We start from the raw sequence: 72,089 nt of genomic DNA, 5'->3' as shown, positions 1-72,089 counted from the left end.
CAGCAGCTTCAGGCCGTCGCGTAGATGCCGTAGGAGCTGAGTCCCAGGCGTAGCTCCCTCTATTTCGATGACCCCGATGACGCCCGAACTTTGGCCGCCGCCAAGCTCGTCGCCGGCGTCATCTCTGGCCAGATCAGCCCCGGCTAAGTGCAAAAATAAACCGGCGGGAGACGTGTCGTTCCTTTGGTGCTCTCCGCGTAGAGTTTGGCCCCCTGTGCGCCGTTTCCGAGCCCCTCCGCCGTACTGATGGTCGCCGGAGGCTCCCCGCCGGCGAGGACAACCTCGCCGCCGGTGGATCTCAGCTGGCCTGAGCCACTCACGCGTGGGGCCAGCCTTTGGGAGTTTAGGATTAACAAAAATAAATTTAATTCTTTTGATAAGTCACTGACATGTGGGTCCAGTGAGGTTAATTAGCTAATTAAGATTAAAACCAATCTAAAAATGACCAGAGTCACTCACAAGTGGGTCCCACTGGTCAGGTTTGACTTTCAACAGCCAGTTGGACCTGCTGATGTCATGCTGATGCAGTAAAGAGTTTTCTGATTTAAAAGAATTCTAGAAAAATGCCAAAACTTCTAAAAATCATAGAAATTAATTTGTAGCTCCAATGAAAATAATTTATATATGAAAAAGTATCATAAAAATCCAAGGAATCTGAATATGTCATTTTCAAACATGTTTGAAAATGTTACTGGACCAAACATATAGAATAATGAATAAGCTAAATTTTATAAATGCTTTGGAGATGGAATTTGAAAATCATTTGAATTCCACTTCAAATGTTATGATCAAACATTGTTCAAACACAACCAGCAACTTAGCATATCATTTCCATGCATGTAAAAAACAAGTTGATCTGAGCATCAGGTCGAATCAATTAAAATGGTATTCGAGAATACCTCGTTTGAAGTGATATTTGAATCTGATTCAAATCAACTTCAAACCTAATAAATGTTAGCTATTTTAGCAAACCACCTTGCATCCTCATGCCACGCTCATGCATCATCTTGTTGCATAGGATTGTTATTGATTGCTGTCATTTCTTTCGGTAGGCTCCGCTCCTCCGACTTCCACCGAATATCCGACTGACGAATATTGTCACTCCTCTGAGCAACAAGGCAAGCAACCATTTTGATCATCCCGATAAATCCCATGTTCTCGCTCCTGCACTTACTTATTGCATTAGGATCAAATGCTTCAAATGCTTTTGCCACGTTAGTTCAACCCACTTCCTTTGCATGACCTATCCTTGTCATAGTAAATAGCTGAACCTTGCAACCTAGCATACCTGGTAGTTGCTAGAGCCATGATGTGCCTTATCCTGCTATGCATGCTATGCTTAGAGTTGTGTATGGTCTGTCATCTGGGAGATAAACAGAATTGTGAGAATGTGTTCAGTAAGTAAAGGGTGTGTGTTGAACTTGATTTGGTAAAGGTACCGGTGAAAGGCTGTGTAGGAGTACATGGCGGGTTGTTTCATTGGAACCGTCCTTAGGAACTGAGTTCCGTGTATGTAATCCAAGACTAGATACTACCACACGTTGAGATCATTAATTGACCCTCTCGACTTATTAATCGCTTAGTACTCGGTCCAGGAGTTGCAAGTAGTTTCTGGTGTTTATAGTCATGCTGGAGGCCGTGCATAGCGCTGACCTGAGAGGTGGGCTGTGATGCGGTAGGCAGTGGCACGGTGTACCAAGTGGCACCCGGATGGTGGGCTTGGGAACCCTGCGCACATCGTTTGAGGCCGTGGAGGAAACCTCGGCCGGACTTCCGTGCGGGTTACGCTCAGATAGGCGATAAACCTGGACTAGGTACTAATGTGGTTAACAGTCGTGGCCGACTCCCTTGCTGGGCTTCCGCTTGAAGGTTGCCGAGGTGCATGACGTGCACATGGAGATAAGTGGAGAGAGTGTGTGTGACGAAGTACACCCCTGCAGGGTCAGGATCTATTCGAATAGCCTCGTCCGCGGATATGGACTACTTGGAGACATATGTTGTTCATAGATAATTTCGATGGCTACTCATAAAATTGTCAAGATAAGCGTGAGTGTCATGGACGGCATTTCCGTATGGAGACGGAATGATTCCACGATGGAGTATTGTTGTGGTGTTAGTGGACTCGTGTGCGAGAAATCAAGTTGTCAAAAATTGTTTTAAAATGTAAGTTGTCTAGCCACAAGTCAAATGCTAGCTTTCCGCATGAAACCCCACACTACCTTATTGATACATTGCATGAATAGATAGTTATCCTAAAGTCTTGCCGAGTACCTCCGTACTCATGTTTGTTTAATAATTGTTGCAGAGGTTGTTAATGACCCTAACGGAGGGTTCTTCCTAGACATCGACGACGACGAGTAGCTGGTGTCCCAGCTACGATCTGGCCCTAGATTTGGTGTGTAGTATAGTCAGGCCTTGTGCCTTCTAGTTTCACCTGTATGTACTCAGACAGTTTTAACACTTCCGCTGGCTTGTAACTGAATGACTGCTATGATGGGTCGTGAGACCCTTACTGTGTAATATTATGTGTGTGGCTCTTCCGAGCCTCTTAAATAAAGCTTGTATGTTTTGGTTATGTTGTGATGCCATCGATGTATCTATACATATTGGTATGCCATGCATACGTGTGTTGTACTTGATATGTATGGGGTTCGATTACCTAGGCGTAAACTTTAGTAGCACTCCTTACAGGGAAATGCCCCTTTGTGATCCATCGAGCCATGGTAGTTCGCTACTGCTCCGGACACATTGGTTGACCGGCGTGTGTCCTTCTTAGCTGCTGTGTGTGTCCCCTCTGAGGAAATGTCACGCGATGTAATGGAGTCCTTGTAGCTTGCTACGACTCGTCTACATTCGCTGGTCACCGACACCTGCTTTGCTGGGTCATGTATGCGTGTCCGTGTGCGGAATTGCCACTTTGGTTTATGACTAGACATGTCGATCCGGGTTCTTTGTCATTGGATTGCTAGCGACACAATTGCATACGTGAGTCAAAAGGCGCAAACGGTCCCGGCTAAGGTAAGGCTGCAGCCGTGGGGTTAACCGTGCGTGAGACCGCAAAGGGATGCGATGTGTTACAGGCTGGATTCCTATGGCTTAGGATCGGGGTCCCGACAACATGCCCGGCCGGCTAGCGATAGCTGGCCCCTTTTGCCCGTACCTGCCCGGACGGCTGGCAATAGCCGGTCAGTTATCCAACGCGTGCGTGGCCGCCTGACGGGGCTCGGCCAGCTGACTGGCCTGCCGCCAGCCAGACGGCCTGCTCCCGTCCCATCCGGTCATATCATCGTACACACACAAGACAAGAAGAATGATCAGAGGCTATCACGGATGCAGTACGCGCTGACATGTTCGGCCCTACTGTAGCGTGATGATGGGAGGGTCAACGAGGTTACAAGGCCCCCGTCACACCCAACCCTGGCCGGGCGAGACGGTCATGTAGCCACGTTCCCCCATCCTTTCGCATGCGCCCTGATGGCTCGGCGCACCGGCCGCTGATGCACATGGCCGGCGATCCCCGCGACAAGACTCAACAGCAGGTGGGCCCAGCAGCCGGCCTGAGAGGTTGGCAACCGGTCCCACCTCCTATCATACCGTTACCACTATACCCCCTGGCTACACTATAAATCCTCATCTCAGCCACCAAGAGAGGCACCTCCAGACGCACAAATTCACCTTCAAAAGGCTGAGGTACCTTGAGGCACACAAATTCACCTCGAGAGACACACTAGACACACACGTAGAACACTATATCAGGCAGTGAGACTGGGAGGCAGTGCTCCATCCCTCCCCTCACGAACAGCTCAAGGAGCAACCTTTGTATTGTGATTCTCATATAGTCACAAATGGAGGACTAGGGGTTTTACATCATCGAGGGCCCTGAACTTAGGTAAACCGGCGTCATGTGTGTTGCGCCTAAAACCGTTCCCAGAGGTTGTGGGCGCCCATCGACCCCAAACCACGAGTTAAGCCACCCCATGGCATCTGTCTTGGAAATACCACAACAGTTGGCGCCCACCATGGGGCCGACAGTGACGATGACCGGAGTAACGTTCCGGGCGGGACCCTTCACCCCTTCTGGCGAGCGCGCCGCACATGGCTTGGTCATGCGCTATGGCGCGCTCGACTGCGTCAACGACAACGCCCGTCGTTTAGAGGACGCGAACTTCCTCGTTGATGGCTCCATCACTACCTTCGCTCACACCGTGTCTACGTCGCGGTCGTCGCCGACAGCTATCCCACGGAGGTGCTCAGCTGCGACGAGCTACCGCTGAATGGTGACTGCAACTTCTCCAATAGCATCGACGTGATGTGTGACCGTGTGAAGGTGCTCACCGTCACCTTGCATGGCGGCGCGTCTGGGTACCGAACCCCGATTCGAGCGGCGATAGACATACTCCGCACCCCCACCTTCAGATGGCCGACCGCCTGTAGTTGCTCCGCGACGCAGAAGTGCTAGAGGTACTCAGCGCAAGTTCAAGGCCACTCGGCGCGAGTTCAACGCGGCATGGTCTTACCTCGGCTACCCCCTGTCCCAGCCAACTAGAGCGCGCGCGGCGCCAAGGGGGCTCAATCGCCGACGAGCTGGCCGGGGACCTCCCCGTCTACGATAGCCCAGTCAAGAACATGCGAGCTGCACAGGCCACCATCAGCGAGCTGGAGGGGCTCGATGGTCCGGCCCGTGACGCGAAGCACGAGCGCATCCGCGTCCTCATAGGGGCCGCCAATGCACAGCAGGTCGAGTCGTCCCACGACCCGGTCGGTGATGCCTACTACACAACCATCTTCTTGTAGACTCGTGTTGGGCCTCCAAGCGCAGAGTTTTGTAGGACAATAGCAAGTTTCCCTCAAGTGGATGACCTAAGGTTTATCAATCCGTGGGAGGCGTAGGATGAAGATGGTCTCCCTCAAGCAACCCTGCAATCAAATAACAAAGAGTCTCTTGTGTCCCCAACACGCCCAATACAATGGTAAATTACATAGGTGCACTAGTTAGGCGAAGAGATGGTGATACAAGTGTAATATGGATGGTAGATATAGGTTTTTGTAATCTGAAAATATAAAAACAAAAAAGTAAGAAATAGTAAACAGTGAGCAAAACATTGTATAAATGCTTGGGAACAAGGCCTAGGGTCCATACTTTCACTAGTGCAAGTTCTCTCAACTATACTAACATAGTTGAATCATATATAAATCCCTCACGTGCGACAAATAGTTCACTCCAAAGTCACAAATAGAGGAGAACAAACGAAGAAATTATTGTAGGGTATGAAACCACCTCAAAGTTATCTTTTCTGTTGAATCTTATGAACTATCCCTATAAGTATCATGAACAGCCCTAGAGTTCGTACTAAAATAACACCTCCAGATACACATCAACCAAAACCCTAATGTCACCTAGATACTCCAATGTCACCACAAGTAACCATGGGCATGATTATACAATATGCAACACAATTAAGATTCATCATTGTCAATCCAGCACAAAGAACTTCAAAGAGTGCCCCAAAGTTTCTACCGAAAAGTCAAGACGAAAACATGTGCCAAGTCCTAGGCATAGATTCCCAAGATCATGAAACCCACAAGTTGATCACCAAAACATACATCAAGTAGATCAATAGAACATCCCATTTTCACCACAAATACCCGATCGCAAGACATACATCAAGTGTTCTAAAATCCTTAAAGACTCAATCCGATAAGTAAACTTCAAAGGGAAAACTCAATTCATCACAAGAAGATAGAGAAGGGAAGACTCCATATGATTCATCTATATTAATAAAGCTTGCGATACATCAAGATCGTGCCATCATAAGAACTCGAGAGAGAGATATCGAACACATAGCTACTGGTACATACCCCCAGTCCCGAGGGTGAATGCTACCTCTTAATCTTGCGTTGGTTTTTTTCCCTTGAAGAGGAAAGGGTTATGCAGCGCAGTAGCAGTAAGTATTATCAAGATGAAGCACCGATGTACCTGCGCAAAAATAGCAAACTTGCACCCAACGCTACAAAGGGGTTGTCAATCCCTTCACGATTGATTGCAAGGTGTGATATCAAGGCGGAAAGTGCAACAAAGTAAAAGTGTAAGGCGGAAAATATGATGTGAAGTAAACCCGGGGGCCATAGTGTTCACTAGAGGCTTCTCGCAAGATAGCAAATATTACGTGGGTGAACGAATTACTGTCGAGCAATTGACAGAACTGCGCAAAGTCATGATGATATCTAAGGCAATGATCATACATTTAGGCATCACGCCCGAGACAAGTAGACCGATACTTTGTGCATCTACTACTATTACTCCACACATCGACCGCTATCCAGCATGCATCTAGTGTATTGAGCTCATGACAAACGGAGTAACGCCTTAAGCAAGATGACATGATGTAGAGGGATAAATTCATGCAATAGATATAAACCCCATCTTTTTACCCTTGATGGCAACAACATGATGCGTGCCTCGCTACCCCTTCTATTACTGGGTGACGTCACCTCACGGTATGAACCCAAAACAAAGCACTTCTCCCATTGCAAGAATCATAGATCAAGTTGGCCAAACAAAACCCACAACTCGACGAGAATTAAAAGGATATGAAATCATGCATATAAGAGATCAGAAAAAACTCAAATAAGGTTCATAGATAATCTGATCATAAATCCACAATTCATCGGATCTCGACAAACAAACCGCAAAAGAAGATTACATCGGATAGATCTCCATGAAGATCATGGAGAACTTTGTATTTAGGATACAAGAGAGAGAAGAAGCCATCTAGCTACTAGCTACGAACCTGAAGGTCTATGGTGAACTATTCATACATCATCGGAGAGCAATGGTGCTGATGAAGAAGCCCTCCGTATCGGAACCCCCCTCCGGCAGGGCACCAAAACGTGCCCCAGATGGGATCTTGCGGAGACAGAAGCTTGCGGTGGCAGAAAAGTATTTTCTTGGATCTCTCTCGTGGTTTTGGATTTTTCAGGGATTTATAGGAGGAAGAAGTAGGGCAGACGAGCCACACGGGGCCCACAAGCCTGCTAGGCGCGGGCCCCCCTTGGCCGCGCCTAGGGGGCTTGTGGCCTCCCCTAGTGGCCTATGCCTTGGTTCTCAAGCTCCCTGCGTATCTTTTGTTCCGAAAAAAAATCTTTTCGGAGGTTTTATTCCGTTTGGACTCCGTTTTATATTCCCCTCTGAAAAGGGTCAAAAACACGGAAAAAACAGGAAGTGGCACTTGGCACTGAGTTAATAAGTTAGTCCCAAAAAAGATACAAAAGGCATAAAAACATCCAAAGTTTGACAAGATAATAGTATGGAACCATGAAAAATTATAGATACGTTGGAGACGTATCAAGCATCCCCAAGCTTAACTCCTGCTCGTCCTAGAGTAGGGAAGTGATAAAGACTGAATTTTCGATGTGGAATGCTACCTAGCATATTTGTCCTTTGTAACTTCTTTCATGTGACATGAATGTTCAGATCCGTAAGATTCAAAACAATAGTTTGCTATTGACATGAAAACGATAATACTTCAAGCAAACTAGCAAGGTAATCATGAACTTTCGAAATAACAAGGCCAAAGAAAACTATCCCTAGAAAATCATGTAGTCTGGATATGCTCCATCATCCCCACACAACTAATTTAAATCATGCACAACCCCGGTATTGGCCAAGTAATTATTTTCACACTCTTACTTTCTCCAACCTTTTTCAACTCTCATGCAATACATGAGCGTGAGCCATGGATATAGCACTATAGGTGGAATGGAGTGCGGTGGAGGTTGTGAGACAAAAAGGAGGAGATGGTCACATCGACTCGGCATATCAAAGGGCTATGGAGATGCCCATCAATAGATATGAATGTGAAAGAGTAGGGATTACCATGAAGTGGATGCACTTAGAGCTATAAGTATGTGAAAGCTCAAAAGAAGAACTAGTGGGTGTGCATCCAACTTGCTTGCTCACGAAGACCTAGGGCAATTTTGAGGAAGCCCATCATTGGAACATACAAGCCAAGTTATATAATGAAGATTCCCACTAGCATATGGTGGTGACAAAACAAGAGACTCTCAATCATGAAGAACATGGTGCTATTATGAAGCAAAAGTGTGGAAAAGATAGTAGCATTGTCCCTTCTCTCTTTTTCTCTTTTTTTATTTATTTTGGGCTCTTTGGCCTCTTTCCATATCTTTTTTTGTTTGGGAAACTTTGGAATTTTTTTTTTTATTTCCTCACATGGGACAATGCTCTAGTAATGATGATCATCACACTTTAATTTACTCACACCTCAATGCTTAGAACGATGAGGACTCTATAGGAAATGCCTCCGGTAGTGTACCGGGATGTGCAACGATCTACCTTGGCATATGACGTTGAAACATCTCGCTAGCTATCTTACGATCGTGCAATGGCATTATGAAAGTGACGGCACATGTAATGAGACGGAACGGTGGGAGTTGCATGCCAATATATCTCGGAATGGCTATGAAAATGCCATACTAGGTAGGTATGGTGGCTGTTTTGAGGAAGGCATATGGTGGGTTTGTTCACCGGCGATAGTTGCATGGCACTAGATAGGCTAGCAATGGTGAAAGGTGAAAGTGCATCTATACCATGGACTCACAATAGTCATGAAGAACTCACATACTTATTGCGAAAGTTTTTATTAGTAATCGAAACAAAGTGCTAAACGCATACTCCTAGGGGAAGGGTTGGTAGGTGTTAACCATCGCGCGATCCCGACCGCAACACAAAGGATGCTCCGACTTCCTAACATAGTGGTTCACCATACGTGCATGTTACGGGAATCACTAACTTCAACACAAGTATTTCTAGATTCACAACACCCTACTAACACAACTCTTAATATTACCAAATCCATGTCTCAAAACTATTTGAGAGTAATCAAACTTCTCTTTCTAATCAATGCACATGAAGATGGAAGTTTTATTGTATCCTCTTTGGACGCCTATCATCTTTGGGACTACTTTCATAGCACAAGCCAACCAGCAAGTTACTCAGAGAGAGCACTCTCAAAAAGATATAAGTGAAGATCGAGAGTTCTTATTTCTCCAAAATATGACACCGCCGTGCTCTAAAAGATCTAAGTGAAGCAGTTAGAGCAAAGTTGTCTAGCTCAAAAGATATAAGTGAAGCACATGTGAGCTAAATTACCTAACTCAAAAGATATAAGCGAAGCTCAATGAGTATTCTAGCAAATTCACGATGAGTGCATGTCTCTCTCAAAAGGTTTGCAGCAAGGATGATTGTGACACAAAAAAAGAAAAGACTCCTATGATACAAGACGCTCCAAGCCAAAAATATATCATGTGGTGAATAAAAATATAGCTACAAGTAATGTTACCGATGGATTTAAGACGAAAGAGGGGATGCCTTCCCGGGGCATCCCCAAGCTTAGGCTTTTTGGTGTCCTTGAATTTGGCTTGGGATGCCTTGGGCATCCCCAAGCTTGAGCTCTTTCCAGTCTTTATCCCTTTGTCCATGAGAACATCACCCAAAACTTGAAAACTTCACAACACAAAACTTAAACAGAAACTCGTGATATCATTAGCACAAGAAAATAAACTACCACCTCTTGAGGTACTGTAGCAAACTTGATTTCTATTTATATTGGTGTTAGATTACTGTATTCTAACTTTTCCATGGCTAATACCCCCCGATACTATCCATAGTTTCATCAAAATAAGAAATCAACACAACAAAAACACAATCTGTGAAAAACGCACCAGTCTGTAGCAATCTGTATACTTCGTATACTTGTGTTATCTCCAAAATTCTGTAAAAATTAGGACAGTTTGGGAAATTAGCGTATCATCTAGATGCAAAAAGAATCAACTCAAAATCTCTTTCTCGATAAAACAAATAATAATTTCTTGAGCGAAAAGTTTCTATCTTTTTCCAGCATGATCAAACAACCATCACCAAACTAGTCATAAAGGTTTTACTTGGCTCAAACACAAAAAGAAACACAAAAGACACAATCATAACAGAATTATGATGGTGTGGACGCAACAAAACAAAAAGCAAAAAGCAAAGATAAATTCATTGGGTTGCCTCTCAACAAGCGCTATTGTTTAATGCCCTTAGCTAGGCATAAGGTGATAGAATCACGTATTGTCGTCTTTCGTACTCAAACCATAAGTAGCCCTCATCATGGATTCATTAGGCAATCTTATTTTCTTTCTAGGAAAATGTTCCATGCCCTTCTTTAATGGAAATTGAAATCTAATATTCCCTTCCTTCATATCGATGACAGCACCAATAGTCCTTAGGAAAGGGCTACCAAGATAGGACATGTAGGATTGCAATCAATATCAAGCACAATAAAATCTACGGGTACATAGTTCCTATTTGCAATAATAAGAACATCATTGATCCTTCCCATAGGTTTCTTAACAGTAGAATCCGCAAGATGCAAATTAAGAGAGCACTCATCAATCTCATTAAAGCCTAGAACATCCCATAAAGACTTTCGAATCGCGGAAACACTAGCACCCAAATCACACAAAGCAATGCATTCATAGTTTTTGATCTTGATTTTGATAGTAGATTCCCACTCATCATGAAGTTTTCTAGGAATAGAAACTTCCAATTCAAGTTTCTCTTCAAGAGATTTCATCATAGCATCGACGATATGATCGGTAAAGGCCTTGTTTTGGCTATAAGTGTGTGTAGAGTTTAGCATGGATTGCATCAAGGAAATACATTCAATCAAAGAGCTACTATCTTAATTGAATTCCTTCAAATCCAAAGTAGTAGTTACATTACTACTCAAAGTTTTGATATCCTCTACTCCACTTTCAATGCTTTTAGCATCAAGATAGATAGACTATGAATCATTGGGGAATTTTTCAACAAAGGTGGATTCATATCTAGCCCCATCATCATTAGGTTTGACACTAGAAAACAAGGATTCAATGGGAGTCACACCAAGCATTTTAAGATCTTCGTGATTCTCATCATGAGAACACACGTTTTTAAGCCATTCGTGTCTAGCACGAATTTGGGCAGTTCTTTCGTTACTCTTATTCATGGAAACACGCATAGCTTTCAAAGTTTCATCCATATTGATCTTGGGAGGAGCACATCAAACTTTAAAAGCATCAATATCAAGAGACATTCTATCAACGCTCCTAGCCAAATCATCAATTTTGAGTAATTTTTCTTCTATGGACGCATTGAAAATCTTTTGCGAGTTGATAAACTCTTTAATATTACTCTCTAGATCAGAGGGTAATTTATTGTAATTTCCATTTGCATATCATTTGGATAAAGGAAGGCAAGGGCATATCATTTGGATCTAAAGGAGCACCTTTACTAGCAAACAATTTCATTAACTCATCCATCTTAGCACTCAACGAGTTAATTTCTTCTATAGCGTGTACCTTTTTACTAGTAGGTGACCTTTCAGTGTGCCACTGAGAATAGTTTGTCATGATATTGTCTAGGAGTTTTGTGGCTTATCCTAATGTGATTTCCAAGAAGGTAACACCGGAGGCGGAGTCCAAGATATTTCTAGAAGCAAAATTCAAACCAACGTAGAAGATTTGTATAATCATCCAAAGACTCAATTCATTCTGTCCCAAGATTTTGCAACATGTTCATGATCAAGCTGCTTAAAATTCATGATATCATTACGGAGAGAGATAATCTTAGCCTGCGGAAAGTACTTGGATATATAAGCATCTATGCACTTGTTCCAAGAATCAATACTATATTGGGGCAAAGATGAAAACTAACTTTTTGCTCATATCGCAATGAGAACGGAAATAGCTTCAATTTAATCACATCATTATCCACATCTTTCTTCTTTTCCATATCGCATAACTCAATGAAGGTATTAAGATGGGATGCGGCATCTTCACTAGGAAGGCCGGAGAATTGCTCTTTCATAACAAGATTCAACAAAGCAGCATTGATTTCATATGGTTCCGCACTAGTGGCGGGATCAATCGGAGTACTAATAAAATCATTATTATAAGTATTCGAGAAGTCACAAAGTTTGGTGTTTTCAGTCATGGTGACTTCAGCAAGCAGACAAGCACACAAGCGAATAGAAAGCAAGCGAAAGAAAATGGCGAACGAAAAAGGAAAATATTTTTGTAAATTTTTGTTTTTCATAAGTGGGTGAGAGGAAAACGAGAGGCAAAAAAGTAAATGCTAGAGCTGAATTTGCGACACTTACTTGGATAAGCTTCACTTGATGCTCCCCGGCAACAGCGCCAGAAATTCTTCTTGCTACCACTTGAGCTTGCGTTGGTTTTTTTCTCTTGAAGAGGAAAGGGTGATACAACACAGTAGCAATATGTATTTCCCTTAGTTTGAGACCCAAGGTATCAATCCAGTAGGAGTATCAATATGAAGCACCGATGTATGTGCACAAAAACAGCAATCTTGCACCCAACGCTACAAAGGGGTTGTCAATCCCTTCATGATTGATTGCAAGGTGAGATCTAAAGGCAGAAAGTGCAACAAAGTAAAAGTGTAAGGCGGAAAATACGATGTGAAGTAGACCCGGGGGCCATAGTGTTCACTAGAGGTTTTTCTCAAGATAGCAAATATTACGGTGGGTGAACGAATTATTGTCGAGCAATTGATAGAACCGCGCAAAGTCGTGACAATATCTAAGGCAATGATCATACATATAGGCATGACGTCCGAGACAAGTAGTGTTGGGGAACTTTGCATGGGAAACAAAAAATTTCCGACGCGCACGAAAACCTATCATGGTGATGTTCATCTACGAGGGGGATTTCAGCTCTACGTACCCTTGTAGATTGCACAGCAGAAGCGTTAATAAACGCGGTTGATGTAGTGGAACGTCCTCATGTCCCTCGACCCGCCCCGCGAACCGTCTCACGAACCGTGCCGCGATCCGTCCCACGATCCACTCCGATCTAGTGCCGAACGGACGGCACCTCCGCGTTCAGCACACGTACCGCTCGACGATGATCTCGACCTTTTTGATCTAGCAAGAGAGACGGAGAGGTAGATGAGTTCTCCAGCAGCGTGACGGTGCTCCAGAGGTTGGTGGTGATCTAATCTCAGCAGGGCTCCGCCCGAGCTCCGCAGAAATGCGATCTAGAGGAAAAACCGTCGAGGTATGTGGTCGGGCTGCCGTGGAAAAGTTGTCTCAAATCAGCCCTAAAACCTCCATATATATAGGTGGGAGGGGAGGGGCCTTGCCTTGGGTATCAAGAGGCCCTAAGGGGTTCGGCCGATGGGGGGGAGGAGGATTCCTCCTCCAATCCTAGTCCAACTAGGATTGGAAGGTGGAGTCCTTCCCTTCCTTCCCACTTCCCTTTTTTTCTTTCTTCTTTGATTTTCTATCTCCCTGCGCAGGGTCCTCTCTGGGCTTGCTCACCAGCCCACTAAGGGCTGGTGCGGCACCCCTAAGACCTATGGGCTTCCCCGGGGTGGGCTGCCCCCCCCGGTGAACATCCGGAACCCATTCGTCATTCCCGGTACATTCCCGGTAATTCCGAAAACCTTCCGGTAATCAAATGTGGTCATCCTATATAGCAAACTTCATCTCTGGACCATTCTGGAAACCCTCGTGACGTCCGTGATCTCATCCGGGACTCCGAACAACATTCGGTAACCAACCATATAACTCAAATACGCATAAAACAACGTCGAACCTTAAGTGTGCAGACCCTGCGGGTTCGAGAACTATGTAGACATGACCCGAGGGACTCCGCGGTAATATCCAATAGCGCGACCTGGATGCCCATATTGGATCCTACCTATTCTACGAAGATCCTATCATTTGAACCTCAGTGCCAAGGATTCATATAATCCCGTATGTCATTCCCTTTGTTCTTCGGTATGTTACTTGCCTGAGATTCGATCGTGAGTATCCGCATACCTATTTCAATATCGTTTACCGGCAAGTCTCTTTACTCGTTCCATAATACAAGATCCCGCAACTTATAGTAAGTTACATTGCTTGCAAGGCTTGTGTGTGATGTTGTATTACCGAGTGGGCTTCGAGATACCTCTCCGTCACACGGAGTGACAAATCCCAGTCTTGATCCATACTAACTCAAGGGACACCTTCAGAGATACCTGTAGAGCATCTTTATAGCCACCCAGTTACGTTGTGATGTTTGGTACACACAAAGTATTCCTCCGGTGTCAGTGAGTTATATGATCTCATGGTCATAGGAATAAATACTTGACACGCAGAAAACAGTAGCAACAAAATGACACGATCAACATGCTACGTCTATTAGTTTGGGTCTGGTCCATCACATGATTCTCCTAATGATGTGATCGAGTTATCAAGCAACAACACCTTGTACATAGTCAGAAGACCCTGACTATCCTTGATAAACTGGCTAGCCAACTAGAGGCTTGCTAGGGACAGTGTTTTGTCTATGTATCCACACATGTATCTAAGTCTTCATTCAATACAATTATAGCATGGATAATAAACGATTATCTTGATACGGGAATTATAATAATAAATTATTTATCATTGCCTCTAGGGCATAATTCCAATAGTCTCCCACTTGCACTAGAGTAAATAATCTAGCCCTCACATCACCATGCGAATTACATTGTAATAAATCTAACACCCATACAATTCTGGTGTTGATCATGCTTTGCCCGTGGAAGAGGTTTAGTCAGCGGGTCTGCTACATTCAGATCCGTGTGCACTTTGCATATATTTTCGTCCTCCCCTTCGACGTAGTCGCAGATGAGGTTGAAGCGTCGTTTGATGTATCTGGTATTCTTGTGAAACTGTGGTTCCTTTGCTAAGGCAATGACACCCGTGTTATCATAGAACAAGGTTATTGGACTTAGTGCGCTTGGCACCACTCCAAGATCCGTCATGAACTGCTTCAACCATACACCCTCCTTAGCCGCCTCCGAGGCAGCCATGTACTCCGCTTCACATGTTGAATCAGCTACGACGCTTTGCTTGGAACTGCACCAGCTTACCGTACCCCCATTAAGAATAAATACGTATCCGGTCTACGACTTAGAGTCGTCCAAATCTGTGTCAAAGCTTGCATCGACGTAACCTTTTATGGCGAGCTCTTCGTCACCTCCATACACGAGAAACATCTCCTTAGTCCTTTTCAGGTACTTCAGGATATTCTTGACCGCCGTCCAGTGATCCACTCCTGGATTACTCTGGAACCTGCCTGCCATACTTATGGCCAGGCTAACGTCCGGTCTAGTGCACAACATTGCATACATGATAGAACCTATGGCTGAAGCATAGGGGACGGTGCTCATATGCTCTCTATCTTTATCAGTTGCTGGGCACTGAGTCTTACTCAATCTCGTACCTTGTAAAACTGGCAAGAACCCCTTCTTGGACTGTTCCATTTTGAACCTCTTCAAAACTTTATCAAGGTATGTGCTTTGTGAAAGTCCTATCAAGCGTTTTGATCTATCCCTATACATCTTAATGCCTAGAATGTAAGCAGCTTCTCCTAGGTCCTTCATAGAGAAACTTTTATTCAAGTAATCCTTTATGCTCTCCAAAAACTCCACATTGTTTTCAATCAGCAATATGTCATCCACATATAATATTAGAAACGCCACAGAGCTCCCACTCACTTTCTTGTAAATACAAGATTCTCCAACCACTTGTATAAACCCAAATGCTTTGATCACCTCATCAAAGCGTTTATTCCAACTCCGAGATGCTTGCACCAGTCCATAAATGGATCGCTGGAGCTTGCATACTTTGTTAGCATTTTTAGGATCGACAAAACCTTCGGGTTGCATCATATACAACTCTTCCTTAAGGAATCCGTTAAGGAACGCCGTTTTGACATCCATATGCCAGATTTCATAATCGAAAAATGCAGCTATTGCCAACATGATTCTGACTGACTTAAGCATAGCTACGGGTGAGAACGTCTCATCGTAGTCAACTCCTTGAACTTGTGAAAAACCCTTTGCCACAAGTCGAGCTTTATAAACGGTCACATTACCGTCAGCGTCCGTCTTCTTCTTAAAGATCCATTTGTTCTGAATAGCCTTGCGGCCTTCAGGAAGTACTTCCAAAGTCCATAATTTGTTTTCATACATAGATCCTATCTCGGACTTCATGGCCTCCAGCCATTTGTTGGAATCCGGGCCCACCATTGCTTCTTCATAATTCGCAGGCTCATTTTTGTCTAACAACATAATTGATAAGGCGGGATTACCGTACCACTCTGGAGTAGTACGCGGTCTCGTCTACCTGCGAGGTTCGTCAGGAACTTGATCCGGAGTTTCATGATCATCATCATTAACTTCCTCCTCAACCGGCGTCGCAACGACAGGGGTTTCCCCTTGCCCTGCGCCACCATCCAGAGGGATGAGAGGTTCGACAACCTCATCAAGTTCTATATTCCTCCCACTCAATTCTCTCGAGAGAAACTCCTTCTCGAGAAAAGATCCGTTCTTAGCAACAAACACTTTGCCCTCGGATTTGAGATAGAAGGTGTACCCAACTGTCTCTTTCGAGTAACCTATGAAGATGCACTTTTCCGCTTTGGGTTCCATCTTTTCAGGCAGAAGCTTTTTCACATAAGCATCACATCCCCAAACTTTAAGAAACGACAACTTTGGTCTTTTGCCATACCACAGTTCGTATGGTGTCGTCTCAACGGATTTCGATGGTGCCCTATTTAAAGTGAATGCAGCTGTTTCTAATGCATAACCCCAAAACGACAACGGCAAATCAGTAAGAGACATCATAGATCGCACCATCTCTAATAAAGTACGATTACGACGTTCGGACACACCATTACGCCGTGGTGTTCCAGGCGGTGTCAACTGTGAAACAATTCCACATTGTCTTAAGTGAGCACCAAACTCGAAACTCAGATATTCACCCCCACGATCAGACCGTAGGAATTTGATGGTCTTGTTACGATGATTTTCAACTTCACTCTGAAATTGCATGAACTTTTCAAATGTTTCAGACTTGTGATTCATTAAGTAGACATAACCATATCTACTCAAATCGTAAGTGAAGGTGAGAAAATAATGATATCCGCCGCGTGCCTCCATGCTCATCGGAACACACACATCGGTATGTATGATTTCCAACAAGTCACTTGCATGCTCCATTGTTCCGGAGAACGGAGTTTTAGTCATCTTGCCCGTGAGGCATGGTTCGTACGTGTCAAGTGAATCAAAGTCAAGTGACTCCAAAAGTCCATCGGTATGGAGTTTCTTCATGCGCTTTACACCAATATGACCTAAGCGGCAGTGCCACAAAAACATGGCGCTATCATTGTTAACTCTAACTCTTTTGGTCTCAATGTTATGTATATGTGTATTATCACTATCAAGATTCCATATGAACAATCCTGTCACATTGGGTGCATGACCGTAAAAGATATTACTCATAGAAATAGAGCAACCATTATTCTCTGACTTAAACGAGTACCCATCTCGCAATAAACAAGATCCAGATATAATGTTCATGCTTAATGCAGGCACTAAATAACAATTATTCAAGTTCATAACTAATCCTAATGGTAACTGAAGTGAAACTGTGCCGACGGCGATTGCATCAACCTTGGAACCATTTCCCACGCGCATCATCACTTCATCTTTCGCCAGCCTTCGCCTATTCTGCAGTTCCTGTTTCGAGTTGCAAATATGAGCAACAAAACCGGTATCGAATACCCAGGCACTACTACGAGAGCTGGTTAAGTACACATCAATAACATGTATATCAAATATACCTGATTTCTTTGGCCGCCTTCTTATCAGCCAAATACTTGGGGCAGTTGCGCTTCCAGTGACCCATACCCTTGCAATAATAGCACTCCGTTTTAGGCTTAGGTCCAGCTTTGGGTTTCTTCGTCGGATTGGCAACAGGTTTGCCGCTCTTCTTTGAATTACCCTTCTTTGCTTTGCCGTTTCTCTTGAAACTAGTGGTCTTATTCACCATCGACACTTGATGTTCTTTACGGAGTTCTGACTCTGCGACTTTCAGCATCGCGAACAACTCGCCGGGTGACTTTTTCATCCCTTGCATGTTGTAGTTCAACACAAAGCCCTTATAGCTTGGCGGCAGTGACTGAAGAATTCTATCTGTGATAGCCTTTTGCGGGAGTTCAATCCCCAGCTTAGCTAGACGGTTTGAGTACCCAGACATTTTGAGCACGTGTTCACTGATAGACGAATTCTCCTCCATCTTGCAAGCATAGAATTTATCGGAGGTCTCATACCTCTCGATACGGGCGTTCTTCTGAAAGATAAACTTCAACTCCTGGAACATCTCATATGCTCCACGGCGCTCAAAGCGATGTTGAAGTCCCGGTTCTAAGCCATACAAGACTGCACATTGAACTACTGTGTAGTCCTCCTTACGTGTTAACCAAGCATTCTTAACATCTTGGTCAGCCGTAGCAGGTGGTTCATCTCCTACCGCAGCATCAAGGACATAATCCTTCTTCCCAGCTTGTAGGATCAACTTAAGATTACGAGCCCAGTCTACAAAGTTGCTTCCATCATCTTTCAACTTAGCTTTCTCAAGGAACGTATTAAAATTCAGGGTGACTGTCGCCTGAGCCATGATCTACAACACAAATATATTCAAAGTGGACTTAGACTATGTTCAAGATAATTAGAGTTTAACTTAATCAAATTACTTGCTAAACTCCCACTCAAAAAGTACATCTCTCTAGTCATTTGAGTGGTTCATGATCCAATTCCACTAGCTCAAGTCCGATCATCACGTGAGTTGAGGATAGTTTCAGTGGCAAGCATCCCTATGCTAATCATATAAACTATATGCTTCATGATCGACCTTTCGGTCTCATGTGTTCCGAGGCCATGTATGCACATGCTAGGCTCGTCAATCTTAACCCGAGTGTCCCGCGTGTCCAACTGTTTTGCACCCGTTCTATGTGAACCTTGAGCGTATCACACCCGATCATCACGTGGTGTCTCGAAACGACGAACTGTAGCAACGGTCACAGTCGGGGAGAACACAATTTCATCTTGAAATTTTAGTGAGAGAACACCTCATAATGCTACCGTCGTTCTAAGAAAAATAAGGTGCATAAAAGGATTAACATTACATGCAATTCATAAGTGACATGATATGGTCATCATCACGTGCTTCTTGATCTCCATCACCAAAGCACCGGCATGATCTTCTTTGTCACCGGCGCCACACCATGATCTCCATCAACGTGTCGCCATCGGCGTTGTCATGCTACTCATGCTATTACTACTAAAGCTACATCCTAGCAATATAGTAAACGCATCTGCAAGCACAAACGTTAGTTTAAAGACAACCCTATGGCTCTTGCCGGTTGCCGTACCATCGACGTGCAAGTTGATATTAACTATTACAACATGATCATCTCATACATCCAATATATCACATCCCATCATTGGCCATATCACATCACAAGCATACCCTCCAAAAACAAGTTAGATGTCCTCTAATTGTTGTTGCATGTTTTACATGGTGACCATGGGTATCTGGTAGGATCGCATCTTACTTACGCAAACACCACAACGGAGATATATGAATTGATATTTAACCTCATCCAAGGACCTCCTCGGTCAAATCCGATTCAAGTAAAGTTGGAGAAACCGACACTCGCTAGTCATATTTGAGCAATGGAGTTACTCGTAGCGATGAAACCAGTCTCTCGTAAGCGTACGAGTAATGTCGGTCTGAGCCGCTTCGATCCAACAATACCGCGGAATCAAGAAAAGACGAAGGAGGGCAGCAAATCGCACATCACCGCCCGCAAAAACTTTTGTGTTCTACTCGAGAAGACATCTACGCATGAACCTAGCTCATGATGCCACTGTTGGGGAACTTCACATGGGAAACAAAAAATTTCCTACGCGCAAGAAAACCTATCATGGTGATGTTCATCTACGAGGGGGATTTCAGATCTACGTACCCTTGTAGTTCACACAGCAGAAGTGTTAATAAACGCGGTTGATGTAGTGGAACATACTCATGTCCCGCGAACCGTCCCGCGATCCGTCCCACAATCCGATCCGATCTAGTGCCGAACGGACGGCACCTCCGCGTTCACCACACGTACAGCTCGATGATGATCTCGGCCTTCTTGATCCAGCAAGAGAGACGGAGAGGTAGATGAGTTCTCCGGCAGCATGACGACGCTCCGGAGGTTGGTGGTGATCTAATCTCAGCAGGGCTCTGCCCGAGCTCCGCAGAAACGTGATCTAGAGGAAAAATCGTGGAGGTATGTGGTCGGGCTGCCGTGGAAAATTTGTCTCAAATCAGCCATAAAACCTCCGTATATATAGGTGGGAGGGGAGGGGCCTTGCCTTGGGGCTCAAGAGGCCCCAAGGGGTTCATCCGATGGGGGGGACGCGGATTCCTCCTCCAATCCTAGTCCAACTAGGATTGGAAGGTGGAGTCCTTCCCTTCCTTCCCACTTCCCCTTTTTCTTTCTTTCTTCTTTGATTTTCTATCTCCCTGCGCAGGGGCCTCTCTAGGCTTGCCCACTAGCCCACTAAGGGCTGATGCGGCACCCCTAAGGCCTATGTGCTTCCCCGGGCTGGGCTGCCCCCCGGTGAACATCCGGAACCCATTCGTCATTCCCGGTACATTCCCGATAATTCTGAAAACCTTCCGGTAATCAAATGAGGTCATACTATATATCAATCTTCGTCTCCAGGCCATTCCAGAAACCCTCGTGACATCCATGATCTCATTCGGGACTCCGAACAACATTCGGTAACCAACCATATAACTCAAATACGCATAAAACAACGTCGAACCTTAAGTCTGCAGACCCTGCGTGTTCGAGAACTATGTAGAAATGACCTGAGGGACTCCTCGGTCAATATCCAATAGCGGGACCTGGATGCCCATATTGGATCCTACATATTCTACGAAGATCTTATCGTTTGAACCTAAGTGCCAAGGATTCATATAATCCCGTATGTCATTCCCTTTGTCCTTCGGTATGTTACTTGCCCGAGATTCGATCGTCAGTATCCGCATACCTATTTCAATCTCGTTTACCGGCAAGTCTCTTTACTCGTTCCATAATACAAGATCCCGCAACTTACACTAAGTTACATTGCTTGCAAGGCTTATATGTGATGTTGTATTACTGAGTGGGCCCTGAGATACCTCTTTGTCACATGAAGTGACAAATCCCAGTCTTGATCCATACTAACTCAACGGACACCTTCGGAGATACCTGTAGAGCATATTTATAGCCACCCAGTTATGTTGTGACATTTGATACACACAAAGCATTCCTCCGGTGTCAGTGAGTTATATGATCTCATGGTCATAGGAATAAATACTTGACACTTAGAAAACAGTAGCAACAAAATGACACAATCAACATGCTACGTGTATTAGTTTGGGTCTGGTCCATCACATGATTCTCCTAATGATGTGATCCTGTTATCAAGCAACAATACGTTGTACATAGTCAGAAGACCCAGACTATCCTTGATCAACTGGCTAGCCAACTAGAGGCTTGCTAGGGACAGTGTTTTGTATATGTATCACCACATGTATCTAAGTCTTCATTTAATACATATATAGCATGGATAGTAAACGATTATCTTGATACAGGAATTATAATAATAACTTATTTATCATTGCCTCTAGAGCATAATCCCAACAGGTAGACCGATACTTTCTGCATCTACTACTATTACTCCACACATCGACCGCTATCCAGCATGCATCTAGTGTATTGAGTTCATGACAAACAGAGTAACGCCTTAAGCAAGATGACATGATGTAGAGGGATAAATTCATGCAATAGATATAAACCCCATCTTTTTACCCTTGATGGCAACAACATGATGCGTGCCTCGCTACCCCTTCTGTTACTGGGTGACGTCACCTCACGGTATGAACCCAAAACCAAGCACTTCTCCCATTGCAAGAATCATAGATCAAGTTGGCCAAACAAAACCCACAACTCGACGAGAATTAAAAGGATATGAAATCATGCATATAAGAGATCAGAAGAAACTCAAATAAGATTCATAGATAATCTGATCATAAATCCACAATTCATCGGATCTCGACAAACACACCGCAAAAGAAGATTACATCGGATAGATCTCCATGAAGATCATGGAGAACTTTGTATTGAAGATCCAAGAGAGAGAAGAAGCCATCTAGCTACTAGCTACGGACCCGAAGGTCTATGGTGAACTACTCATGCATCATCGGAGAGGCAATGGTGTTGATGAAGAAGCCCTCCGTATCCGAATCCCCCCTCCAGCAGGGGGCCAGAACATGCCCCAGATGGGATCTTGCGGAGACAGAAGCTTGCGGCGGCGGAAAAGTATTTTCATGGATCTCTGTCGTGGTTTTGGATTTTTCGTGGATTTATAGGCAGCATATCAGCATATCAGCATCCCCAAGCTTAATTATAGATACGTTGGAGACATATCAGCATCCCCAAGCTTAATTCCTGCTCGTCCTCGAGTAGGTAAATGATAAAAGAAATATTTTATGAAGTGTGAATGCTACCAAGTGCACAAGTTTGACAAATGATACTTCCGATCACTTTTTCTAGCATCAATATAAACTAAAAATTCTCATAATCAAGTAACAAGCTATTCACATGTTAAAGGATAGACCAAAAAGTTTCTTGAAAACTAACAAAACATAATCCTAGTCATCGGACAATTGCAATTCATCTTATTTTAAGGAAGGGTCTATATAAGAGCTTTGATTTAGAAAATTCCACATACTCAACTATCATATTGCCTTCCATGATTGCTAACACTCGAAGCATATTTTAAGAGAAAATGGTATCCGTTGAACACAGAGAAAGATAGGGGCTTAAAGTTTCACCTCCCACCTTATTTATCATATAAATAGTTGTCAACAATAATAATTCATGATGAAATATATTTGAATGGCCATATATGCTTGGATATTTCCCCACCACATGATGCTTGCCAAGAGAAAAAGGCGAAATTTAGGAAGTGGTGAAGATCACCATGACTCTTGTATAAAGGTAAGTACTAGAAAGTAGAAGATAGGCCCTTCGCAGAGGGAAGCATTGATTTGCAGAGGTGCCAGAGCTCAAGGTTTAAAAACAGAGATGAATAATAATTTTGAGCGGTACGCTTTCATTGCCAACATAACAACCGAGAGATCTCTGTATCTTCCATCAATCAATCACACTCCACGGCGAGCCGAATCCATGGGTACCGTTCATACAAACAACAATCTTGGGGGTGTTTTGTTTCATTATATTTTGATTTATTTTTTAGCATGGAAATGGGCATCCTGAATACCAGCCACTTACTTGTGAATGATAGTGAATAAACACATATCGTGAGAATAACCCACCTAGCATGGAAGATACTGACAACCCCTAGTCACTCTATGAGCGATTCAGGCATACAAAACAGGATATTATTTGAAGGTTTAGAGTTTGGCACATGCAAATTTACTTGGAACGGCAAGTAAATACCGCATATAGGTAGGTGTGGCGGACTCATATGGAACAACTTTTGGTCTAAGGGTGTTTGGATGCACAAGTAGTATTTATACTTGGTGCTGATGTTTTGGCTAGTATGAGTTGGAAGCAAGCACCACATGTTGGAGGATCCATAACAATATAACTTCTATACAAATATACCCAAGCATAACTCATTACGTTGTCTTTCTTGTCCAACTTCAACTAATTTTCTCAAGTTTGAAAATAATTAATGGGTATACAAAATCATAGAAGATTTCCAAGATAGTATATTTATGTGTGAAATCTCTCTCCCTTCAATATTCTTTCATGAATTGTTCAAGTGACCAATGCGGTGTTTGTTATCTTTCAATAAATTTTACCACCTATACTTCTTATATGTGAAGTCATTACTCCCCATGGGATAATCGTATAAAATGTATATAATTTTAGATTTATGATATTCAATTCATTCAACCATTTACTCATAGGATATAAGTGAAGCACGAGAGTAATTGACAAAAGTACTCCAAAACATATAAGTGAACATCAATGAGTAGTCAAACAATTAAGGAGCTATGTGAGGACTATCTCTCTCTCTCTTAATAAAGATTTTCAGATCTAAGTATATTATTTAAATTGCAAGAAAATAAAAATAGCACTCCAACAATAGGACACATCATGTGAACGTATAAAAGTTTAAGCTCAAGATAGGCTAACAAATAATTGACGAAGAGAGGTAGGATGCGTAGCATCCCCAAGCTTAGATGCTTGAGACTTCTTGAATTATTTACTCGGGGTGCCTTGGGCATCCCCAAGGTTGAAATTTTGAATCTTGTTCAATCCTCTCTTATCATGGTTTCACCTATTCTCAAAAACTTCATCCACACAGAACTCGGAAATAACTCGTGAGATAGGTTAGTACACATAATAATAAATCAACTCTTTATGTACTACAAAGACAAGCTGCAAAATAATTTTCAAACATTCGGTACTGTATACTATCATTTGCGCAATTTATGTCTACCAATATAGGCTATGGAAACTATAGGATAAGTAGATAACAAAACTATGACAACAATCTGTCTAAACCGAACAGTCTGTAGATATTTATGAAAATTGTGTACTTTTGTAACTCAAAAAATTATGAACATTTAGGACATGCTATAAAATTTATATGACAACCCTGTGTAAAAATTTCAGAAACTTTCCATGTTCGAGTAAGATATGAAAATTCAAACACTACAGCACCAGATTCTGTTTTTACACAACACCAATCAAAGCATGCAATGCAAGCATCCTAATGCAATTCTTGGAACTTTTTATTGAAAAACAAGATTAAAAATAAGACCTAACAGAGAACAAAAAAATAAAATGACTCTCGAAGAAAAACTCATATTATGTGACGAATAAAAATATAGCTCCAAGTAAGATATACCGATAATGTTAAAGACGAAAGAGGGGATACCTTCCGGGGCATCCCCAAGCTTAGGCGCTTGAGTTTTCCTTGGATATTACCTTGGGGTGCCTTGGGAATCCCCAAGCTTAGGTTCTTTCCTCTCCTTATTTTCCTCGTATCGGTTTCTCACCCAAAACTTGAAAACTTCAATCACACAAAACTTAACGGAGCTTTGTGAGAAGGGTTAGTATAATAAATGATGATCATTCCAATATAAGAAATATGCTCATACATGACGTTCTTTAAGATGTCGTTGATGAATTCGTAATAAATGCATGACGATTTCATCCGAGATTGTCGTAAGCCATTTGAGGGGATCAAATCTACATATAAATTACGACGACGTGAGTCAAAAACGTCGTAACCGCATAAGGTGAGATCGTCATAACTTTTACGACGATTATAAAAATGTCGTAACATGTTCTAACTATGTTCACATGTCACTCGTGGGTCCATTCTATCCCACCCCATCCTAGTTTGTGAAGCAACCTACTATTCTATCTGTCACATCCCTGACACTTTAAGAAAGTTAGCTTTGTGCTCATGTTTTCTTTGCATTGCATCTAGGAAATTTCAACAAGAATAAAGTAAGTGGTGAAGGAAAACTCAAAACCCTAGCCACTTCTTTAAATAAAGGAAATCTCAAACTAGTTAAAATCAATGAACCGAAAATGGCCTCAAGAAAAGTTCAAACTTTCTGATAAATCATGAAAGTATATAAGAAATGAAGAAAACCTTTTTCTTGACACTTTAAGCATTTTAAATAAATGCAAAAAGCTACTAGTTTCAAGTTTTAAATTTGAAATCAGAAACTTAAACTTTCAAAAATGTTGAAAACTTTAGGAATGATTGGAAATATTCCAACAAATATTCTAAGGTGCTCAACATAGTTTTTACAAACTATTTGGGAGCTGAAATAAATAGCAAATCAATTTCAGTTTTTAAAACAGAAACAAAATAGAAAGAAAATGAGAAAACCTTACCTGACGCTCACCTGGCCTGACCCATCTTCTTTTGTCGTCTTCCTCCCCCGCCAGTGGACAGCAGGAGGTGGCCGCCGCATACTCCGACGTGGCCACGCACCTGTGCGCCTGCCTGGCCGCCGCTTCGTGTTGGAAAGCACGGGGATAAGCTCCTCGAGCTCGTAGCTATCCATTCCCTAGCTCATTCCTCCCCCTCTCCTCTCGGTTCCCTCGATCCCCTCTGCCGCCATTGACAGGAGCTCGAGCTCGAGCTGCCCGTGCCCCTAGCCATAGGATCCTCATTCTGAGTGTGCCGTTAGCCCCGCCTCGTCGATCTGGTCCTCCCTGCAGAAACCGAAGCCTTCCCGAGCCCTGCAACGCCCTCCGCACCGTCGTCTTCAACCTTCGGCCGCCGGCGAGCTCTGCTCGATTCGTCACCCTCGGTGCTTCCCCGAGCCGTCTAAGCCCTTCTCTGCACTCCTCGTGAGCTTGCGCATCTTTTCCCTAAGCTCTCCCCGTTGATCCCCTCCTCTAGGCTTAGTTCCATCGGAGCCCGACGAGGACCGCCGCTGCAGCTCGTCGCCGGTAGCCCTCCGGTGAAGGGTTGGTCCGTCTGAGGCCACCAGCAGCCTCAGGACATCACGTAGATGCTTTAGGTACCCAGCCCTGCGCGTTTTGACCCTGTATTCAATGGCTTCTACGATGGCCGAACTTGGTTGCCGCCAAGCTCGTCGCCGGTGTTGATTCCGGCCACCCCAGCCCCTGGGGCTTGTCCCATCATGCGCGTCGTCGAGTGGCCGTTCTCCTTGTGGTCTCTGCCGTGAGTTTGGTCGTCGGAGGCGAGTTTCCGATGCCCTCCACCGTACTGGTGGTCGCCGGAGGCTCCCCGCCGGCGAGGACGACCTCGCCGTCGGTGGATCTCAGCTGGCCTGAGCCACTGACGTGTGGGGCCAGCCTCTAGGAGATTAAGAATAATAAAAATAAAATCAAATAAGTTTATAAGACACTGACATGTGGGTCCAGTAAGATTAATCAGCAAATTAAGTTTAATTTTAATCTAAAACTGACCAGAGACACTGACGAGTGGGTCCCACTGGTCAGGTTTGACTTTCAACGGCCAGTTGGACCTGCTGATGTCATGCTGATGCAGTAAAGGGATTTTCCAGTATAAAAATAATTCCAGAAATGTTTAAAACTTCAAAAATTCATAGAAATTAATCTGTAACTCCAATGAAAATAATTTATATATGAAAAAGTATCAGAAAAATTCAAGGAATCTGAATATGTCATTTTCAAACATGTTTGACAATGTTACAGAACCCAAACATGTAGATTAATGAATAAGTCAATTCTTATAAATACTTTATAAATGGAATATGGAAAATATTTGATTTTCACTATGATTGACATGATCAAAAACTGTCCTAATTAGAAACCAGCAACTTAACATGTCATCCCATGCCTGTTAACATCAAGTTGATCTGAGCATCAGGTCGAATCAATTAAAATGGTAACCGAGAATACCTCGTTTGAAGTGATATTTGAATGTGATTCAAATCAACTTCAAACCTAATACATGTTAGTTATAATAGTATATCACCTTGCATTCTCATGCCATGCTCATGCATCATCTTGATTGCATATGCTTGATATTGATTGTTGTCATTCCTTCCGGTAGGCTCCGCTCCCCCGGATTCCACCGAATATCCGTCTAACGGATATTGTCACTCCTCTGAGCAACAAGGCAAGCAACCATTTTGATCATCCCGATAAATCCCATGTTCTTGCTCCTGCACTTACTTATTGCATTAGGATCAAATGCTTTAACTGCTTTTGCCACGTTAGTTGAACCCACTTCCTTTGCATGACCTATCCTTGTCACAGTAAATAGCCGAACCTTGCAACCTAGCATACCTGGTAGTTGCTTGAGCCATGATGTGCCTTATCTTGCTATGCATGCTATGCTTAGAGTTGTGTATGGTCTGTCATCTGGGAGATAAACAGAATTGTGAGAATGTGTTCGGTAAGCAAAGGTGTGTGTCTAACATGATTTGGTAAAGGTACCGGTGAAAGGCTGTGTAGGAGTACATGGCGGGTTGTTTCATTGGAACCGTCCTTAGGAACTGAGTTCCGTGTATGTAATCCAAGACTAGATACTACCACATGTTGGGATACTTAATTGACCCTCTCGACTTATTAATCGCTTAGTGCTCGGTCCAGGAGTTGCAAGTAGTTTTTGGTGTTTATAGTCATGCTGGAGGCCGTGCATAGCGTGACCTGAGAGGTGGGCTGTGATGCGGTAGGCAGTGGCACGGTGTACCAAGTGGCACCCGGATGGTGGGCTTGGGAACCCTGCGCACATCGTTTGGGGCCGTAGCGGAAACCTCGGCCGGACTTCCGTGCGGGTTACCCTCAGATAGACGACAAACCTGGACTAGGTACGAGTGTGGTTAATGGTCGTGGCCGACTCCCTCACTGGGCTTCCGCTTGAAGGTTGCCGAGGTGCATGACGTGCACATGGCGATAAGTGGCGAGAGCGTGTGTGACGAAGTACCCCCCTGCAGGGTCATGATCTATTCGAATAGCCGCGTCCGCGAATATGGACTACTTGGAGACATATGTTGTTCATAGATAACTTCAATGGCTACTCATAAAATTGTCAAGATAAGCATGAGTGTCGTGGACGCTATTTCTGTATGGAGACGGAATGATTCCATGATGGTGTATTGTTGTGGTGTTAGTGGACTCGTGTGCGAGAAATCAAGTTGTCAAAATTATTTAAAAATACAAGTTGTCTAGCCACGAGTCAAATGCTGGCTTTCCGCATGAAACCCCACAATACCTTATTGATACTTCGCATGAGTAGTTAGTTATCCTAAAGTCTTGCTGAGTACCTTCGTACTCATGTTTGTTTAATAAATGTTGCAGAGGTTGCTAATGACCCTACTGGAGGGTTCTTCATAGACATCGACGACGATGAGTAGCTTGTGTCCCAGTTACGATCTGGCCCTACGTTGGGTCTGTAGTATAGTCAGGCCATGTGCCTTCTAGTTGCACCTGTCTGTCCTCAGACAGTTTTAAACTCTTCCGCTGGCTTGTAACTGAATGACTGCTATTATGGGTCGTGAGACCCTTAATGTGTAATATTATGTGTGTGGCTCTTCCGAGCCTCTTAAATAAAGTTTGTATGTTTATGGTTATGTTGTGATGCCATCGATGTATCTATACATATCGGTATGCCATGCGTACGTGTGTCATACTTGATATGTATGGGGTTCGATTACCTAGTCGTGAACTTTAGTAGCACTCCTTACAAGGAAATGCCCCTTTGTGATCCAACGAGCCTTGGTAGTTCGCTACTGCTCCGGACACATTGGTTGACCGGCATGTGTCCTTCTTAGCTGTTGTGTCTGTCCCCTTTGGGGAAATGTCACGTGATGTAATGGAGTCCTTGTAGCTTACTATGACTCGTCTACACTCGCTGATGACCGACACCTGCTTTGTTGGGTCATGTATGCCTGTCCTTGTGCGGTACTGCCTCTTTGGTTTATGACTAGACTTGTCGATCCGGGTTCTTTGACATCGGAATGCTAGCGACACTATTGCATACGTGAGTCAAAGGACGCAAACGGTCCCGGCTAAGGTAAGGCTGCAGTCGTGGAGTTAACCGTGCGTGAGACCGCAAAGGGATGCGATGTGTTACAGGCTGGATTCCTATGGCTTAGGATCGGGGTCCCGACGCTATCATTCCCAAAATTCTCGAAAAATTCTCATAAATACTTTGCATGAAATATTCCTCAAATATGTGAAAACCGTTCCTTCCATAGTTCAAAAATAATTCAACAATATTCATTTTCCTATTATGTTGAAAATAGGACTTTCTGAAGGAAGTGCTATTTCTATTTCTTTGATTACCCTCATATTTTTTGGGCACTCTTTCCTATCCAAATCGTTGCCTCATGAAAACTTTCATAACCATTTGCCTAGTAAATCTTTCTCAGCAAATTTCCAAAGTTTGTGTTTAGCTAACAGCTTTGTGAAGGAAGTACTAGATAGGAATATCCTGATGAGGTGTTCCACATCTTCTATGTGCCCAAAACATAGCTCACGACAAATTTTAGCCCCATCTAACAATCCATGTGAGCTGATCATCCAATCTTTCTTTCCGGTAATATTTTTATTTTGTGATGCAACTACATTTGTATTGCTTTATAGTTGATGAAAATTTACCACGGGATGAAACTGACCATAAGACCTAACTCCACCAAATTTTAGCTCATTTAATTCAGCGAGTTCCCCTCAATATTTTTCCCAATATTCTTTTCAGTAGAGAGCATTGTGAAGGAAGTACAATTTTTGTTTATCCAAATTTTATGAAATTTTTACAGTGCCTTAATGTGCCAAATCATCATCCTCCTCCAACTTTCAGCTCAATCCAATCATGTATGTCAGCCCAGTTTCAATTACCATTTTATGTCCAGATTGGCACATTGTGAAGGAAGTGTCACTTTGGCATGTCCAAATGGTACAATTTTTTACAGTGCCTTCATATTCCCAAATTAACATCATACACCAAATTTCAGCTCAATCCACTCAATCATTTGATCCTAGCTTCAACATCCATATTTCGGCACAGTGTGTTACTTTGCAAAGCATGTGCCACCTAGGTTCATCTATTTGAGCTAAAACATTGCCAAGAGAGTCTCCTTAGTAGATGATCATCCTCAGCCAAAATTTAGGCCCATTGTCTATGTGCATTACCTGCACACTAATCAAACACCTGGCTGCTAATTCGTGTTTGAGCTTAATTCAGTCTCCTCGTGAGATTCTTCTATTGTATTCTTCTTCCTAACACCTATCGAGGGATTGTCCAATCCATCAGACATGCCTATTCCACCGAGAACGCGTGGAAACACAACGGTTAGGCGGTGACCATGCGGCTGGCATGCAAGTTCACGCGCTCTAGAGTTGGGGCCCTCGACCACCATCCAAACCTCGACGTCAAGCCACCACACCATGTATTTCTGATTAAATAGATACTTATGTACCTATAAATGATTTTGGGGAAAAATAAAGAGCAAACTATAATGCAGCTGCAGTTCAAATTTAACCCGCTTCCAACTGAATCGACATAAATTTGTCTTTTTCATGAGAGGTGGATAAAAACTTTTAACACACAACCATTTTGTCAATTGTATATTAAATATGGCCTAGTATTTTAGAAAAATGATTTGGTCCAATTTAAAAAAAATATATGGTAGGTCCTTCACAAAAAAACTCATTTTCGCCACTTGAAAAATGGAAAATGATTTTTACATACAAGGAAAATGAAAACTTTCTTTATCAACATTGTTTGCCATTCCAATATGCACCCTTGTGCATAATATTATATCATTTCAACATTTTTACATACAAGGAAACTGATTAAATAGATACTTGTGTACCTAGAAATGATATTTGTGAAAAATAAAGAGCACACTATAATGTAGCTGTAGTTCAAATTTGACCCGCTTCCACCTGATTCAATGAAAATTTGTCTTTTTCACGAGAGGTCAATAAAAGCCTTTAACATCCAACCATTTGTTCAATTATACATTAATTAGGGCCTAGTATTTTAGAAAAATGATTTGGTCTAATTGTGCAACAAATATATGGTAGGTCCTTCACAAAAAAACTCATTTTGGATACTCGAAAAATAAAATGAATTTTCCGTCCAAAGAAAATGAAAAGTTCCTTAGGAAACATTGTTTTCCATTCCAATATGCACCCTTGTGCACAATATGAGATCATTTCAACAAATTACGCCGTAAATGTGGCCATAAGATTGATCTTTTGGCTTGAAAGCCATGAATCTTCACACATGATAGCCCATTTCTGGGAACACTTTTTTTAAATAATTGCCCTATTACAACTTTATTATTGTTCCTCGTAACTTTGTCACATATAATGACACAACGTGAAGGTTTTCCAATTTTGTTTTTTGAATTTTGCATTCCTGTTTCAAAATGCGTTCAAGGCGGAGGGCATGACCGTTCCTATCTAGGGGTTGAATATTTAAAAACTTTTGGTGTTTCCATGATTAAATAGATACTTTTGTACCAAGAAATTATTTTTAGAAAAAACAAAGAGCAAAGTATGAGGCAGTTGTACTTCAAATTTTCCCTGCTTTTAGCTAAATCGACATAAATTTTCTTTTTCACGAGAGGTGGATAAAAGCTTTTAACACCGAACCATTTTGTCAACTGTACATTAAATATGGCCTATATTTTAGAAAAATGATTTGGTCCAATATTTCAACCAATATATGGTAGGTTGTTCATAAAAGAAACTCATTTTGGGCACTCAAAAAATGGAAAATGAATTTTTCGTCCGAAGAAAATAAAAACTTGGTTAGGCAACATTATTTGCCATTCCAAGATGCACCCTTGTGCACAGTATTACATCATTTGAATAAACCATGGCTTGAATTTTAACATAACTTTGGTCATTTAACTTGGAAAGTACAAATCTTTATTCATAATATCTCATTTTAGAGAATAGTTTTTTGAAATTTTTGCCGTATTCCAAGTTTACGATTTTTCCTCATAACTAGGTCACATGTAATGATATAATGTGAGAGTTTTTCATTTTTTGAATTTTTATGCTGTTTTAAAATGCATTTTAAATGAAACATATCTTTGACCAATCAGAACGGAGAACCACCCTTCCCACAGATCACACGAGTGTAGCTGATCTGAGCCGTCAAAGCTAACCAGATCCAACGTCTCTAAACAGATCCAAATACAAACTCAAAAAAAGAAAAAGAAATGCAAACCCTACCCAGACCCACTCGTCGTCCCACACAGATTGATCCACCCCTCCCCTCGTCTCACACATCGCCACCGCCACCGCCTTGTCCCTCCATCAGGATCGGATCTCTGGAAATCTCCCCTCTTCCGTCCCACGAAACTGAGAGAGAAAGAGAAGAGAAGAGGAGAGGAGCCCTCGACCCCGCCGCCACAAACCCTCGTCTCTGATCCCATCGCCATCATTGTCGCCGTCGCAACCATGTCGTTCACCCTGGGATCCTACTCCGGTAAGAGCACCCTCGCCCTCGTAAGCAACTCTCCACTCCCCAGATTGATTCCTCCGCGGCCTAGGGGATCAGATATGATTTGGCTAGCTCACCGTCCTCGCCATGGATGTTGGTTTGCAGGTGGCAGGGTCTCCGTGGTCGGCATCGGCATCATCTACCGCTCCATCAAGCTCGACATCCTCAAGGTAACGCACCCCCGGGACGTCGTGGCGCAGAATAAGGATGGCGTCTTCTGCAGCTCCAACAAGAACTTCCTCGGGACTATGGGTGCCAATATTTTTGGATCTAGGTACCAGATTTGGGGCGAGGTACATGACGTTCCTCTTCCTGGTTCTTGATGTCAGTCTCCTGGATTCAAGAATGGTTACCATGGTGGACATGAAATAGTGATGGGTTTTTATGTCTGGAGATGTAGGGGAACCGGGCCGATGAGCTGAAGAGCTAGTCCAAGCGGCTTCTGGGTGTTATCACGTAAGATTCAATCTCCTTCTGTGACGTGTTCAAGAATTGTATGACTTTTCTTGACCAATTTTTGGTTTGCGTAGGTTTGCCCCAATTATTTCTACGCTCACGGGGAGTTTCAGAAGCATGAGAGCATGGATTCCCAAGAACCAGTGAACGCAGTTGAGTCCCAACACTTCTGCTCAGATACGTTAAATTGCAACACTAGGAGATTCATCTATGGACTTCTTAATGGATTTGTTTTAAAACCTAGAGTTGTGCATGTTGTCGTTACCTGTCGAAATGTTGCTCCAGATAGAGCACGTCAGTTGGCTTCCAAAGGACTGGCATGAGAAGAGGAGCAGAGCTGAACAACTCTACTTAAGATCACCTTTCTACAACAATGTAAGCAGCTTCTCTCAAGAAACTTATCTACCCTTTGGATCCTCGTCTCGAGAATCGGGAGTTAAGCTGAGATATGTATTTGTTCATCAGTATCTAAAAGGCAGTGTGTTCTCTTCTTTTTTGCATTCATGACACATGACGAAGCGCTACGAACTAGATTTCAGAGAAAGGTAGGGAGGATGGGATACAAGGTGCATACATTAGGGAAGAACTTCTAGATGATTTCCGCAAGCACGCCTTCAAGTGGGAGGCCGGCGTCTACGTCCGCCGCCTCCGCGGCCAGGAGCTCTACCGCCCCGCCCTCAAGGTCCGCCCCTCCTCCTGATCCCGTTGGTAGCCTCTATACAATGATGCGCTCCATTTTTGCGGTGGACTAGATCTGATTGCGGTGGCATCATCATGGCGAAGAATAGAGGACCTGAGGTGTTGCTTGCTGGTGTGGTAGTGTGCCATGGGTTACATGCTGTGAAAAGATCAAGATTTCTATTGCAAATTAGCTTCGCAGGCCGCAAAATCATCAGCTTGTTTGGCCCTCTGGGTTGCTTAATTTGATTAGTATCTGTGTTGTATGTTCGCTCTCGGAATATCGAGATTGCTGTGGGGATATTGATGATGTCGAATTGCTGAGTGGAAGAAATGATAATGAAATTGCTGGAGCACAAGGAGGAGGATGAGCAGGTAATGCAGCAGGCAACATCGGATCCACGCAGACGCAGGCTGGGATGATGCTGATTTGCAAGAGTGTCCAGGCCAGGTTTCAGACAGACTGACTGATGGTGTTTTCGGTTTGGTTATGGACGTGCAGGTTGATGTTGAGATGGGCAACCAGAACCGTCTCCAGCCCGTGGCTGCCGGCATCGGGTACCGGGTCTAGGTAATGCTCGCCTCCATCTCCATCTCCATTTTAAATTTTGTAGTGAATGAAAAACAAATAGAATCATCGCTTGCAAAAAGGCCCCGTGGGAATTTTGTTCCATATATATGCACGACAACGACAACACCGTTTTTATCTTCAAAAAAGTAGGAGCGGTAATCATAATGCACCACCTGCTTGGTCTCCAGAGCTTGCTGCACATTTGTATCCAGGGAGTATTTTAGATTTGAGGTAATCATAGCTAGTTTCTTGTGGTGCAACTGCAACCCGCAATTCCTAAGAACTCCAACAAATTAGGCGTCATTCTAAGCTCGTGACAGTATTGTTCCTTGTTGAGCAGGTACCGTGTTAGAATAATATTGACATGTGATTCACGCATGCGTGTGTGGATGATCCACATGTTCGTGTATGGGTTAGTGGCTGAGTGATTTGGCTAAGTTGGTTAGACGTTGGAGTAGCTTTGTTGCATGCATAGAGTTGTTAGCTACATGCATCGAGTTATGTTGTTAGTAGTGGACGGGAAGTAAGTGGTCGAGTCATGTGGACCTAGAGTGATTCTAGGAGAAGTTATCATGTTGTTAGTGGTAAGTAGAGCGTGGCGTGAGAGACGACAAGTTGTGGCACCCAGGTTGTGCGCGAGTACCTTGTCACATGTATATATACTACTACGAGTGAATGAGATAGAGAAGAAAACGTCAGGCTATAAGAGGCCGACCCCCAAAATACATGTGTTTCCATTTTCTTGAGTTGGTTGTATGAGGCAGTCGTGAGTTAGAAGAGGAGCTAAGAGAGTTAGCCCCCACATACCGGTGCTCAGCCTAACTAGAAGTAATAACTGGGATAATCCTGTAAAATACGGTGTTGATCTCCGGCTGGCTCCTGGAGGTTGTCAACAGCCGATTCTATTTGTTTGTCATTCACTACACAAGTTAAGCCTTAGGTTTGCTCTGCTACTAATGCTCCTATCCAGTCTAATGTTTTTTGTTTTGTCTCTTTTTCTGTTGCTAGGAAAGTGGTGAGAAGATGTCGATGATGCCTACTTGGGACATTCAAATCAACACAACATAAAAATTTATGAACCTATGTCTCATAGGAGAGTGGAATGAACTCCATTGTTAGCAGATGTGCCATTGTTCTATTGTGCAATTCTGTCCGTTCTTGCTGTATTCCTGTGTAAGGAAATGTATTCATGAGATGAGATATTGTGTTATGTAAACCTGAGAGATGTATTATGTGATGTTATATGATGGATGATTTTAATTCGACTTGGAATTTTCTTGATTTGAATATGAAATGGTGTTGGATATAATATTGGACAAATAATTGGGTTGAAATGGTCCAACAAATAGAAATGAGACCAAGTTCTGGAACAAAAAGTTGTTGAATTCAAAAATGAGAAAAGCCCAAAACTGAAACTGGACGAAATGTATTTGGGAACTAAAAGGCCAGGTCCCAAATTATAATGATACAAAAAATTTGAAAAAATACTAGAAGTGGCTATAAATAGGCCAAGGCCCAAAAAGAAGCCCAATAAGTAAAAGCCCCAAAAAATAAAACCAGCCCATGTGATCAATTGAAATGGGATGGGTTGCTTTTATCCATGACGTTTTGATTTCGTCGTAATTTTGCCACGTAGGACTGCCATGTAGGCCTGGGTTAGATTGCCAACGATGATTTACGACGATTTCGATCAAAACGTCGTTGCTGTCAGTTTTTGACGCTTCGTTTTCGACACTTGGTTTTTCGTCATAAGATCGTCGTAAATTAAAAACCGCGACGATGTAGCGATAAAAATATAGCATTGTGTATTAGCATATTTCTTATACACTACTGGAATCTGCTGGTTTGGCGACAGCCAGAGCTGACGGCAAAGAACAGTTTAACGGACGGCAAAGGCTTTGCCGTCAGTGTGTTGTCGGCAAAGGAACCGGCCAAGATTTTATCGGCAATCACCTTCTTTGCCGTCAGCTGAAGGTCGACAGACGACAAAGACTTTGCCATCAGCTTTGTGGCACAGGTTGACAGCAAAGAGCAATGGCGGCAACGGCGCATGCCAAGCCCCGTTAGAAGGTTAATGGAAGGCTTTGCCCATAGCCGTAGCAAAGCTGACGGCAAAGCCAAAACCCTGGGTCCCATGTGTCCCCTCTTTGCCCACAGCCGTAGCAAAGCTGACGGCAACGCCGAAAACCTGGGTCCCCTTGGTCCCCTCTTTGCCGACAGCTGGAGCACAGCTGACGGCAAAGCCGAAAATCTGGGAAAATTTGTTATTCCCAGAGTTGCCAGGATACACAGGCTGCCGCCACGTGTCTTCTTTGCCGTTAGTCCACCGATGGTAAAGCTGTTGCCGTCAGTAAGCTGTAGGCAAAGACCCTCTCTGCTTTTTTTTCATATTTGTTTTCTATTAATTCCCTGCATTTGCAAAACATAGATACAAACAACAACATATATGTAATTAAAGTGCATCACAAAGTGCAAACAGCACAACACAAGTGCATCACAAAGTGCAAACAGCAAGAATATATGTAATTAAAGTGCAAACAAGATCACAAAGTATTACAAAGCATCACAGGTGCATCCGCAAATACAAGTGCATTACAAAGTTCATCTAAGACTACACAAGTGCATTACAAAGTTCATCTAAGACTACACAAGTGCATTACAAAGTCCCTCGAGCATCCATCCATATGCCATGCTGCTTTATCAAAATCTGCATAATGAGAAAGAAGTTAGAAGAAGAATACAATAAGAAAGAAGTTATCTAAATTAAGCTAAGCAATTAGAAGAAGAAGTGGAAGAAGAAGAACAACAACAAGAAGAAGAAGAACAAGAACAAGAAGAACAAGAAGAAGAAGTGGAAGAAGAAGAAGAAGATGAAGAAGAACAAGAAGAAGAAGAAGAAGAAGAAGAAGAAGAAGAAGAAGAAGAAGATGGAGAAAAAGAAAGAAGAGAAGTTATCTTTTCTCCTCTTTCTTATTCTCTTATTTCTTCATCTCTTCTTTGTTCTTCTCTTCTGGTTTCTTTTAAAACTTTCTAAACTAATTATGTCATTTTTGAGCTCTAATATCAACTAGAATTTACTAAGCTAACTAAAGCATGGCTAATATCTACTAGAATTTACTAAGCTAACTAAAGCATGGCATAATCTAAGTTGATCTAAATAATAAGAAGAATAAGAAGGAGAGGAATAACTTACCGAATGACAAGAAACGGAGGAGAAGCTCCATCTCCGTTGGTCGCTGGGTTGCTAAGGCTCTCACCAGGAGAAGTAAAGGGATCGTGGGATTGAACTCTGGAATGATGCTGCAACAAGGCAAGAGTTAAAATATGTGGTTCGCACGGCGACAGACAATGGTATAAGACCGTGCAAGGTTGGTCATTGAAAGGGAACTCACCGTTCCCACCGGAGAAGGCATCAGCGGAGGGGGCGGCAAACCTTGCTTCTCACACATAGCCTGCAAATTAGTTTTCGAGGAGTCAAAGAAATAGCCTTGTTGCATCTCACACATAGCCTTGCTTCTCACACAACTGACTTACCGCAACGAAGTCGTGCATGGCCTTCGCATGGGCCTTATTGCGTGCCCTCTCCTCCTCAAGCAACCTCTATGTATTCCGGCCCCTCTCCTCCAACAAGAGCCTGGTGGCCTACCTCTCCTTCATAAGTGCCGCCTGCAACCACTCCTCAAAAGGAATTTTCATCATCCATCCAGGGACAAAAGAACGAAAGAAATAATGAGGAAAACTAACCTCGATGGCAAGATCAACTGGCCTCACGCGTTGCCGTATTACAGGAGCGGAGCATGTTTGCCTCGCCTTGATCTGAGATAGAGTCTCAGTGATAGGGACGAAGCCATCACACATGGCCAACGTGCAATGACTCTTACCGCCACCAGAGATCATCAACGCCTCTGGATCGATAGGATTCTGGCTCGGGTCAAAGTCAGGCCTGCGCAGTTGTTTGACCACCTCAGAATAAGACTTCATCTTGTTGTAGGCGGACAGGCTTGTGTACGCCGACAGCCCGTCCCCCTCAGAATATGCCTTCGCCGTCTTGTACGAGCCCTAATGGGCCATGCTAAACGCAGCGTATCCCTGAGGCTCGAGCTGGTTATTGTGTTTGGCCTACACGAAAAGACAAAGAATTAGTACAACAAAAATCATGAACGAATGAATTATTGATGAAACAAAACAAGGCACACATACCCTTTTTTGGCGTATTGCTTGATGTTGGCATTGCCTTGGTGGTGTGGCACACCAACCATTTGGGCACGACGGTCCTTGGCCATAGTGTGGGTGCTCAACCAAGCCTCTGTGCACCACCTATCCACTATCATCTCCCAACAATCCATCTTATCGGCCAACCATCTCGAGGGCACCTATGAATGTAAGTTAATGAAGAATGAAACTAAGTATTATAACTAAATAGACCTAACTAGCCCTAAGGATTGATCTTTGGAATCTACATACCTCCATGTACTCGGTCTTATCAAGGTAAATCTTTCGACATTCAGTCTTTGTCTTCGGCTCCCCTTGCTTGGCGTACCAATCTCGAACAGCCTGAACACGCAACTCGTGCCTCGTGTTATTCAATAAACTCTTGTACTCTTTCACGAGGTTCTTCTTGGCCGCCTCCTCCGTCCCCTCCTCGACCCTAAAGTAACTCTGCAATTATGCCAAATAGATGCACAGATGAATAGTGAAATGATTTGGAAGGAAATAACAATATATAACATTGCATACTTTTTATTGGGTAAAATAATAGTTAACCAAAAATCAGCCAACACCTTGTCGGCCAAGCTCATGCAAACAACACCATTGACATGTGTGTTTTCTGGGAGCAGAGCGACTTGGTAGTGCTCCCACTTGAGTCCTTGCTCGGGAACCATACCCTCACCGGGCAACTGTACTATCCCGGGGAAGTGCTCCCTAAGTAAAGCACCAAGGAGGCAGTTTGGATTCCAGGTATTCTTCGGGTAATCCCACCCCCTACATAATGATAAGGCAAAGACATTAGCTACTTGGTGAAATATAAAGATATAAGGTACACTATATATATCAACTTACTTCTCGCCATCTGTCTTAATGAACACCCTGTGCTGCAACTCCAATCGGTCTGGAACTCGTATCATACCACGTTGGTAGACCGACTTGCTGGCAGCCCCCTCAGCCTCTGCCTCAGCCCCCTCCGCCTCAGCACCCTCCGCCTCAGCCTCCGCCTCAGCACCCCCCGCCTCAGCCCCCTCTGCCTTAGACTCCGCCTCAGCACCCTCTGCCTCAGCCTCCGCCTCAGCCTCCGCCTCAACCCCCTACATCGATGTCTGCTCCTGGACGGGAGGATTTCGCACCGGTGACACCCTCGTCTGCAAGGGTGAAGTGGCTGAGACAGAAGTAGCCGAGGGTGGTGGCGACTGGCTCCTATCATGCAGCCTCCCTCTCCCACGACCACGTCCTCTGCCTCTCTTCTTTCCTACGCCTGTCCCACGGGGCTCCTCGGCAAAGCTCTACAACAAAGTTCTCCATAGCTGCCCAGGTGCTATCCTCAACTTATCCCCATCTACCATGTCTCACCACCTGTAATGATAAATAGTTAAATAATTAGTACAAATTCAAGGACAATAATTAAATGAACAATAATAAATACATGAATAATTCAACTAATAATTGAATAATTAAACAACAATGTTTGGATGCATACAAAGTACTAATAGTCTGGATCATCTGTCTCTTCTCCATGGTCAATTGAAGCAAAATCATCATCAGTATCACACGTGTCGTCATAACTGATATCTTCATCGGGTTCAGGGGCATCATGTGGAAGGCCTTTTTGTAACCAATCAAGCATTGATAGCTCATCGGCATTGTTAACTTCTTCTACTTCCACTTCTTCGTCATCATCACGTGAGTCTTGTTCCTCCGTGTTCAGGGTGGACGTAGAGCAGTTTTGGGTACGACGTCTGACGCCATGTGATTCTTGGAAGAATTCTCCATCATATGTTATTGGGTCAATTTGAGGTTCATAATTGTCTTCATTTGGGGGAGGTGGTCTAAGATGTGGCGGCACATCGAACACGACATACCAACCTTCCAGGTTCTTAACACTTTGACGACAGTATGGCAGATAGAAAACTTGGGTGGCCTGTTGAGCCACAATATAGACATCGGCACCGTTTAACTGCCTGTCTTGTCGAATTTCGACAATCCCAAGATGTTCATGAGTCCGTCTTGTCTTAGTAGGATCGAACCAATGACATTTGAACACAACAACGTTTGGAGGATTTTCACCATAATAATGAAGTTCGTAGACTTCTTCAAGTCTTCCATAATACTCGACACCTCCCTCGCCTATAGCAGAGACACCGGAATTGTTTGTTTTTTGACCGGGCATTGAAAGCTCCTTGCTAGCAGTACAAAAGCGATACCCGTTGATGTCGTACTTTTGAAATGTACGGACCTTAAAGTCAAAACCATTAGCTATTTGTCTCAATTCATCGTCGACTTGCTCATCTGAATTAGCCTAGAAGTTAAGAAAAGATAGAATTTTGTGTGTTACTCATGAGTAATAGCAATGAAGGAAATCACTTATTATATATAAGGGAGGTACCATTTTTTTGAACCAAGAGATGAAACCGGGATAGCCGCCTCCTGTCTTTTCAAGAAGTTCATACTCGAGAATGGATTCTTTTTCGATTGCAACACCATTCGTGAATTGTTCGACGTATTGACTGTATCAATTAATAATAGTTGTTAGACACAAAACTTGTTAAAAGTTGTGAAACAATGTACAAAGCACTTACTCGATGTATGGCCGAACTTCTGTTAAGTTGTTCAATATATACATCGTTAGTGTGCACCACTCCTCGACGCACATCAACTTTGGTTTTCCCACACCAGAAGGTGCGAGCTTCCCTTTGAAGAGACTGAGATTGGATTCACGTCATTTGGGGTCGCCCAGATTGTACCGAGGCTTTGGATTATGCAAGCTGTGCATAGTGGCATCATAGTGTGCTGTTACGAAGTTTGCCGCCTCCTTGGTAATGAACGCCTCGGCCATCGATGCTTCAATTCTATGTTTATTTTTACATTTTCCTCGAAGTGTCTTCTGCATTCTTTCAGTTGCGTAGCACCAACGATTTTGCACAGGGCCACCCAATCTTGCCACGGTCGGGAGATGCAAAATCATGTGTTGCATCGGATTAAAGAAGCCCGATGGAAAAATCTTCTCTAAATTGCAGAGCACCTCAGGCGCCAACTCTTCCATGTCATCTATCAAGGCACGCGACAACTCTTTAGCACAAAGAATACGGAAGAAATAGCTCAACTCGGCCAATACTAGCCATTCAGCCTCGGGGATATAGCCGCGCAACATCACCGGCATTATCCGCTCAAGCCATATGTGCCAATCATGACTCTTGAGCCCAAAATTTTTCATTTTTTCAATGCCCGCTCCCCTCGCTAGATTCGCAGCATATCCATCGGGGAACAACAACTTTTTTTGCACCCACAAGAGGATTTCCCTTATTGCTCCCTTCTCAAGATTGTACCAGGCAGGTGGTTTGGACCAATTTTTTCTTCCTTTCGGTTCTCGCATGTTTAGTGATGGCCTATCACACAGAGTCTCCTGGTCAACTCTAGCCTTTGTATTATCTTTGCCCTTATCAGTGCCAAAAAATGTGCCAAGAAGGGCCTCGGCGATATTCTTTTCAGTGTGCATCATGTCAATGTTGTGTGGAAGTAGGAGGTCTTCGAAGTAGGGGAGATCCCAGATGCATGGGCTGTGGGTCCAGGCATGTTCCTCATTATAACCCAAGAAATACCCTGGACGGTTTGGATCAGGCTCCATAGATTTTAACTGTTCATTAATTTGTGCCCCCGTCAACACAGGTGGTGCTGAGTGTATGACAACTTTACCTTTCATGTAATTCTTCTTGTCTTTTCTGAATGGATGGTCCATAGGCAAGAACTGTCTATGCAAGTCAAAGAAGGAATACTTCCCACCCGCCGGCAACCAATGAAACTTAGGAGCTGCCTTGCATTGTGGGCATGGGAACTTTCCATGCACACACCAGGCAACGAAAAGCACAAATGCCGGCAGATCATGCAACGAGTATTGGTACCAAACATACATTTGAAAGTTCTCTTTCTTAGCTGCGTCGTATGTGTTGACCCCATTTACCCAAGCTTCTTTCAAGTCATCCATCAGCGGTTGCATGTACACACTCATATTCTTCCCCGGGTAGTTTGGCCCTGGAACTATCAACATTAGAAATATGTGATTTCTTTGCATAATGGATGATGGTGGAAGATTGAGGGGAATGACAAATACAGGCCATCAACTATATTGGGTAGCCGTCATACCAAAAGGATTGAACCCATCGAGGCTGATGGCGATTCGACAATTCCTTGGTTCTTTAGCTTTTTCCTTATGTATACTATCGAAGGCCTTCCATGCGTCACCATCTGAAGGGTGTACCAACATCGGAACTCCGTGTTCATCTAATTATTTCCTAATTCCATGTTTGTGCCATGTCATCTGTTTTGCTGTTTCTTCGAGCATGTAAATTTGTTGAAGTCTTGGTAGGATCGGCAGATACCGTAGGACACTCACGGGGATTTTGCTCTGCTTCTTCTCACCTTCATTGTTTTACCTCAACATATCTGGAGGACTTGCAAAATGGACAATATGTTTCGTCCGCATACTCTTTCCTAAATAAGGCACATCCCTTCTCACATGCATGTATCTGCTCATACGGCATCTTGAGTGCACTAAGGATTTTGTCTGACTCATATAGGTTTGAAGGCATAATATGACCTTCTGGTAGAAAGCTCCCAAATAGGGTTATCACTGAGTCAAACAGGTCTCTTCCAATGTTGAATTGGGCTTTCAGAGCCATTACTTGTGCGATGGCATCTAGCTGAGAAATCTTAGTGTGCTCGTGAAGAGGACGTTTTGAAGAGTCCAACATGGCATAGAAGGCTTTCGTGGATTCCTCTATCTCTTCGTCCTTGTTCCGAGCATCATCAAAGTCATTCACCATGTCTTCAATCCCTGTACCATAATCATCGGTGCGCCGACGCAACACCTCGTCTCTGTTACGTTGGGCCGACTCACCATGAAATGTCCACAAGGTATAGCCGGGAGTAAAACCACACATCTGCAGGTGTTTACCCATTACATCCTTTGTCTGTCGCGAATAATTCTTGCACTTAGTGCAGGGGCACCATGTTTTTGGCTGGCCTTTAGAAAATGTCGTTTCCATGAATTCATAGGTTTTGCTCAACCATTTATCGGTCATATCTCTCTGACTATGGTGACCGGTGTACATCCATTCACGATCAGTCATTCTGGCAAGCTAGCTACATAGTATCCACATATAAAACAATATAAATTATCAGTTCGTCAAGTATGTTAAATTAATTATGGCATTTTTTAATCATGGTTAATACATTGGGATGCACGACATGCACACCTACCAGCTACTAGGTAAAGATGGGTCCTAATCCCACCCGAGTATGTGTAGATTGGGTCATTTCCCCATGCTCTGCCCCCGACCCGACGCAAAATTTCGGCAGCACCTCCCCGCTGTTCTCCTAATACACGTCTCGGCAACTAACCGAGAGGATGTGTACCCGGAGAACAACAAGGAGGAGCTATCGAAACTCTGCATGGGATCCGGAGCAAAGCGAGGGAAACGACCCAATCTACACATACCCGGGCTGTCCATGGATAACGTTGGACAATTCGAAAGAATCACCGTTATAAATATGCACATGCATGCATATTTATGACAGGAACCCTTTCGAACGGGCGACGCATATTGGTTACGCAACAACTTTGCATTTTAATACTAAAAATACCTAGATAGATAGTGTCATTAGCACGAAGGCCGGAACAGATCAAAATAAAGGGGGTGGAGGAGGAGTTAACAAATGTGCTCACTTTCAAATGCACGGGAGGTCGTCGAAAACCAAACCCTCGCGGAGAAGCTACTGCACATTTAAATGCAGTCAATCAACACAAATACGCACTCGCGGTAATTAAATAATTGCTAACTAAATTTAACTTTTCTCCCCCTTCTACTTTGTCTTTTTCCTTTTCTTCTTCTTCTTTCTCTTTTTCTACTCGCATTAATTAAAAATTGCTAACTAAATAATTCCCCCCCTTCTTCTTTATCCTTTTCCTTTTCTTCTTCTTCTTCTTCTCTTAATCTCCTTCTAATTGCTAACTAAATTTAACTAAAAATCTACCACTAAGTAATTGCTAACTAAATTTAACTAAAAATCTACTACTAACAGATCTAACTAACATAGAAAAATAAACTAAAAAAATACATAAAAGGGGAGGAGGAGCTCATCGGCGAGTCGGGCGGGGTTGCCGCGGGGCAGCGGCGGGGCGGGGTTGGCGTGGGGTGGGGCTGGGCTGGGCCGGCGCGGGGCGGGGCTGGCGCGGGGTGGGGCTAGTGCGGGGCGGCGGCGCGACGCGGCGGGGCTGGCACGGGGCGGCGCGGGGCGGGGCAGAGCTGGCGTGGGGCAGACACGGGGTGGGTCAGGGTGGGCGGCGCGGGGTAGAGGCGGGGCGGGGCGGGGCGACGGCGGGTGGTCGGGGCGGCGCCGGCGAGTAGGGGCTGGCGTGGGGCGGGCGCGGGTCGACGACGACGGTGGGTCGGGAGAGCAGGGAGAGAGAACCGTTAGGGCATGCAGTTAGGTCGTGTGCACGGGGGAAAACACCGAGCTATGCCGTCAGCTAGCTGTCGGCAAAGACAACCGTTAGGCTTTGCCGTCAGCTGGCTGTCGGTAAAGCGGTGCCCCGTTAAGCCGTGCTCGGACGTGGGACCGGGGAGCTCCCTATGCCGTCAGCCTCCCTATGCCGTTAGTATTTTTCGCCTTTGCCGTCAGCTGGCTGACGGCTTAGACAAAGCGGACGGCATAGATTATCTATGTCGTCAGCATTTATTTTGGCTGATGGCAAAGTCTCTTTGCCGTCAGCCCCGTGAAATTGCTGACGGCAAAGCTGAAAGCTGTCGGCAAATTATGTTTTTCCAGTAGTGGTAGTGTCATGTAGGTATTGTCAAGACAAGATTCATAATTGTTCCCACATGATAACTACTGTATTCTACTATTACCAGAATTTATATCACTGAAATATAAGCTATGAGAACACTAAAACAAGCAAACTATGCATTCAAAACAGAATCTCTCAAGAACAGAACAGTCTATGAAGATCTGTAGTGTAACCATACTTCCCTGTCTCTAAAAATTCTTAACAATTAGGACAATCCAGGAAATTTATATATAAATCCTGTGTAAAATAATGCAGATCAAAAACGTTCCAGTAAATTTACAAAATTCCTGGGGTGAGACCAAAAGTTTCTGTTTTTGCACAGAATCAACTCAACTATTATCCACACTATCCCAAAGGCTTTACTTGGCACTTTATTGAAACGAAAGTTATAAAATATTATTACTACAGTATATTAATGATGTGAACACATCAAAACATAAAGTAAAAGTGTTGGGTTGTCTCCCAACAAGCGCTTTTTTAAAAGCCTTTTAGCTAGGCGTGATGATTTCAATGATGCTCACATAGGAATAATAATTATAACATGCAAAAGAGCATCATTAATCTCATGAAAAGCACATTTAATTCTAATCCACTTCTTATTCATCGGGATTTTGTGAACAAACAATTTATGGGAGCAAGAATCAACTAGCATAGGAAGGCAAAACAAGCATAACTTCAAAACTTTGAACACATAGTGAGGAAACTTGATATTATTGCAATTCCTACAAGCATATGTTCCTCCCTCATAATAATTTTCAGTAGCATCATGAAGGAATTCAACAATATAAGTATCACATACAACATTCTTTACACGATCTACAAGCATAGAAATTTTACTACTCCCCACACAAGAAAATTTCTTCTCATGACTAATAGTGGGAGTATCATAGGAGATTTGAATGCTATAAATTGTTTCCACATTAAAAGAATAATGTTCAGAAAAAGGGTATTCAAAATTGTGACAAATTTTATAATAATAATCATAACTATTTTTGATAGCATAAGTATCATCGCAATAATCATCATAAGTAGCAACTTTGTTCATTATGCATATGCAATAGACATAACAAAATCATCCTCATAAATGGAAGGGAAGCAATCATCATAAAAAATATGATCATTCGAAGTAGGGGGACTAAAAAGATCATATTCATTATGGTTATCATCCCCAAGCTTGGAATACACATCAATTGGAGCAAATATATTCTCAAATATTCCATTCTCATCAAGCATAACATCCCCAAGCTTGTTGGTTTGCATATCATTAGCACAATCACTCTAATTATTAATAGTATGAATAGCACCAATAATATATCAATTATTATCATCATCCTCCAAGTTGGTGCCTTAAATGTTTTCAAGATTATAAGAAGTATCATTATCTTCCCAATTGTAATTATCACAACAAGCAATAGGCATAACAAAATCATCCTCAAGTGTATCACCTTCAGCAACTATTTTTGATTCATTCTCATGAGGCCTATCAATGATGGGAGCAACATTATTTGGGAGAGATACCTCTTTACCTTTACTTTTCCTTATTTTCTTCTTCTTCACCGAATTATGTGTGGGTTTATTTGATTCCTCCAAGCTTCTTTTTGAAGAGGTTGGTTGAATAAAATGCTCCTCCTCGTTACCCGATTCATCATAAGAAAAAATAGGAGGATATTGGGAAAACTCTTCCCCTTTATTAGTATTCTCTAGATTTTCTATTAGCTTTCTTGTCTTTAAGTAATTGGTAATATAAGGATTCTCAATGCAATTTACCATGCAATACATATAGATTTCACTTAGAACAAATTCAATCATTTTCATGAGAACCCAAACTCGAACATCCTTAGTTTTATGTTTCATTTCTTCATACCGCAAAAATAGCCTAATTAAGTTCATTATGATGCTCAAGGGTAATTAGGTTATCAGAATTTTTGGACACAAGTTGATCATGAAATAATTCACATTCGAAATTAAAATGACCACTTTCATTGCAAAGTGCATAAGGGCGGCGAGAAATATTAAGTCTTTCAACACAAACATATAGGCTCTCTTGCAACCATTTGGTTTCTAAATACTTATGCCTCTTACAAAATCTATCTTCCCTTTTAGAAATGTCTTCACAAACTCTATGCACTCCACAAAAATTGACATGCTTATAAGAAATATTTTCATCACGACTAGTGCAATCATCATTAGTACTATGGATATTCAGAGAATTTATACTAACAACATTGCAATCATGCTCATCACTCAAAGATTTAGTGCCAATTTTTTTAATAACATCTTCTTCTAACACTTGACCACAATTTTCCTTTCCATCATTTTCACGAAAGACATTGAAAAGATGAATCATATGAGGCAACTTCAATTCCATTTTTTGTAGTTTTCTATTATAAAATCAAACTAGTGGAAAACAAGAAACTAAAAGATTTGTTTGCAAGATCTAAAGATATACCTTCAGGCACTCACCTCCCTGGCAACGGTGCCAGAAAAGAGTTTTGTTGATGGGATGTGAGTGCCGCTTACCTAGCCTCTCCAACAACAGGGCCAGAAAAAAGCTTGATGTCTACTACACAACCTTTTTTCTTGTGGACTCGTGTTGGGCCTCCAAGTGCATAGTTTTGTAGGAGAATAGCAAGTTTCCTTGAAGTGGATGACCTAAGGTTTATCAATTTGGGGAGGCGTAGGATGAAGATGGTCTCTCTCAAGCAACCCTGCAATCAAGTAACAAAGAGTCTCTTGTGTCCCCAACACACCCAATACAATGGTAAATTGTATAGGTGCACTAGTTCGGCGAAGAGATGGTGATACAAGTGTAATATGGATGGTAGATATAGGTTTTTGTAATCTGAAAATATAAAACAGCAAGGTAACAAATAGTAGACAACAAGCAAAACATTGCATAAATGCTTGGAAACAAGGCCTAGGGTCCATAATTTCACTAGTGCAAGTTCTCTCAACAATACTAACATTGTTGAATCATATATAAATCCCTCATGTGTGACAAAGAGTTCACTCCGACGGCACAAATAGCGGAGAACAAATGAATAAATTATTGTAGGGTATGAAACCACCTCAAAGTTATCTTTTCTGGTCAATCTTATGAGCTTACCCTATAAGTGTCACGAACAGAACTAGAGTTCGTACTAAAATAACACCTTAAGATACACATCAACCAAAACCCTAATGTCACCTAGATACTCCAATTTCACCACAAGTTCCCATGGGCATGATTATACGATATGCATCACATAATTTCAGATTCATCATGTTCAATCCAACACAAAGAACTTCAAAGAGTTCCCCAACCCCTATGCCTAGATTCCCAAGGTCAAGGAACCCATAAGTTGATCACCAAAACATACATCAAGTAGATCAATAGAACATCCTATTGTCACCACAGATATCACATCACAAGACATACATCAAGTGTTCTAAAATCCTTAAAGACTCAATCCGATAAGTAAACTTCAAAGGGAAAACTCAATTCATCACAAGAAGATAGAGAGGGGAAAACTCCATATGATTTATGTATATTAATAAAGCTCACGATACATCAAGATCGTGCCATCTCAAGAACACGAGAGAGAGAGAGAGAGAGATCAAACACATAGCTACTGGTACAAACCCTCAGCCCCGAGGGTGAACTACTCCCTCCTCGTCATGGAGACCACCGGGATGATAAAGATGGCCTTGGGTGATGGTTTCCACGTCCGGCAGGGTGCCGGAACGGGCTCCCGATTGGGTTTTCGTGGCTTTGGAGGCTTGTGGCGCCGGTACTCCCGATCTAGGTTTCATTCTTGGGGATTTTGGTATTTATAGGAATTTTGGCGGGGTTCTCACGTCAAGAATGTTCCCAAGGAGGTCACCAGCCACAGGGGCACGACCTAGGGGGAAGGCCGCGCCCAGCAGGCTTGTGGCTTCTTCATCCACTTCCTCGCCCAGCTCTCGTGCTTCGGGGGTCTCTTTTGGTCCATAAAAATCACTGTAAATTTTCAGCCCAGTCTAAGAACTTTTATATGTGCACAAAAAATGTCACCATGGTAGTTCTGCTGAAAACAACGTCAGTCCGGGTTAGTTCAAATAAAATCATATAGAATTATTGTAAACATGGCATGAATAATTCATCAATTATAGATATGTTGGAGACGTATCAGTCGGCTCCTTCTTAAGGACCTACAACAACGCCGGCCAGCCCGTAGCCGGCCGACGTGAGATAAATCACGCATCTTTGGGTGCCAACGCCAATAACCGCCTAGCAGCTGATAACCCACAAGTGTAGGGGATCGCAACAGTCTTCACGGGTAAGATAACCAAATTTATTGATCCGACACAAGGGGAGCCAAAGTATATGTATAAGCTTTAACAGTTGAGTTGTCAATTCAATCGCACCTGAAATATACTTGCTTGGCAATGAAATATTAGTAGCAGCGGTGATATGGAAGTGATGGCGGCAACGAAAATAATGGTGGCGAAGCAAAAAAAGTAAAACAAGAAAAGTAAAGCAACTTGTAACTAGCAGGATTAAAACACTGTAGGCTAGGGAGATGGATGGTTGGTCATGGATGAGAGATATCATGTATTTAACTTGGGGCAAGGCAAACAGAAAAGTAATGATCATCTAGGAAAATATCAAACATTAGGCATGTATCCCAAGGTAGTCATGCGTGCTTGCAATAAGAACTTGCACAACATCCTTGTCCTACCATCCCGCTACGAAGGGGGCCAAAAGGAACTTACGGAGATTAAGGTGCTCCTATCAAAGAGCACCGGAACAAAGTATTAACAATTAATGGATACATGGAATCCTCAAATTATAGTCTATCCCCTTTGGTGCCCTAAGCTGTCACCATTGGGATCGCCGGTTTCAGACTATAATAGGTGCATACTACTCATAGATAGGATCAATAACACATATATATTCATGAAAAAAGGTATTCAGATATGAAATCATGGCACTCGGGCCCAAAGTGACAAGCATTAAGAGTAACAAGTAGTAGAAAAGATGATAAACACCATAGTAGATGATATGCAACATGCCCCCAACAATCTGACGAACTATTACATGATCTAACTCATCCAATCCCTACCATCCCCTTCACCTACAGCAGGGAATTACTCACACATGATGGGGGAAGCCATGGAAGGGTGATGGAGTGGTGATGCTGATGACGATGGCGACGATTTCCCCTCTCCGGAGGCCAAGTCAGCCTCCAGATTAGCTCTCCCGGAGAAGAACCGAGGGTGGCGGCGGCTCCACGTCGAGAACTTGCAAAACGACTTCTGTTCTGGATTTTCCCGTCACAGGTAAAAATAGGAGCCAAAGTAGGGCACTAGAGGAGGTGGGACCCACCCAGGTGGCCTCCCTGCGCGGCGAGGGGGCAGGCCACGCCACGAGATCGCCCGGTGGCCTGGTGACCCCCCTCTGGCCCATCTTCTGGCCAAGGGTTCCTCCTGATGTATGGATTTTCTCTATTTTTATTGGAATTTTCCGGGAGGCCTAAAAATCCATTTTTCTGCACACAAGAAAACTATACATGCAGCTTTGCTGAAAACACCGTATGTCCGGGTTAGTTTCATTCAAATCATGCAAGAATGAGGCCAAAACAATAGCAAAAGTGTTTGGAAAAGTCGATACGTTTGAGACGTATCAACTCCGCCAAGCTTAGCATATTGCTTGTCCTCAAGCAATTTAGTTCAAAGAACTGGATGCGACAAAGGAATCTTCGACAAACTCTTTTGCTTCATTAGATGTATATAAGTACGCACTACGAATAAGTCCAACAAATATTGAAGCAATGCTACAAAGACAATGCACGAAGCAATCCTTCGATCATGTGAAGATTTCAAATAACTAAAAATGAATAATATGCAACTGAAAATCATGACGAGATCATAATGCACACGACTTGGACATACTAGAGTGGTATCTCGCTAGCCCCCATGAGTGAAGCAAAACATAAATGCAGACGCTCCTTCAGAGTCTTAAAGGAGACTAGAAATAAATATTTCAGAATAAGTAATATCACAATCATGCAGAAGCCAAGGTGGTACTTTGGGACAATGCACATTACACTCAGAATAACAATTATACTCTCAATAGTTGGTGCCTTTTTTATAAGAAGAGGATGACTCAACCGTAAAGTAAAATAGATAAGCCCTTCTCAGAGGGAAGGATTGATTTACGGAGGTGCCAGAACTTCGGCTTTTAAAACAGAGATTAATCAAAATTTTGGGTGGTATGCTTTCATTGTCAACGTAACAACTAAGAGATCACAATATCTTCCATGCTAAATACATTATAGGCCGTTCCCAAATAGAATAGTAAACTTTTTACTCCCATCCACCAATCGATCACACTCCACGGCGGGCCGAATGTATGGGTACCGTCCATACAAACAAACAATCCTGGGGAGTTTTGTTTCATTAAATTTGATTTGACTTTTGAGCATGGAAGTGGGCATCCCCGTTACATACCACTTTCTCGTGAATGATAGTGAATCGACACATATCTTGAGAATAGCCCATAGTCACTCCATGAACGATTTGGGCATACAAAACAAAATATTTATTTGAAGATTTAGAGTATGGCACATTAAAATTTACTTAGGACGACACATAAATACCACATATAGGTAGGTATGGTGGACTCATATGGCGCAACTGGTTTCAAGGATTTTGGATGCACAAGCAGTTAGTCCGCTTAGTAGAGGCGAAGGCTAGCAAAATACGGGGAAGTGACCAACTAGACAACAATAACGGTCATAATCATGCAGAGCGACAAAGCAACATTGAATCAGGCATGAAAGTGATATAAATATTCTGAAATAAAAATATCATCAAGGCTTGATAGACTTCTAGTCATAAACATGTGTAGGCATGTGCCAAGTCAATCCAAAAACTCTCCGAAGGAAATACCACTCCAATATGCCAAACCATGAACAATGTAATGCATGCAAATCATTTCAATAACACTTTATGCACTCCAGCTATTTGAGACAAGTCACAAAGAAAGTATGAACAACTGGAAAAGCATTGTAAACGTAGCACTATGTCGCTAGAAGATGATCTCTAGATCATAAGTACAAGCATATGTACAAAAGTAGAAACACATAGAGTTCGTACCGGCTTTCCTTGTTGCATCCCTTCCGTTGATCTTCGTCATCATTGCATCGTCACTTGCACGATCGAATGTAGAAAGATATAGTAAAGTGCAATTGCAACCATGGAGGTGAGCTGAACTCTGCAAACAAAGCAAACTAAAGAGAGAAAGGAAATCTTTTTGGGTTTTCCAAAGGTTAAATGAAAGCAAAAGAAAAGAAAAATATTTTTGTTGTTTTCGCAAAGAAAGAACAAAGAAGAACAGACAAACACTCCAAAAAGATTAAAAAGGAAACCACAAATGATACAATGAAAGGGGAGAAGGGTACGTAATCCTCCAAGCTTAGGCTTTTGGCCTAAGTTGGGCTTGGCTACTGTGGACTCCAGGAGCTCCCTCTGGCTCCGGGATAGTACTGGTTGCTCCAAGAATCGTACGGGGACTCGGGCGCATAGACTGATGCCCGGCTGTCCTCTCAAGAAGAACGCTCCTCTTCCTCGGGAACAATTCCCTCCATGGGGTTGTGGAACTGCTGCTGGATCACGAACTCGTCCAGCTCAATCGCGGTGAAGGACCATCCATTCCTGATGTGGGGAAATAAGATGCTGGAGATCTTCCCCCGGTGAATGTCTCGCGGATCCTTGCTACAGAGGGAGGCGAATAGGGATTTCAGCTCGGAGGGTTGAACTTTCATTTTGGTCGTCTTTCCGACATTCTGCACACCTATAACGTCACAAAATTCTGCCAAAGACATGGTAAAGACATCCTCACATAATCTGAATTCTACCATGGAAGTTTTATCATTATATCTAAACCAGTTGACAAAATAATAGGTGAGTTTTGGATATTGTGGCACGCGTCATGTTACGAGACGTGTCAAACCTGTAGCTGCACAGAGGTTATCAAACTCATCCTTAATACCTGCCGCCCCAAGGAAATCTAAACACGGGTATGCCATGGCACGTGTCGTGTCCGTCTCGTGGAGCATCTCCAGTGGCACAATATCATCATTGTAACTTGTCCTCAAAGTAGAAGGTGAAGCTGCAGCTCTAGTTAGTCCATCGGTAGGCTCGGGTGTCTTCTTTGCAAGCCATCCTTTTGCTTTTCCAAATAAACTCATTTCTGAAATTTTTGGTACATCACAAAAATGAAGGTTTAAGAAAAATGACTTGGAGAAAACTATTCTACTCACTTCCTGATGCATCAACTTGCGTCGAAACTTTGTAAATAAATTTCTAAACATGCATGCAAGTTCATATGAACAGCACCAAGAACTCCTAAATACTCACAAATAAGACTATCGATCAAAATTCTAATTGGAGGAGTGGAGGAGTCACATACCAAGCACTACATGAATTAGCTTCTTTGCCGTCTATCATCCCAGACGGCAAAGAGTAAATCCCGGACGGCAAAGACAATATCACACACGGCAAAGAATCCCACGGCCGGCAAAAATTTTGCGTCAGCCTACGACGACATCGTAGCTTCTTTGTCGTCTGTCTACCCAAAGCAGACGGCAAAGAGCTTTGCCGTCAGCTTTTCATAGGAGCAGTCGGCGAAGTGGTTGAGACGGAAGCCGACAGGCGTTGCCTCCGTTAGGGGCTAACAGAGGCTTTGCCGTCTGCCTCCCCCTCTTCTTTGTCGTCTGCCTCCCCCCTCTTCTGTGGTGTCTGCCTCCTCTCTCCTCTTCTTTGACGTCAGCCTCTACCTCCTCCACCCCCTCCTCTGTGCCCTCTTCTTTGCCGTCTGCCGCCCCTAGAAGCAGACGGCAAAGATACTATATGGCCAGCTGCTGCTGCCCAGGTTGCACAGCTGGGCGCCACGTGGCACCTTTGCCGTCGGCTGGCGGACGGCAAAGACCTTTGCCATCAGTTGCCAGACGGCAAAGAGCCTATATTGTCACATTTTTGTTTATTTTTTCTATTTCACAGCACATATACATATAATTCATAGCACATATATGATAAATAGGTCACAACACATATATGATATACATATAAAGCTCATCAATGCCATTTGTTCTTCAACGTACATCCCATATATCAAAAGAACCAACACATACAAAGTTTCATCCATATATACATACATATAGTTGCACATATATTGTTCATCCATATATACATATACATATAGTTGCACATTGTTCATCAACTCAAATAAAAACGGAAACTAAAGCACTCCAATGCCAGCTTCCATGCATGTAGTACATCCAATCTACAAAATGGGAATACGAAAGTTAGAGGAAGAACAACAACAACATATATATGACAAATAAGCTAAATTGAAGAAGAAAGAGAAGAAGGAAGAAGAAAACAAGGAGAAGAAAAACAAGAAGGAGGAGGGGGAGGAGGAGGAGGAGGGGAAGGGGATGGAGAAGGAGAAGGAGGAGGAGAAGAAGAAAAAAGAAGAGAAGAAGAAGGAGAAGAAGGAGGAGAAGAAGGAGGAGGGAAGAAGAAGGAGAAGAAGGAGGGCTCCTGTTCCTTCTTCTCCTCCTTCTCCTTCTTCTTTTCTTCTTCTCCTCCTCCTTCTTCTCATCCTTCTCCTTCTCCTTCTCTTCTCCTTCTCTTCTTCTTCTTCTTCTTCTTCTTCTTCCTTCTTTTCATTTCTCCTCTTCTCCTCTTCTTGGAGCTAAATTAGCTAACTATGTCTTTTTGGAGCTAAATGGGCTAATTATGTCATTATAGAGGAAAACAAGCTAAGTATATAATATTAATGTGCTAACCAAGGTTCTTATGACATTTTGAGCTTATAATGTCTTTTAGGAGCTAAATTGGCTAATTATGTCATTGTTGGGGAAATTAAGGCAAGGAGAATATGAAAGAGGAGAAGAAAGACGAGGAGGAGGAGAAGAAGAAGAAATAAAGAAGGAGGAGAAGGAGGAGGAGCAGGAGAAGGACTAGAAGGTCCTTGGCCTTCTCCTCCTTCTCCTCCTCCTCCTCCTCCTCCTTCTTCTCTTCTTCTTCTTCTTCTTTCTTTTCATTTATCCTATTTCTTCTCCTCTTCTCCTCTTCTTGGAGCTAAATTAGCTAACTATGTCTTTTTGGAGCTAAATGGGCTAATTATCCCATTTTAGAGGAAAACAAGCTAAGTATATAATATTACTGAGCTAACCAAGGTTCTTATGCCATTTTGAGGTTATTATGGCATTTTCGAGCTAAATGGGCTAATTATGTCATTGTTGGTGAAATTAAGGCAAGGAGAATATGAAAGAGGAGAAGAAAGAGGAGGAGGAGGAGAATAAGAAGAAATAAAGAAGATGGAGGAGAAGGAGGAGGAGGAGGAGAAGGACTAAAAGGTCCTTGGCCTTCTCCTCCTCCTCCTCCTCCTCCTCCTTTTCTTCTTCTTCTTCTTCTTTCTTTTCATTTTGACTATTTCTTCTCCTCTTCTCCTCTTCTTGGAGCTAAATTAGCTAACTATGTCTTTTTGGAGCTAAATTGGCTAATTACCCCATTTTAGAGGAAAACAAGCGAAGTATATAATATTAATGAGCTAACCAAGGTTCTTATGCCATTTTGAGGTTATTATGGCATTTTAGAGCTAAATGGGCTAATTATGTCATTGTTGGGGAAATTAAGGCAAGGAGAATATGAAATAGGAGAAGAAAGAGGAGGAGGAGGAGAAGAAGAAGAAATAAAGAAGAAGGAGGAGAAGGATGAGGAGGAGGAGAAGGACTAGAAGGTCCTTGGCCTTCTCCTCCTTCTCCTCCTCCTCCTTCTCCTTCTTCTCTTCTTCTTCTTCTTCTTCTTCTTTCTTTTCATTTTTCCTATTGCTTCTCCTTTTCTCCTCTTCTTGGATCTAAATTAGCTAAATATGTCTTTTTGGAGCTAAATGGGCTAATAATCGCATTTTAGAGGAAAACAAGCTAAGTATATAATATTAATGAGCTAACCAAGGTTCTTATGCCATTTTGAGCTTATTATGGCATTTTGGAGCTAAATGGGCTAATTATGTCATTGTTGGGGAAATTAAGGCAAGGAGAATATGAAAGATGAGGAGGAGGAGAAGAAGAAGAAATAAAGAAGAAGGAGTAGAAGGAGGAGGAGGAGGAGAAGGACTAGAATGTCCTTGGCCTTCTCCTCCTTCTCCTCCTCCTCCTCCTCCTCCTCCTACTTCTCTTCTTCTTCTTCTTATTTCTTTTCATTTTTCCTATTTCTTCTCCTCTTCTCCTCTTCTTGGAGCTAAATTAGCTAACTATGTCTTTTTGGAGCTAAATGGGCTAATTATGTTATTGTTAGGGAAATTAAGGCAAGGAGAATATGAAAGAGGAGAAGAGAAACTTACCGTAGTGGTCATCAAGGAGGATAAACACGTGGAGAAGGGTCGTGCGATGCCGCTCGGGAGTTATTCTGCAGAATAGATATTTGGCAATGTCTCAGTTAGCATGATGACACTCAATTATTAATACTAGTTTATAATGAAACTCACCGTACCAATCGAAGAGAAGACGGGCATCGGCGGAGGGACTTGACCGCTCTTCTCGCAGAGACCCTGAAGTGTGGGTCGTATTAGTTAGTAATGAAACAGACATTACACACATGATTTGGCTAATGTGAAAAAAAACTTACCACAAAAATCTCGTACAGGGCCCGTTAACCCGCCTCATTCTGGGACCTCTCCTCCTCAATCAATCGTGCCGTGGTCTGGTCCCTCCCATCAAGAGCAGCCTGACTTGCGAATCTCTCTTTCTCAAGAGCAGCCTCAAGAGCAGCCTGGCTTGCCAATCTATGTTTCTCAAGAGTATCTTGGTTTGCCAATCTCTCTTTCTGATGAGCAGCCTGAAACACCATTGCTCGTTACCACAGTAATGATCTATGGTGTCACACATAATGAAATGGAAGAAAGTGTTCTTAGTCCGTACAACTAACCTCGATGGCAAGATTGACTGGCCGCGGACGACGCATTATCTGAGGACAACTGCTCGACTTGCGTGCCTTGATCTCCCGGAGAGTGAGTGGACAACGTATTATCCCATCTCCAATGGCTATCGAGCCATGGGGTCTCCCACCACCAGATATCATCACCAACTCTAGATCCAAAGGTTCCTGGCTAGGGTTAAAGTCATCCCCTTTCGTAGCCTTCCCCGCGTCCCTGTATGCCACGACTTTAGGTGGGATGATATGTTGGTGAAGTTATTGGGATCATCCAGGTCAGACTCAAAGAATGCCTTCACCTTCTTGTACGAGGCAGTATGGGCCATGCCATCAAGGTCGTACAAGTGTGGCATCTCCGCCTTATTGTGATGCGCCTAAAAGAGAGGAACAAAATATTAGCATGAAGAATGAATTGCATGAATCATGAAGAAAATCACATACCCAGTTTCATCCGAACTGAAGTAAGTTGGCGCTGCCTTGATGGTGTGGCACACCAACTATTTGGCTACGCCGATCCTTCGCATTCTCGTGGACGGCTCGCCAGCTTCCCGTGCACCACTCATCAACCAACGCCTCCAAACAATCCATCTTATCCGCACACCATCTCGGGGGCACCTGTAAGTTATTAGAAAGAATTTTGAGCGCTACGCCTATGAATGAAATCAAGAAAACTACGTAGAAGGACTTAAGAATAGGTAATTACCTTCATGTATTGCTCCTTCTTCAGAAAATTTCCACGACAATCCTTCTTCTGCTTCTTAATACCACGCGTGGCGTAGTAATCTCGAATAGCCTGCGGCCGAGCCTCGTGGCGTAAGTTCTGTAGTAACCGCCTACACTCGGCAGCGAGAACCCTGGCCGCCTCCTCTTCATATCCATCCTCACACCTACAGAAGGTATGCAATCAAACGTGAAAACATCAATTAGTACAATAATTAGCTATATTGTTAATTTTAGATTCTGTAAAAGGATAATTTACCCAAAAGCTCTTGATCACCATCTCGGCCCTCGTGTGGCACAAGACACCATCTATAATCTCCTCCGGTGGGGCCTGCGCAGCCTGGTAGTGCTCCCAGGAAAATCCTAGTGTAGGAACCTGAACCTCACTAGGGAACGTGATAAACCGTGGAAAATTTGTCCGGCAAAGCACACCAAGGACGGAGTTTGGCCTGCGGACTCCAAGAGGGTGTACCCACCCCCTGCAGTATGATAAGGTCAACGCATTAGATATTTGAATAAACTTGAAGGCAAAAGCTAAAAAAAGAGTAAATGTACTTACCTATCTCCTTCAGGTTTAATCACCGGCCTCTGCTCGCGGGTAGCCGGCACGACCGAGAGACGTGTACTACCACGCTTGTACATGGTGGCCCCATCCACTTGCACATTGCCCTCACTATTCGTAAGCTCATCCCCGCCATCCCCGCCCACTGAGCCACCCGGACCCTCGGTCCAATCCGGCAACTCGGTCCAATCCGGCCAGGTCTCCCATCGGGTCCTCTCCACGTCGGGTGAAGCCTCCGGAACCATAGTCTCGTGGGCAGAATGCATCTCGACCCGAGGCTGCTCCTTGAACGGAGTCTCATGGGACGAATGCCCGTCAACACCAGGCTCCTGGAACGGAGTCCCTGTAGCCTCCTCCGCAAATGGGTCGACCATAGTAGTCCTATGCTCGGGTGAATGAGCTGGTGGTGGTGGCGAGGACGGCTCAACAGTCCTCCTGGATCTTCCGCGACCACCACCTCTCCCTGTACCCTTCCCCTTGTTCCCTACCCGACCAGCACCTCTCCCAGTGGGCAATGCCGCCGACGAAGAAGAACCCACGAGTGGTGTCGACAGACTGTGTGCCAAGGCTCTACGGAGAGATAAGGGTGGAAGGGAAGTACCACCCCTTGTGCGGGGCACCTGGGAAGAACCCGTCGAGCGATCTAGACTAGCGCCCACCATCTTTCAACACCTGGTGACCTGCCATGATAAAGATTAAAAGAAATTAGTACAATACAAAAAAATTGAATAACTGACATGAATAATAATATGTACATGAATAATAAAGATTAATATATATATATATATAATTTAAGTTGTGAATCTTACAAACTAATAATCATCACCAATAAATGCATCATCATCATCACTATCACGCATGTCTTCATGAATGACGTGCTCGTCGGGTTCAACGGCGTGAAGTTGTCAAAGGCCTTCCTTTAATCGTTGAAGCATTGACAGGTCATCCGCATCAGTAACCTCTACGAGTTCCGGGTCTTCTGGTTACGGCTGAGGGCTGGAGTCGGATTCATTGTCGCTGTCTACTTCCATGTTCTTGGGTGAAGCACGGTGGTTCTTGAAATGTTTCTTGGAAAGACGTGTTTCTTGGAAGAATTCTCCATCATATGTGTCTGGGTTACTGTGAGGTTCATAATCCTGTTCATTTGGGAGAGGTGGTCTGATATGTGGCGGCACTTCATAAACAACATACCAACCTTCCATATTCTTATCCGTTTGGCATGCCCACGGTAGATAGAAAACTTGGGTCGCCTGTTGAGACGTAATATAGACATCGGGAACATCTAAATGGGTGTTTGGATTGATTTCGACTAGTCCTATATGTTCATGAGTCCTTCTAGTCTCTTCGGCTGGAACCAATAACATTTGAAGACTATGACGTTCGGTGGGTTTTCACCATAGAATTGAAGTTCATAAATTGCTTCAACTCTTCCATAATACTCGATAACACCTTCGTCGATCGCAGAGACACCACAATTTGTAGATTTCCGGTCGGGCATAGATAGCTCTTTGCCAAAGGTACGAAAGAGATACCCGTTGATGTTGTATTTCTCAAATGAACGGACATTATAGTCAAAACCATTAGCGACTTGTCTCAATTCGGCGTCCATAGACTCTGAATTAGCCTACAAGTTTAATACGAAACGATTGTTGCATTAGCTGCAAGTTAGACCAAGAAATGAAATGGTCCATTATTGATAATTACAGTTTGTTTGAACCAAGAGATGAAACCAGGATAGCCGCCTCCTGTCTTTGACAGAAGCTCATACTCTTCGACGGAATCATTTTTGATCACCGCTCCATCCGAGAATTTGGCGACGTAACGGCTGTTTGAAATATCCGGGAATAAGAGCAGTTCAAATGAATTAGAAGTTACGGGAAAATGCGTCGAGAACTCACTCAATGTACGGCCGCACTTCTGTTAGGTTGTTGAAGATATACAACGAAATGTTCCGCCATTCTTCGACATCTAACGTTATTGGTTTCGAAGCACCGGCTGGTGCGAGCTTCCCTTTGAATAGGCTGAGGTTGGACGCACCTTTTTTAGGGTCTGCATCATTGTGCCGATGCTTCGGATTATGCAAATGATGATTTTTGGCTTCGTAGTATGCTGTCACAAAGTTTTCCACCTCCTCAGTAATGAATGCCTCAGCCATCGATGCTTCAATTCTACGCTTATTTTTACATTTAGCTCGAAGGGTCTTCTGCATCCTCTCAGTTGCATAGCACCAACGATCTTGCACGAGCCCACCAATCTTGCCTCGGTCGGTAGATGTAAAATCAAATGCTGCATTCGATTAAAGAAGCCCGGTAGAAAGATCTTCTCTAGCTTGCACAACAACTCTGGTGCAAACTCCTCCATGTCTTCTACCACGTCAGGCAACAATTCTTTTGCACAAAGAACACGGAAGAAATAGCTCAGCTCCGCTAGTACTAGCCACATCCTCAGGAATAAAGCCACGTAACATCACCGGCATTAACCGCTCTAGCCATATGTGCCAATCATGACTCTTGAGACCAAAGATTTTTAATTTTTCAAGACTCGCTCCCCTCTTTAGATTCGCTACATACCCATCGGGGAACATCAAGTGCATTTTGACCCACAAGATAATTTCCCTCATAGCTAGGCTTCCAAGATTGAACCGAGCCTTTGGCTTCGACCACTTCTGCTTTCCTTTGCCTTCTCACATGTTTTGTAACGGTCTATGACATAGTGTCTCTTGATCGACTCTAGCCTTAGTATTATCCTTTGTCTTCCCATCTATGTCGAACAATGTACCAAAAATAGCCTCTTCGATATTATTTTCAGTGTGCATCATGTCGATATTGTGTGGAAGAAGGAGGTCTTTGAAGTAAGGAAAATCCCAGAAGCATGGCTTGTGAGTCCAGGCATGTTTTGAATTATACACCTTGAAATACCCTGGACGCTCTGGATCAGGCTCGAAGGCGTTTCACTGATCCAGGATCTGTTGGCCTGTGAACGCAGGTGGTGCCATGTTTTTGACAACTTTACCTTTGGTAAAGTTCTTCTTGTCTTTTTCAGAACTGATGGTCAGGATTCAGGAATTGTCTATGCAAGTCAAAGCAAGAATACTTCCGACCCTCCTACAACCAATGAAACTGAAGAGTTGCCTTGCATTGGGGGCACGTGAACCTTCCATGCACACACCATCCAGAGAATAGATCATACGCTGGCAAGTCATGCATAGAGTACATGTACCACATATGCATTTTGAAGTTTTCTTTTCTAGCGGCATCGTATGTCTTGACCCCATTATCCCAAGCTTCTTCCAATTCATCCTTAAGCGGTTGCAGGTACACATTCATATTTTCCCCGGATAATTGGGCCCTAGAATTATCAACGTCAGAAATATGTTCTTTCTTTGCATAATCTGTCCGGGGGGGAGATTGAGTGGAATGACAAATACAGGCCAACAACTGTATTGGGTTGCCGTCATGCCGAAGGGATTGAAACCATCCGTGGTGGCGCAGACTCGAGGATTCCATGGATCTGCCGCTTTATCCTGATGCAACCCATTGAAATGTTTCCACGCTTCCCCATCCGATGTGTGTACCACCATCTGATTCCCATCCGCATCCAGTTCGGTTCTTTTATCCAATTTGTGCCATGTCATCTGTCTGGCTGTCTCTTCGACCATGAAACGACGTTGAAGTCTTGGTACGATTGGCATATACCAAAGAACACTAACTGCGATTTTGGTGTGCCTCTTCTCACCCATACCGTTGTCTACCACAAGATACCGGCAAGACTCGCAATTGGAATAATAGTCCAAGTGTGCATACTCCTTCCTAAATAAGACACATCCTTTCTCACATGCATCTATCTTCTCATATGGCATCTTAAGTACACGAAGTATTTTGTCCGACTGGTACAAGTTTGCAGGCATGACATGGCCTTTGGGTAGGAAGCGTCCAAATAGTGTCATCATCGCGTCGTAGCATTCTCTTCCCAAGTTGAACTGAGCCTTCAGAGCCATTACTTGTGCAATTGCATCCAGCTGACAGAGCTCAGTGTGCTCATGGAGAGGACATTTTGAAGACTCCAACATTTCATAAAAGTCCTTTATAGATTCCTCCATCTCATCTTCTGAATCCCGAGCATCATCAAAGTCTTGCACCATGTCTTCGATCCCGGTACTATGCTCGTCCGTGTGACGATGGACCACCTCAGCTCTTGTGCGTTGAATAGACTCACCATGAAATGTCCACACCGTATAATTAGGCTTAAAACCCCTCCTCTGTGTGTTTAATCATTACAGCCTTTGTCGTCTTTTTATAGTTGTCGCATATAGGACAGGGGCAATAGTTTCTTTCCTGGCCATTTGCGAATGCGGCTTTCACAAATTCCTTTGTTTTTACAAACCATTCTTTCGTCATCTCTTTCTGACTAGGGTGACCGTATACATCCACGCACGATCACTCATCTTTCCTAGCTACTAAAGATAGAAGAAATATATTTATATATAATTTAGCATTTATATTCATCGGTTAATTAGGTTTGCCATTTTTATTACTTCCACGCAACCTACACGCTAATAGGTAAAGATAGGTCCTAATCCTACCCGAGTATGTGTAGATTGGGTTCGTTTTCCCATGCTCTGCTCCGGGTCCAACGCAAAATTTCGGCAGCACCTCCCTGCTGTGCTCCCGATACACGTCTCTGCAATAAACAGAGAGGATGTGCATCCGGAGAACAACAGGGAGGCACTGACAAAATTCCGCATCGGATCCAGAGCACAGCATACGGGAAAACGAACCCAATCTACACATACTCGGGCTGTCCATGGATAATGTTGGACAATTCAAAAGGATGGCGGTTATAAATATGCAAAGACATGCATATTTATAGATGTCGCCCTTTCGAACTGGAGACGCATACTGGTCACGCATACTGATAAATTAATTTAATTACCTAAATCTAGAAATTTTCATCTGGAAACCGAGCCATAGTAAATGAAGGGGCGGGGAGGAGATGAAATTTGTACTGACCCACGAATGCAGGGGCGGAGCTCGTACAACGCACGGGTAGGTCTTCGCATAGCAGACCTCACAGCGACGAGACAACTATCACATGTAAATCCACCCGATCAACACAAATATTCTAATTATGTCATTCTAGAGGAAAACAAGTTAAGAATATAATATTCATGAGCTAATCAAGGTTTTTAAGCCATTTTGTAGCTAAATGGGCTAATTATCTCATTGTTGGGGGAAATAAGGTCAGGAGAATAATATAGAGGAGAAGAAAGAGGAGGAGGAGGAGAAGAAGAAGAAGAAATCAAGAAGAAGGAGAAGGAGGAGGAGGAGAAGAAGGAGGAGAAGAAGGAGGATGAGAAGGTATTCTTCTTCTCTTCTTCTTCTCTTCTTCTTTTCTTCTTCTCCTTCTTATTTTTGTCTTCTCCTCCTCCTCTTCTTCTTCTTCTTCTTCTCCTCCTCCTCCTCTTCTCCTCTTCTCCTACTCCTCCTCTTCTTCTTCTTCCTATTCTTTCTATTAAGCTAACTAACTAACTAACCTAACTAACGAAGCTAACTAAAGCTATCGCTAAACCTAGACAGCACTAAACAGCAAAAAAAATAACAAAAACAGAATCTACCACTATAAAAAAAACAAAATATACCACTAAGTAACTAAAAAAGAATAGCTACCACTAAATACCAAACAATAAAAAATCAACTTCTTCTTCTTTTTTCTCTTCTTCTCCTTCTTATATTTTTCTTATTCTCTTCTTCTGTTCTTCTTTACTTCTTCTCCTTCTTATTTTTTTATTCTCTTCTTCTTCTTCTTCTTCTTCTTCTTCTCCTTCTAATTTTTTCTTCTCCTCTTCTTCTTCTTCTTCTTCTTCTTCTTCTTTTTTCTCCTCCTCCTCCTCCTACTCCTCTTCTTCTTCTCCTGTTCTCGTCCTCCTCCTCCTCTTCTCCTCTTCCCCTCCTCCACCTAACTAACCGAGCTAACTAACTAACCTAACTAAAACTACTAACCTAACTAAATCTACCACTAAAACTACTAACAATAACAACTACTAAAACTACTAAAAAATAATGCGGGTGGGGTGTGGGGGTTGGGGGTGTGGGGGCTCACCGAGAGGGGCGGTTGTGGAGTGGCCGAGGTGTTGGGGGTGGCGGGGCGGTGCCGGGGGCGCCAGGGGCGGCGGCGCGACGGTGGTGGGGCAGCGGCAGCGGGGGCAAGGTGGGGGGAGAGAGAGAGGGGCGGCGGCGGGGGTGACAGGGGCGGAGGTGGGGGCGACAGGGGCGGCGGCAGGGGCGACAGGGGTGGCGGCACGACGGGGGCGACGGCGCAACGGTGGTGGCGGCGGCCGTTACAGAGAGAGGGGTGCGCGGGGTGGGGAGAGAGAGAGGGGCGCGTGGGGTGACCGTTACACAGAGAGAGATGGGCGTGGTGGTGGGGGGGGGGGGGGGAAGGCCGAAGCCGTTAACGGGGTTAGGGCGTTGTCGTCTGCCTCCGTACTCTTTGCCGTCCGCTAGCAGACGACAAAGGTCTGACTCCAGTTTGACCTAGCCACCCCACGGTCAGGTGGGCCCATCTATATCTTTGTCGTCTGCCTCCGGACTCTTTGTCGTCCGCTCGCAGACGAGAAAGACTAGGCGGATGGCAAAAACACTTTATGCCATCAGCCTGTGCTTTGCCGTCTGTTTTGCTGAAGCTGACGGCAAAGACACTCTTTGCCATCAGCTAGCAGACGGCAAAGACTAGGTAGATGGCAAAAAACTGTTTTCCAGTAGTGAAGAAGCGAATCTCAAATTCTCAATGCAAATGATGGGCTGTAGAGAGAGATCGAAATTTTCCACCAAGAACAATAAGAACTTGTGACACCCTGATTTTTTTCAACTTTTTCTTTTCAAAACCTTTTGGTTTTATTTGCAAACATGGTGGATTTTGAAATCTCTTCAACCAAGTTGGATTGTGAGTCTCTAACGGATCAAGACATGGATCAGATAGAAGCCGATGACTAGCTAAGGATTATTGAAAAGAAGCTAGACATAGCCCGTTGCAATGAAGCATAGAAGGTCCCTTTTGCCACTCACTACTTAGAAGGGCCATCATCTATATGGTGGGATAACACAAAGGCAACATGTCCCTATGGAGAAGAGATTACTTGGGAAAGATTCAAGGAAGCATTCCGCAAATACCATATCCCTACTGGCATAATGAAGGTGAAGCAAAGAGAATACCTTGCTCTTACACAAGGAGGTATGTCAGTAGCTGAGTATCTGAACAAGTTCAGCAATATGGCACAATACTCTACCCATGATGTATCCAGTGAGGAAAGGAAGATAGATCGCTTCCTAGGAGGTCTGAATCATACCGTCCGTTGTCAGCTCTGTATGCTGGATTTTCCAGACTTTCAAACTCTGGTGAACAAGGCTTTCATACCCGAACGGGAGCAGAAGTCCGGGTGTGATGACCGCAAGAGGAAGTTTGAACCCAAGAAGGAAAACAGGGAACGGATTGCACAGAAGCCACATACCTGGAAACCAAGCACATCCATATACAAGCCTACCTGGAACAATAGCAACAATAACAACAAGACAGTGAGCCAGAACAAGACCTTCTGCAAACAACCAGTGCTAGAGGATTGCCGCTGCAACAACACTTGCTTCACTTGCGGCCAAAGTGGATACTATGCCAAGCAGTGCCCACCAACAACGGGAAACAACCTCTGACGTCAAGCCACAGGTCAACACCACTCGACACCGCCCTAATCCCAACTATAACCAAGGCCGCGTCTACCATGTCTCTGCTAAGGAAACGTGCGAAGCTCCAGAAGTCGTCATCGGTATGTTCTCTGTTAACAACATAACTGCAATAGTTTTATTTGATTCTTCCCACTCATTTATTTCGCGGAGTTTTGCCACGTTGCACAAGTTTTCCCCTTCGTTGTTGGAAAACATCGTGGTGGTACAATCCCCTGGCTCGGTGCTTAGAACAAATATCATATACCGAGATCTGGAAATACTAATACAAGGAGCTAAGTTCCCAACCAGACTTATTGCTATCGAATCCTCGGGAATGGATGTGATACTGGGAATGGACTGGTTGACACCCCATCAAGTGTGTATCAACGGTGCCACCAGGACCGTGACACTGGTTAATCCGGCCGGACAAACCGTCCAATTTCTTGCCAACAAGATGATGTCAAGGAAAGGAATGGCATACCAAACTAATGTCACATACATGAACTTTATTCCGGTGGTATGGGACGTTCCGGACGTATTCCCCGAGGTATTACCAGGAATGCCACCCGACCGGGAATTGGAGTTCGCAATTGAATTTGTTCCCGACACTGCCCTATTTACAAGAAATACTACTGTATGCCAGGTCCGGAGTTGGCAGAGCTAAAGAAGCAGTTGGACGAATTATTGCAGAAAGGATATATCCGTCCAAGCATCTCACCATGGGGATCACCAGTACTGTTTGTCAAGAAGAAGGATGGAAGTTTGTGAATGTGCATATACTATCGCCAACTGAATGAGGTCACTATTAAAAACAATATACCCGCTTCCCCGCATTGATGATTTATTGGACCAATTAAATGAAGCACGAGTATTCTCCAAGATTGACCTCAGGACGGGGTATCATCAACTAAAAATCAGAAAAGAAGATACACCCAAGACAGCGTTCACCACCCGGTATGGCCTGTATGAATTTACGCTCGTGTCATTTGGACTGACAAATGCTCCATCCTATTTCATGAGCATGTTGAACAAAGCTTTCATGGATTTCCAAAAAAAATTTGTGGTGGTGTTAATTGATGATATCCTCATATATTCCAAGAATGAAGAAGAGCATAAACGACATCTCCGTGCTGTCTTGGAAAGACTGAGATCCCATCAATTATACGCCAAGTTCAGTAAGTGCGAGTTTTGGCTGAAAGAAGTGGGATTTTTGGGACACATCCTGTCGGAACAAGGTGTGGCCGTCGACCCCAATAAGGTAACAACAGTATTAAACTGGAAGTCTGTAGCTTCCTGAGATTGGCAGGCTACCACCGACGGTTCATAGAAGGCTTCTCCAACATAGCTAAGCCACTAACGGAATTGCTTAAGAAAAATCAGAGATTCATCTGGACGAAAGAATGCGACAACAATTTTCTGGAACTAAAGACAAGACTAACGACAACACCTGTCCTAGTCCTTCCAAACATCCACAAGAGTTTTGATATTTACTGTGATGCTTCCCGAAGAGGAATCAGCTGCGTGCTGATGCAGGAAGGAAGGGTTGTAGCATATGCATCCCGACAGGTACGACCGTATGAGGAGAACTAACCCACACATGACTTGGAACTAGCAGCCGTGGTTCATGCCTTGAAAATTTGGAGGCATTACCTTGTTGGAGAACAGTGCGAAATATACATGGACCACAAAAGTCTTAAGTATTTTTTCACCCAACCTGATCTGAATCTCAGGCAACGACGATGGCTTGAACTAGTCAAGGACTATGAACTTGGAATTAACTATCATCCGGGAAAAGCCAATGTGGTCGCAGATGCTCTCAATAGGAAGCCGGTCACTGTGAATGCATTGATGGGGAGCATGCACCCAAGGTTACAAGAGGAATTAGCTAGCCTCAACATGATATTATGCGGTCCAACTACTCCGGATACGCTGGAATTCACTCCCATTCTCATAGAAGAGATCAAGAAGGCTCAAGAATTAGATGAAGGAATCAAGAAGATCAAGGAATCGATTCCGAGAGGGAAAGACAAATCCTTCCGAGTAGATGACCAAGGCATTTTATGCTTCGAGAAACGGGTATACGTCCCCGACCAAGATGGCCTGAGACTGCAAATACTCAGGGAGCTCATGATTCCGCATATTCTATGCATCCATGAGGTACAAAAATGTACTAGGATCTAAGAGAGACATTTTGGTGGTTAGGAATGCGAAGGGATATAACCTATTATGTCGCCTGCTGTGACATCTGCAACAAGGTTAATGTGGAACACCAAAATCCCACTGGGTTACTACAGTCGTTACCGGTTCCCCAGTGGAATTGGGACGACATATGCATGGACTTCATTGTCGGACTACCCAAGTCAACTAGGGGCAAATATGCTATCTGGGTCATTCTAGATAGGCTCACAAAAGTATCCCACTATATCCCGGTAAAGACCACTTTCAATGCCAATCAACTCGCACAGCTATACATGTCCCAGATAGTAAGCCTTCAAGGAGTACCCAAATCTATCACCTCAGATAGAGGCTCCCTATCCACCTCGGCATTCTCACTACGACTACATCAAGCTTCGGGAACCATGCTGAAGCACAACACATCATACCATCCGCAGACGGATGGACAGACGGAAAGAGTGAACCAGGTATTGGAGGATATGCTTCGGTCATGCGCTCTCACCCATGGACCCAAATGGGAAAATAGCCTACCCTATGCGGAATTCTCCTACAACAATAGCTATCAGACAAGTCCGAAGATGTCACCGTTTGAGGCATTATATGGACGAAAGTGCCGCACCCCATTGAACTGGTCCCAGACAGGAGATAGTCGCATCTTTGGCACAGACTTGATGCTGGAGGCTAAGAAACAGGTCAAAGGCATTCAGGAGCACCTTCGAGCAGCCAAGTCTCGTCAAAGGAGTTATTATGATCCAAAGCACCGGGAAGTGACCTTTGAGCCCGGAGAATATGCTTACCTCCGAGTAACCCCCATGAAAGGAATAAAATAGTTTTGCACACGGGGAAAGCTCGCACCAAGATACACCGGTCCCTTTCCAGTAATCGCTAGAAGAGGCAAAGTAGCATATCAGTTGGAATTACCATCAGAATTGTCGGATGGGTGATACGTCCATTTTGCATCATGCTTTCATGTTGATATTTATTGCTTTTTGGGCTGCTATTACACTTCGATGTACAATACTTATGCCTTTTCTCTCTTATTTTGCAAGGTTTACTTGAAGAGGGAGAATGCCGGCAGCTGGAATTCTGGCCTAAAAAAGGAGCAAGTTTGAGATGCCAATTCACCGCAACTCCAAAAGCCGTGAAAATCAACGTGGATTTTTCGGGAATATATAAAAAATACTGGGCAGAAGAGGTACCAGAGGGGCGCCACCTGGAGGCCACAAGCCTGCCAGGCCCGGCCTACCCCCCTGGCCGTGGCTGGAGGGCTCGTGGGCCCCCTGTTGCCCCTCCGGCGCTCATCTTTTGCTATATGAAGGGTTACGTCCAGGAAAAAATCAGAAGGGATCTTTTTCGTGGATTCGCCGCCGCCACGAGGCGGAACTTGAGCAGAACCAATGTACAGCTCCGGCAGGACGATCCTACCGGGGAAACTTCCCTCTCAGAGGGGGAAATCGTTGCCATCGTCATCACCAACACTCCTCTCATAGGAGGGGACTCGTCACCATTAACATCTTCATCAGCACCATCTCATCTCCAAACTCTAGTTCATCACTTGTAACCAATCTCCATCTCACGACTCTGATTGGTACTTGTAAGGTTGCTAGTAGTGTTAATTACTCCTTGTAGTTGATACTAGTTGGATTATTTGGTGGAAGAGTTTATCTTCAGATCTTTGATGCTACTCATTACCTCTCTGGTCATGAACATGATTATGCTTTGTGAGTAGTTACTTTTGTTCCTGAGGACATGGGATAAGTCATGCTAATAGTAGTCATGTGAATTTGGTATTCGTTCGATATTTGGATGTGTTGTATGTTGTTTTTCCTCTAGTGGTGTTATATGAACGTCGACTACAGAAAACTTCACCATTATTTGGGCCTAGAGGAAGGCATTGGGAAGTAGTAAGTATATTATGGGTTGCTAGAGTGACAGAAGCTTAAACCCTACTTTATGCGTTGCTTCGTAAGGGGCTGATTTGGAACCAGTAGTTTAATGCTATGGTTAGACTTTGTCTTAATTCTTCTTTCGTAGTTGCAGATGCTTGCGAGAGGGGTTAATCATATGTGGGATGCTTGTCCAAGTAAGGTCAGTACCCAAGCACCGGTCCACCCACATATCAAACTATCAAAGTAACGAACGCGAATCATATGAACATGATGAAAACTAGGATGACAGAAATTCCCGTGTGTCCTCGGGAGCGTTTTTCCTCCTATAAGACTTTGTCCAGGCTTGTCCCTTGCTACAAAAGGGATTGGGCCACTTTGCTGCACCATTGCTACTTTTGTTACTTGTTGCTTGCTACGAATCATCTCACCATACAATCACTTGTTACCAATAATTTCAGTGGTTGCATATATTACCTTGCTGAAAACCAATTGTCAGATCCTTCTGCTCCTCGTTGGGTTCGACACACTTACTTATCGGAAGGATTACGATTGATCCCCGATACTTGTGGGTTATCAGACTCTTTTCTGGTGCAATTGTCGCGGAGTGAAGCGCCTTTGGTAAGTGGAACTTGGTAAGGAAACATTCATATAGTGTGCTGAAATTTATTGTCACTTGTCCCTATGGACACTAGTCCTTTGAGGGGCTTGTTCGAGGTATCTTCACATCGAACGGAAGCACAAATAGTTTCTCCTCAGTCTGCTGCACCTACTAAAAATATTTGCTTTGAATTTCCTTCGGGTATGCTTGAGAAACTGCTGGCTAATCCTTTTACAGGAGATGGAACATCACATTCAGACTTGCATCTAATCTATGTATACGAGGTCTGTGGTTTATTTAAGCTTGCAGTTTTGCCCGAGGATGAGGTCAAGAAGAAGGTCTTTTGTTTATCTTTAAAGGATAAGGCGTTGATATGGTATAGGATATGTGATGATACTGGATCATGGGACTACAATCGGTTGAAATTGGAATTTCAGCAAATGTTTTATCCTATGCATTTAGTACATCTTGATCGGAATTATATTTATAATTTTTGGCCTCGTGACAGAGAAAGCATTGCTCAAGCTTGGGGGAGGCTTAAATCAATGTTATATTCATGCCCCAATCATGAGCTCTCGAGAGAAATTATCATTCAGAACTTTTATGCTCGGCTTTCTCATGATGATCGCACCATGCTTGATACTTCTTGTACCGGTTCTTTTATGAAGAGAGATATTGACTTCAAATGGAATTTATTGGAGAGAATTAAACGCAACTCTGAAGATTGGGAGGTTGAAGAAGGTAAGGAATCAGGTATGAATTTCCAGTTT

The sequence above is a fragment of the Hordeum vulgare genome, chromosome 2H, assembly GCF_904849725.1.
Source record: "Hordeum vulgare subsp. vulgare chromosome 2H, MorexV3_pseudomolecules_assembly, whole genome shotgun sequence".
Lineage (NCBI taxonomy): Eukaryota > Viridiplantae > Streptophyta > Magnoliopsida > Poales > Poaceae > Hordeum > Hordeum vulgare.
The sequence above is the reverse complement of the archived record's forward strand: the minus strand, read 5'-3'. Positions refer to the sequence as shown.